This window comes from Triticum urartu, chromosome 3A, assembly GCF_056163025.1.
Source record: "Triticum urartu cultivar PI428250 chromosome 3A, HENAU_Tu73, whole genome shotgun sequence".
Classification (NCBI taxonomy): domain Eukaryota; kingdom Viridiplantae; phylum Streptophyta; class Magnoliopsida; order Poales; family Poaceae; genus Triticum; species Triticum urartu.
The window spans coordinates 612,457,647-612,528,205 of NC_141875.1; the positions used below are offsets into that span (position 1 = coordinate 612,457,647).

General features: G+C 47.7%; 5 protein-coding genes and 1 pseudogene across 6 annotated transcripts in view; 2 read left to right on the forward strand and 4 right to left on the reverse strand.

Annotated features, from left to right (window-relative positions):
• Positions 1-11,509: 11,509 nt before the first annotated feature.
• LOC125548867 (protein NRT1/ PTR FAMILY 5.10) lies at positions 11,510-13,795 on the forward strand. Its single transcript, XM_048712394.2, has 4 exons — positions 11,510-11,663; positions 11,757-11,974; positions 12,093-12,583; positions 12,689-13,795. Exons 1-4 carry the CDS (start codon positions 11,561-11,563, stop codon positions 13,512-13,514), a joined length of 1,638 nt encoding a protein of 545 aa, XP_048568351.1. The 5' UTR covers positions 11,510-11,560; the 3' UTR covers positions 13,515-13,795.
• Positions 13,796-15,789: 1,994 nt separating this feature from the next.
• On the forward strand, positions 15,790-18,527 carry LOC125545409 (protein NRT1/ PTR FAMILY 5.10-like). Its single transcript, XM_048709334.2, has 4 exons — positions 15,790-16,428; positions 16,516-16,733; positions 16,816-17,303; positions 17,392-18,527. Exons 1-4 carry the CDS (start codon positions 16,326-16,328, stop codon positions 18,218-18,220), a joined length of 1,638 nt encoding a protein of 545 aa, XP_048565291.1. The 5' UTR covers positions 15,790-16,325; the 3' UTR covers positions 18,221-18,527.
• Positions 18,528-18,529: 2 nt separating this feature from the next.
• LOC125545410 (3-phosphoinositide-dependent protein kinase 2) lies at positions 18,530-22,668 on the reverse strand. 2 transcript variants are annotated; one of them, XM_048709335.2, is made up of 11 exons: positions 22,016-22,665; positions 21,676-21,856; positions 21,490-21,542; positions 21,310-21,411; positions 21,117-21,222; positions 20,949-21,027; positions 20,056-20,221; positions 19,665-19,799; positions 19,428-19,591; positions 19,057-19,279; positions 18,530-18,973 (listed from the first exon to the last, which is right to left on the reverse strand). In XM_048709335.2, the coding sequence occupies exons 1-11, from the start codon at positions 22,235-22,237 to the stop codon at positions 18,881-18,883; spliced, it is 1,524 nt and encodes a 507-aa protein (XP_048565292.1). In that variant the 5' UTR covers positions 22,238-22,665; the 3' UTR covers positions 18,530-18,880. The 2 variants fall into 2 exon arrangements, with proteins under 2 accessions (XP_048565292.1, XP_087369708.1); XM_087513582.1 differs by having other exon boundaries at positions 21,310-21,542; positions 22,016-22,668.
• Positions 22,669-53,547: 30,879 nt separating this feature from the next.
• LOC125519108 (uncharacterized) lies at positions 53,548-56,395 on the reverse strand. Its single transcript, XM_087516956.1, has 6 exons — positions 56,339-56,395; positions 56,185-56,247; positions 56,011-56,103; positions 55,892-55,927; positions 53,685-53,850; positions 53,548-53,594 (listed from the first exon to the last, which is right to left on the reverse strand). The coding sequence occupies exons 1-6, from the start codon at positions 56,393-56,395 to the stop codon at positions 53,548-53,550; spliced, it is 462 nt and encodes a 153-aa protein (XP_087373082.1).
• Positions 53,915-55,633, reverse strand: LOC147980797 (protein FAR1-RELATED SEQUENCE 5-like; annotated as a pseudogene).
• Positions 56,396-69,651: 13,256 nt separating the features above from the next.
• LOC125545412 (amidophosphoribosyltransferase, chloroplastic-like) overlaps positions 69,652-70,559 on the reverse strand; it is a 1,997-nt gene continuing 1,089 nt past the window's right edge. The window contains exon 1 of the mRNA XM_048709337.2: positions 69,652-70,559. This exon is cut by the window's right edge and continues 1,089 nt beyond it. Coding sequence (XP_048565294.2) covers positions 69,903-70,559 — 657 coding nt within the window. The 3' untranslated portion in view covers positions 69,652-69,902.

The following is a 70,559-nucleotide window of genomic DNA, read 5'->3' on the forward strand; positions in this document are numbered from 1 at the left end:
TTTAGCCTTCCATGTTTAGATATGCAAAGTGACTATGATGAGAACAAAGTTGCTACTTATGATGATTATTGTGATGAAACTTATGCTATAAAAAGTAGTAATGATTATATTTATAAAAAAATTCATGATTATGATTACCCCTTCTCTGAACATTACCCTTTTAATATGGAAACAATTTATAGTATTCGAGTTTCCTATGATACTCCCACTATTCCGAATGAGAAGAATTTTGCTTATGTGGAGAGTAGTAAAATTTATATGCTTGTAGATCATGAAAAGAATGCTTTAGGTGATGGTTATATTGTTGAATTCATTCATGATGCTACTGAAAATTATTATGAGGGAGGAATATATGCTTGTAGGAATTGCAATAATATCAAGTTTCCTCTCTATGTGCTTAAAATTTTGAAGTTATGCTTGTTTTACCTTCCTATGCTAGTTGATTATTGTTCCCACAAGTTGTTTGCTCACAAAATCCCTATGCATAGGAAGTGGGTTAGACTTAAATGTGCTAGTCATATTCTTCATGATACTCTCTTTATGTTACAATTCTCATCCTTTATGTGAGCATCATTGAAATCATCATGCCAAGCTAGGGGCATTAAACGATAGCGCTTGTTGGGAGGCAACCCAATTTTATTTTTGTCCCTTGCTTTTTGTTCCTGTTTAGTAATAAATAATTCATCTAGCCTCTGTTTAGATGTGGTTTTATGCTTTTAGTTAGTGTTTGTGCCAAGTAGAACCTTTGGGAAGACTTGGGGGAAGTCTTGTCGATCATGCTGTCAAAAACAGAAACTTTAGCGCTCACGAGAATTGCTGCCATTTTTATTTGGAGAGTGATATTTAGTTAATTATTTTTGAATATGATTAATAGATAAATTCCTCAGGTCCAGAAATTTATTTGAGAATTTTATAAGTTCCAGAAGTATACGTTTGATCCAGATTACTACAGACTGTTCTGTTTTTGACAGATTCTGTTTTTCATGTGTTGTTTACTTATTTTGATGAATCTATGGCTAGTAAAATAGTTTATAAACCATAGAGAAGTTGGAATACAGTAGGTTTAACACAAATATAAATAAATAATAAGTTCATTACAATACCTTGAAGTGGTGATTTACTTTCTTATACTAACGGAGCTTACGAGTTTTCTACTTTAAGTTTTGTGTTGTGAAGTTTTCAAGTTTTGGGTAAGGATTCGATGGACTATGGATTAAGGAGTGGCAAGAGCCTAATCTTGGGGATGCCCAAGGCACCCCAAGGTAATATTCAAGGATATCTAAGAGCCTAAGCTTGGGGATGCCCCGGAAGACATCCCCTCTTTCGTCTTCGTTCATTGGTAACTTTACTTGGAGCTATATTTTTATACACCACATGATATGTGTTTTGCTTGGAGCGTCAATTTATTTTGTCAGGATTTGCTTGCTGTTATTTAGAACAATGTTTTGCATCTTTTATTTCAATAAAAGTGGCATTGATAGCCTTTACTATGCCTATGTTACAAGTATACATGTTGCTGTTTGAAAACAGAAAGTTTACCGCTGTTGCAATAATTCCCTAGAAAAGTCAGAATGTGATAAAATGTTGAAACATTTTGCATATTAAGCTCTGATAAATTTACTACAGTGGTAATTTCTTTCATAATTTTTGGATCTAGGGAAGTATGGATGTTGCTGCATTCTTTACAGACTATCCTGTTTAGGCAGATTGCTGTTATGTTTGCATTGTTTGCATATGTTTGCTTCTTTAATGATTCTATTTGAGGATAGGACTATTAAATATGCAGAGGAATTTAGTATGCAATGTTGAATAATAATTTTAGTGATTTGCTATAGTACAGTATGATAAGGTTTTGCAATGGTTTATACTAACTTATCTCACGAGTCCTTGTTGAGTTTTGTGTGGATGAAGCTTTTGAGATTTAGGGAGACCGTGATATGAGAGGAATTAAGGAGACACAAAAGATCAATCTTGGGGATGCCCGAGGCACCCCAAGATAATATTTCAAGAAGTCTGAAGCATCTAAGCTTGGGGATGCCCCGGTTGGCATCCCACCTTTCTTCTTCAACAACTATCGGTTAGTTTCGGTTGATCCTAAGTTTTTCCTTCTTCACATGATGTTTGCTATTCTTAGATGTCATTTTATTTTGTTTTCTGGCTGTTTGAATAGAATACCAAGATCTGAAATTATTAAATGTTAGAGAGTCTTCACATGGTTGCATAATTATTCAACTACTCATTGATCTTCACTTATATCTTTTGGAGTAGTTTGTCGATGCTCTAGTGCTTCACTTATATCTTTCAGAGCATGGTGGTAGTTTTATTTTGAAGAAATAGATGAACTCTCATGCTTCATTTATATTATTTTGAGAGTCTTAAATAGCATGGTAATTTGCTTAAAATCCTAATATGCTAGGTATTCAAGAATAATAAAAATTCTCTTATGAGTGTGTTGAATACTAAGAGAAGTTTGATGCTTGATGATTGTTTTGAGATATGGAGATGGTGATATTAGAGTCATGCTAGTTGAGTGGTTATGAATTTGAGAGATACTTGTGTTGAAGTTTGTGATTCCCGTAGCATGCACGTATGGTGAACCATTATGTAACGAAGTCGGAGCATGAGGTGTTTATTGATTGTCCTCCTTATGAGTGGCGGTCAGGGACGAGCGATGGTCTTTTCCTACCAATCTATCCCCCTAGGAGCATGCGTGTAATACTTTGCTTTGATAACTTCTAGATTTTTGCAATAAGTATATGAGTTCTTTATGACTAACGTTGAGTCCATGGATTATATGCACTCTCACCCTTCCACCTTTGCTAGCCTCTCTAATACCGCACACCCTTCGCCGGTATCATACACCTACCATATACCTTCCTCAAAACAGCCACCATACCTACCTATTATGGCATTTCCATAGCCATTCCGAGATACATTGCCATGCAACTTTCCACCATCTAGTTCATCATGGCACATTCCATCCTTGTCATATTGCATATCCCGGTACACCGCCGGAGGCATTCATATAGAGTCATATCTTGTTCTAAGTATCGAGTTGTAATTCTTGAGTTGTAAATAAATAGAAGTGTGATGATCATCATTAATAGAGCATTGTCCCAAATAAAAAAAAGAGAAAGGCCATAAAAAAGAAAGGCCAATAAAAAATAAAGGCCAAAAAAAGAAAGGCCAAATAAAAAAATAATAAAAAGGGGCAATGCTACTATCCTTTTTTCCACACTTGTGCTTCAAAGTAGCACCATGATATAGCGGGTCTCATATATTGTGCTTCAAAGTAGCACCATGTTCTTCATATAGAGAGTCTCATATGTTTTCACTTTCATATACTAGTGGGAATTTTACATTATAGAACTTGGTTGGTATATTCCAATGATGGGCTTCCTCAAAATGCCCTAGGTCTTCGTGAGCAAGCGAGTTGGATGCACACCCACTAGTTTCTTTTGTTGAGCTTTCATACATTTATAGCTCTAGTGCATCCGTTGCATGGCAATCCCTACTCACTCACATTGATATCTATTGATGGGCATCTCCATAGCCCGTTGATACGCCTAGTTGATGTGAGACTATCTTCCCCCTTTTTGTCTTCTCCACAACCACCATTCTATTCCATCTATAGTGCTATGTCCATGGCTCATGCTCATGTATTGCGTGAAGATTGAAAAAGTTTGAGAACATCAAAAGTATGAAACAATTGCTTGGCTTGTCATCGGGGTTGTGCATGATTTAAATATTTGTGTGGTGAAGATGGAGCATAGCCAGACTATATGATTTTGTAGGGATAGCTTTCTTTGGCCATGTTATTTTGAGAAGACATGATCGCTTTGTTAGTATGCTTGAAGTATTATTATTTCAAAGTCAATATGAACTTTTGTCTTGAATCTTTCGGATCTGAATATTCATATCACAAGTAAGAAGAATTACATTGAAATTATGCCAACTAGCATTCCACATCAAAAATTATCTTTTTATCATTTACCTACTCGAGGGCGAGCAGGAATTAAGCTTGGGGATGCTAGATACGTCTCCAAGGTATCTATAATTTTTGATTGCTCCATGCTATATTATCTACTGTTTTGGGCAATATTGGGCTTTATTATCCACTTTTATATTATTTTTGGGACTACCCTATTAACCGAAGGCCCAGCCCAGATTTGGTGTTTTATGCCTATTTCAGTGTTTTGAAGAAAAGGAATATCAGACGGAGTCGAAACGGAACGAAATCAACTGGAGAAGTTATTTTTGGAAGGAAACACACCCGATGGACTTGGACCCTACGTCAAGGAAGGAACGAGGTGCTCACGAGGGTGGGGGCGCCCCCCCTAGGGCGCGCCCCTTGTCTCGTGGGGCCCTCGTGGCTCCCCTGACGTACCTCCTGCACCCATATATACCTACGTGACCTAAAAATTCCAGAACACAAGATAGATCGGGAGTTCCGCCGCCAGAAGCCTCCGTAGCCACCAAAAGTCAATCGGGACCCTGTTCCGGCATCCTGCTGGAGGGGGGAACCCTCACCGGTGGCCATCTTCATCATCCCGGTGCTCTCCATGACGAGGAGGGAGTAGTTCTCCCTTGGGGCTGAGGGTATGTACCCGTAGCTATGTGTTTGATCTCTCTCTCTAGTGTTCTTGAGATGATACGATCTTGATGTATCGCGAGCTTTGCTATTATATTTGGATCCTATGAAGTTTCTTCCCCCTCTACTCTCTTGTAATGAATTGAGTTTCCCCTTTGAAGTTATCTTATCGGATTGAGTCTTTAAAGATTTGAGAACACTTGATGTATGTCTTGCCGTGGATATCTGTGGTGACAATGGGATACCGCGTGCCACTTGATGTATGTTTTGGTGACCAACTTGCGGGTTCATGAACCTATGCATAGGGGTTGGCACACGTTTTCGTCGTGATTCTCTGGTAGAAACTTTGGGGCACTCTTTGAGGTCCTTTGTGTTGGTTGAATAGATGAATCTGAGATTGTGTGATGCATATCGTATAGTCATACCCACGGATACTTGAGGTGACATTGGAGTATCTAGGTGACATTAGGGTTTTGGTTGAATTGTATCTTAAGGTGTTATTCTAGTACGAACTCTAGGGCTGTTTGTGACACTTATAGGAATAGCTCAACGGATTGATTGGAAGAATAACTTTGAGGTGGTTTCGTACCCTATCATAATCTCTTCGTTCGTTCTCCGCTATTAGTGACTTTGGAGTGACTCTTTGTTGCATGTTGAGGGATAGTTATGTGATCCAATTATGTTAGTATTGTTGAGGGAACTTACACTAGCGAAAGTATGAACCCTAGGCCTTGTTTACTATCATTGCAATACCGTTTACGCTCACTTTTATCACTTGCTACCTTGCTGTTTTTATTATTTCAGATTACAAAAACTATTATCTACTATCCATATTGCACTTGTATCACCATCTCTTCACCGAACTAGTGCACCTATACAATTTACCATTGTATTGGGTGTGTTGGGGACACTAGAGACTCTTTGTTATTTGGTTGCAGGGTTGCTTGAGAGAGACCATCTTCATCCTACGCCTCCTACGGATTGATAAACCTTAGGTCATCCACTTGAGGGAAATTTGCTACTGTCCTACAAACCTCTGCACTTGGAGGCCCAACAACGTCTACAAGAAGAAGGTTGTGTAGTAGACATCAGTATGTACCAGTAGCTATGTGTTTGATCTCTCTCTCTCTCTCGTGTTCTTGAGGTGATACGATCTTGATGTATCGCGAGCTTTGCTATTATATTTGGATCCTATGATGTTTCTTCCCCCCTCTACTCTCTTGTAATGGATTGAATTTCCCCTTTGAAGTTATATTATCGGATTGAGTCTTTAAAGATTTGGGAACACTTGATGTATGTCTTGCCGTGGATATCAGTGGTGACAATGGGATATCACGTGATTCACTCGATGTATGTTTTGGTGATCAACTTGCGGGTTCCGCCCATGAACCTATGCATAGGGGTTAGCACACGTTTTCGTCGTGATTCTCCGGTAGAAACTTTGGGGTACTCTTTGAGGTCCTATGTGTTGGTTGAATAGATGAATCTGAGATTGTGTGATGCATATCGTATAATCATACCCACGGATACTTGAGGTGACATTGGAGTATCTAGGTGACATTAGGGTTTTGGTTGATTTGTATCTTAAGGTGTTATTCTAGTACGAACTCTAGGGCTGTTTGTGACACTTATAGGAATAGCCCAACGGATTGATTGGAAAGAATAACTTTGAGGTGGTTTCGTACCCTAACATAATCTCTTCGTTCGTTCTCTGCTATTAGTGACTTTGGAGTGACTCTTTGTTGCATGTTGAGGGATAGTTATGTGATCCAATTATGTTATTATTGTTGAGAGGACTTGCACTAGTGAAAGTATGAACCCTAGGCCTTGTTTACTATCATTGCAATACCGTTTACCCTCACTTTTATCATTAGTTACCTTGCTGTTTTTATATTTTCAGATTACAAAAATCATTATCTACTATCCATATACCACTTGTTTCACCATCTATTCGCCGAACTAGTGCACCTATACAATTTACCATTATATTGGGTGTGTTGGGGACACAAGAGACTCTTTGTTATTTGGTTGCAGGGTTGCTTGAGAGAGACCATCTTCATCCTACGCCTCCTACAGATTGATAAACCTTAGGTCATCCACTTGAGGGAAATTTGCTACTGTCCTACAAACCTCTGCACTTGGAGGCCCAACAACGTCTACAAGAATAAGGTTGTGTAGTAGACATCACCATGCCAGCACCAACATACAATGCCGGCTTCAGAAAATACCACGGTTCATGCTGGCGCACTCGCCAGCCGGCCGGCACACATGCCAGCACACAAAAAATGGTGGGACTTGGAGTTCGACCACGCCATCGCGGCTCCCGTGGTCATGCCGGCACACCTGCCGGCATACAAAAAGATGGCCCTCGACGCCATAGACGGCGGACGGCATTTCCTCGAACAGGTTGCGGGCGTCCGGGAGACCGCCGGCCGGCGTCTGTCGCGCGCGTTTCCTCGTGCCGCCGGACGACGAGCCACCGACCACCGGGGTGGCGTTAAGGTCGATGGGCACGCCTTCCACGCTCACGTCGGGTGAGCGCTCCCCGGAGAGGCGGGAGGCCTGCGGGTAGACGTGGAAGCCGGGGACCGGGTTGCAAGCCGATGCGCGGGGTGAGTCGGGCATCACCATCCGAGGAAACACCGACGAGCCGGTGCTGGCCGCGGCGACAGCGGCTTGGACGAGGTTGTGCTGGCTAGGGTTTACCCCAAGCATGTTGAGCGCCTCCCTCGTTGCAGCAGCGACGCGGGCGTTGGTGAATTCGTGCTGCACGGCGGCGGCCTCATCCCTCGCGTCCGCAGCGTGCCTCCGGCCCTTCCTCTTGGCTGACTCCCTTGCCCGTTGTTCGTGCGTCAGCGCCTTCTTCGGCTTGGTCGCCGCGGCGGTTTTGCGCGCCGCACGAGGCTTGCCTTTCCCAGAGGGGGCGACAACGCCGGACGAGGCGAGGGAGGCGAGGCCGGCGGCGGCGTCGAGGTCGAGGTCGATGGCGTCCTCCATAGTTGGTTGGGGGGCAGGGGCGCGCACTGGCGGGAGCGTTTTTGGGGAAAATGGAGGAAAATGGTTCTGGTTGCCACCGATAGACGGGCCCGGGGAGAGGAGTAGGCGCGCGCGCGTCCGTCTCGTGTTCGCGCCGACGCAAATCCGGCTCAAAAATGAGCCTGGAATGGGTCGCCCGCGGACAAAAAACGGACGCGCGTCCGTTTGGGTCGGCGCGTTGGGCCGCCACTTTTGTCCGCGCCGACCCAAACGGACGAGGGCGAACGAAATGGTTCTCCCCGTTGGAGTTGCTCTAAGGGTGTTTTGTTCCAAGCTAATGTATGTTGAGAAATTCAATTGTTGAATGTTTTTTTTTTGGATTTTCGGCTGGTACTGGAGAGCTTTCATCATCCAAATCAATGTTCACAAAGGTGACCTGGAGTTGTCTTGCTCCATATTAATTTTATCCTACTTAAAATTCAAAAAAGATTATCCTAGTTCAGCCCAGTGAGTGTCAGGGAACGGCGAGCCATACAAAGTCAGCCAAAAGGTAATAAAACTAATTAATTAATTACACTAAATATAGGAGGTTGTAAGAATATAGCTGGAAAAAAATGTTTGTTGTTTCTAGTTTTTCATCACTACAAGGCTCCTTGGGTTAGAGATAACTTTAGATGATAACATTGCTTGATAGTATGAGGTTTGAGTCGAAGTTAATCAATTATTTCATTTATGTGCTAGAAAGGCTTTTATCATTCCTCTAGTCTAGTAACGTATTTTATCACTAAAGGTTCCTTGTATGCTTTTTCAATGGGCGACTATCCAAATTTGATATAGCCAATGTTTTCAATAGACGCCTTCCACTTGTTTTAAATAGTTGAGACGAAGGAAAAAAATTTGAAAAGGAGGATTACCTCCGGTATCTGCATCAAGCGATGCACACAACCATTTATTGAGCCAAAGCAATGCCGGAGATTATGTAACTACTTTGATGGAAAAATCAATGAATCCACATACTGAAGGTAGACATTCAGTTTAAAATTGATTGTGTCTTTGAACTTAAAGCGATTTTGATTAGCATATGATCCTCCGCCATGTCCTTTTGTTCAAATGTACTAATCTTGATCCAAGAGAGGCGAATCACAGGAAAAAGAGGAGTTCATACTCAACTGCACTATTGGTATCAAACCAATTTCTGCTCTCTTTCGAGGAAGATAGGGAACAACATGGCTGATCTGCTCAAGTTGCTGAAAGTTTTATATCAGTCGCTTGACGTTCGATAGCCTAATAGTTCTTTTTAATAACGGCCATACCAACTTATTTTCAGCATTGCCGTCATCTTCCTCTATTAAACAACTCCTCTTGAAGTAACACAGTCATCTTGCAGGAATCTCCATGGCACGGGACGAACAACTTGAATGCATTCCAAACAATCTCGCTGCTTTATGTCTGCATTGTCTTATAAAGGCGTTATGAACGGATTATGATATATTGAGCCTGATTTAATGTTACCCTTTCAAATCCGGCCACTCCATATATGCACCGACTTGTAGTACCATTTACATTCAAACTACAAGGCATCACGTCGTAGTAATTTAAAAAAACCATGGCAACTATTTAAAAATATCAAAGCACTAAACTTTTTATTTTCATTTCTTCCATGTACATCTTATCTTCGGTGTTTTATGCTTCAAATGTTCATAATTTTCTAAACCATTTATTGAATAAATAGACAGCACGACAACGCGCGTCATCATGATCTAATTGTGTTGAGACGTGGTTCTTTTTCTTGAATTGCCCGAATGCTTTTTGTCCGCTTCCCGTCCGTTGCCGCTTTGTTTCTATACCATATCTCCTTTTTTTAATGTATTTAGTATTTGTTTTCCCATCCATACCGCACCTGTCCCGCTTTGGATTTATAAAAAAAATATGTAATATAAGAGTATCTACATCCAGACGCCTCAAACCCATCTCATACGTTTGGGCAGGCTGCTTGGCCACTGACCGGTCACAATTTTTCTAAACAGGCCTCAAACGCCCGAGATGACCGGCACCCCTCATATCCAACCCAAATATGGGGCACCCGAAGGAAACACCGGTCCGGAGGAAACCCGGCAGTCCGAAACTCGTTTCCTCCGGACCAGTGTCGCCACGTGGTCCTACCATCCATATTTTCCTCCGCCTGTCCACCGTCGCCGCCACTTTCCACTTCTCCCGCCCGCCTAGTAGCCATGCCCCCACGTCGCCGGGTCAGGAGCGAGCCATTTCTAAGGCCGGAGCGCCGGCTCGAGCTCCTTGAGCAGATCTGGACAAGGCGCGAAGTCCAGATCGCCGCGGGGCTACCTCCAGATGCAATGGATCTGGAGAAGGAGTTGGAGGAGGAGGAGGAGGTGGAGGACGACGACGAGGAGGAGGAGGATGCGGGGGACGCTGGCGACGCGGATCTGCATGCGGAGCAGCAGACCATCCTCGATTCCCTCCGCTCGGAGTCGGCTGCGGAGGCTAGACACCGTCGGCGGCAGGAGATGAAGGCCATAGAGGAGGCGGAGATGCTCGCCTACATGGATGAGGTCGAGCAGGAGGAGGATGAGCCGGAGCCCTCCTTCCCGCCCGTCCAGCTGGCGTCCGGCGCCATCGTCGTGGACATCTCTGACAACGAATATTAGCTAGGGTAGTACGTAGAATTTCTTTTGCATGCTTTGTATAAATCCAGGGGTCGAAATATGAGAGACTCAGATGCAGAGTGGCTAATTTGACGCGTGGCCGGTCACTCTCCGCGGATGTGCCCGATCGCGTCCGCGGGCGTTTAAAGGGCCGGATTTGCAAAGTCCAGTTGTAGATGCTCTAAGAGCATCTTCAAGAGAGACGCTAAAAGTAGCCCGCGCTGGAAAAAATGTCAATTTAGCGCGCGGAGCATCTCCAACAGACGCTGCAAAAACCAGCACGGTGTAAAATCCATCTAGCGCGCTGGGAATTTCTGCATCGCACGCGGGATATTTAATGCGCGGCGTACAGCGCGCTGGACAATTTAAAGCGCGAAGACGAACTGCTCCGCTTCCTCTGCTCGTCCCGCCTCGAGCTCGCCCCTGCAGGGGCTGCAGCGCGCCGCCGCCGGCCGCGGCCACTCCTATGCGTTCTCGTCTCTACTCGTCCTAGCACGGGACGGAGCCGACGCTGCCCTTCTACTCGTCGGCTGCAGCTCGCCGCCTCGAGTTCGCTGGTCGGGAGCGTGTGCCGGCCGGGAGCCGCCGTTGCCCTTCTGCTAGCTTGCTCCAACAATTAAGGGAAGCTAGCTAGCTCGCATTTGCGATTCACAACAAGCTAGCTCGCGTGCGGTGCCCGACGGAAGATGATTTGCAAAATCAGCAAGCTAGCTTGCTCCAACCACTGGGGACCCAATTGTGTTTTTATTTTGATTAGATGGATTTATTTGTAAATGTTTAGGGACCTGTTTGTTGTAGATATATGTGTGGTGCTTTATTTTTTAATGCGTCTGCTGGACTGTTGCGTGTTGTCCGTTGCTAAAGTTACTAAAATGGCGCTGTAAAATTATTTTAGCGTGCCTTTTTTTTGGGCTTCCGTTGGAGATGCTATAATACGGTATGAGTATTATCTGTCCAAAATCCGATGTCACCCTTCAGTTTTATAGCATTCTGGTTGGTAACCTGTCAAGCGTCCAGACTCCCCGCTCATATTGTATCTGGACTTTGCAAAAGCACAAACAACACTAGAACAAAGTCGTGCAACCACAAGCCGGGAAACATATACAATCTCAAGAGAAGAGATTCGGCAGGGAGCAGAACAATTAACAAAGAAATGAGCAGTTGGCACATCGCACCATCGGAAAGTTTGAAACACATGCAAAAAACCACAGCCATCTCTCTCCAGCCTTCGTCACACTCAACCAAAAATTTGTTATTACGACACCAGTCAGGGAAACAAAGCTGGGATAAAGCTACACTTTCACTGGCAGAGCAGCTGGGCGGAACGAGGATGGCATTGGCAGGAGCGGAGGTGGTGGCCGCCGTCGACCACCGCGGCCGCCCGGTGTCGCGGCGCTCCTCCGGTCGGTGGCCGGCCGCGCTCTTCGTCGTCGGTACGCCACGGAGCAAACTGCAGCCCCCTCCTCGTTTGCAGAGAGGTTTTGCGCGCATGCCTACGCGTTGATGACGGTCGGAATTGAACGCAGGGGTGGAGGTCGCGGAGCGGTTCGCGTTCGCCGGCATCTCCAGCAACCTCATCACCTACCTGACAGGCCCGCTCGGGCAGTCGACGGGGTCGGCTGCGGCCGCCGTCAACGTGTGGGCGGGCGTGGCCATGCTGCTGCCGCTGCTCGGCGCCGCCGTGGCCGACTCCTGGCTCGGCCGGTACCGCACCATCGTCTACGCCTCCGGCCTCTACATCCTGGTACGTACGTCTAGCCGCGCCGGCACTAGCTTCTTCCTACCGAACAATTTCACAAGAATTTGCTTCCCCAGTCCTTCCATAGAAGAGAGTTCATTGCTTTTTTTCTGATTGTTCCCAGGGACTGGCCATGCTCACCGTCTCGTCGGCGCCACCAGCGGCATGCGCGGGCACGCCGGACTCAGCCGAGTGCTCGGCAGGCCCGTCTGCTATCCAAGTGGTCTTCTTCTACCTCTCCCTCTACCTCGTCGCAATCGCCTACGGCGGCCAGAAGCCCTGCGTGCAGGCGTTCAGCGCGGACCAGTTCGACGAGAGTGACCCCGAGGAGCTCGCGTCCAGGGGCTCCTTCTTCAACTGGTGGTGCTTCGCCACAAGCGGCGGCAACACCATCACCATCTCGGCCTTGAACTACGTCCAGGAGAGCGTAAGCTGGCAGTTCGGATTCGGCATCCCGTGCGCCGCCATGGCGCTCGCTCTCTCCGTCTTCTTGCTCGGAACCAGCACCTACCGCTTCTACCCACCGGAGAGGAACGGCGGCCTGCTCGCGCAGCTCGGCGAACTGCTCGTGTCGAGGGCTAAATCCTGGCACTCGTCATGGAGTTCCAATTCCAAGTAATCAACCTTTTTCTTTCTATCCATCAGAAGTTCAGAACACTTCAGTTGAGCGAATTCATCTGAGAAACTGAATGTTCACTCGCTCGTTTGGCATCCACGCAGATTACCCGATGATGACTCACTGCCATTGCTTGCCGATGCTCCATCGGCATCCAAGGATAACGCCAAAGATTTCCCTCACGAAGCCACGTCGCTGCTCAAGCTGTTCCCGATATGGTCGACCTGCCTGATCTACGCCGTCGTCCTGTCGCAGTGGTCGACGCTGTTCACCAAGCAGGCGAGCACGCTGGACAGGAGGATCGGCAGCCTGCTCGTACCGGCCGCCGCCATGCAAAACCTGAGCCACGCCGCAGTGCTCATCTTCCTCCCGATCTACGACCGGATCCTCGTCCCGCTCGCTAGAAAACGCACAGGGAACCCTCGTGGCATCACCGTCCTGCAGAGGATCGGCGTCGGGCTGGCGATCTCGATCGTCGCCATGATTGTCGCCGCGCTGGTGGAGACCAAGAGGCTCAGGATCGCAGTCGACCACGGCCTGCTAGACGAGCCTCAAGTTCCCATCCCCATGAGCCTGCTGTGGGTGGTTCCTCAGTTCCTCCTGGCCGGGCTGTCCGGCGTGTTCGCGTTCGTCGGCCTGCAGGAGTTCTTCTACGACCAGGTGCCGGACTCCCTCCGCAGCCTGGGCATCGCTCTGTGCATGAGCATCGCCGGGGCTGGCTGCTTCATCAGCAGCTTCCTCGTGTACGCCATTGACAGGGTGACCAGCAGCAATGGGGGGAGCTGGTTCTCAAACAACCTCAACAGGGGGCACCTCGACTACTTCTTCTGGCTCCTGGCCGCGCTCAGTGCCTTGGGCTTCTCTGCTTACCTGCACTTTGCAAGGGTTTATGTCGGCAAGAAAAGGAACAGTTCAGCTTCAGTACAGTGATGCGATGGTATCTACAGAGCCTTCAGCGCAATTTTCATGGACAATCATGGCAGGTAGGGAAGGAAGCTTGCCACGGGAAATTAGCAAAATGATATTTCGCGTCGCTTCCAGATTCAAAGCTACACGGACGAGGATGGCGTGACCATAGAACAGCCCCGCATTCACAATGGTTTTCAAAAGAAATGGCCACGCTGACTTGATGTAAATATGTGGAAAATATGTGAACATAATGTACCAGTACGAAGTTCAGATAATTTTTGAAAATTCTGATTTCTTGTGCACATGTTCATGTTAGTGTCGAAAGCGTGCCTGATAATTTTTTTCATGCAAACCTAGTTATGCAGTTATGCTTCACCAATAGGATAAACAAAGTCCAATCTCTCTACTATTAAACCCAATTATGCGGTCTGTGGGGGCCCCCTGAACCACCTTAGTCCAATTCCACCGCCACTAAATCATGTAAATCCCGAAACCATTTGTCATACCTCAGGAAGAATTTTATCGCCGTCGCTAGTCTCTATTTCGCGAAGATCCAATCTGGAGGCCCGTTATGGAGCTCTGTCGGAGGGGGAATCCATTGCAGGAGTCTTCTTAAAAAATGTTCACGGATTTTTTTTTTATGAATTGAAAAAAATGAGTTTGAAAAAACACAGAGAATTTGAGAAAAGTTCATCTATGTTGAAGAGAAAGTTCATTAAGTTGGGGGGAAAATCATTGAATTTGAAAAGGAATCATCAATTTTGGAAAAAAAAAGTCAAAAAATGAAAACAGATCATCATATTGGAAAAAGTGCACCAATTTTTTTAAAAAAGTTCATTGATTCCAAAAACTTTCACAAAGACTGAAAAAAAATCATCAATTTAAAAAAAATCCCTGCAATTTGAAAAAAGAAAGAATGAAGAAAATAAAAAACAGAAAACATTGAAATCCCAGTTGGAAACGCGAAAAAATGAACAGAAAAACAAATGGGCCGCCCGCTAACTGGACTTAGTGTCTCGGGGGGGTGGGGGTGGGGGGGGGGGGGGCGCTCACCCCCTTGGCTCCGCACCTGGGCCCCATGGTCGAGCATCAGCAGCACGTGAGTCTGTGTGTATTCAAGTAATGCTACACATACAAACGAGTTACAAGGTTTTACAAAAAGAGTTAATTTGATTGGTCAATAGGTGGGGAGGCGGCCCACCCTCCCTGAAAATCAGGGAGAGGGCAAGTTTGTGATTGGTTAGTAGATAAAAAAAATCTTAGTCAGTGTGTAATTGCGTATAACTCTTTGTATGTTTAGCATTATTGTTATGTACCCCTACAAAAACATGAGGTTGTGTGTTGCCGTGGTTGCCGACAACGAGAAATTGGAGCTCGTACACAACACATCTCACACGTCTCTTTGTTAGTAGCACGAATCAGGTAATGAGTTCTCGCACAATTTATTTTGCCTATTAATTTCTCATTTCCACTCATTGACTGGTAGAGCCCGCATACGTAGAGAGAAGTGAGATGACTTGGTTGCATTTTTTTTTTTGCAATCTAATCTGAGAGCTTTATTCAACAAAGGTACTCCTAGCATCATCCGCCAAAAGGTTAGTGAGTAGGAAGGATGGTCTCGAACCAGTCCAACTTTCGGTGACCACCGGTGTGCTTGCATGTTTAGCACAAAGGTGGGCAGATACATTGGCTGATCTGTTTACATGTTGAACAACGAAAGAAGAAAAATAGAAAGCTAGCTCTCTAATTTCTAAAAGTAAAGAAGCCACAACAAAAAGACTGTTATGACGAGTGTTCTAGAGATTAACTATCTTCAGGCAGTCTATTTCCATGATCACATGTGAGAAACCGCGCAGGTTAGCAAAGATAACTCCATCACGCAAAGCCATGGTCTCTCCAATGAACGGATCCGATAACCCCAGATAGGGTTTACTCCAAGCTTCCAACAAAGCCGAGCTGGCCACGTAGGCAGTTTGGCCGGTCAAAGTAGACAATACCGAGCACGGTAAGACAATGATCGTATAATCACCAGTACTCGTATATAGTGACCGTATTCTTAAGGACAACGAGTAAAGTAAGCTATCGACACAAGTACAGTGATCACCAATGCATTTTACTCTTCCAGATCCCCAGAATGCCTGTTGTATCCAGAGTTCTAAACTTAGCATAGCACATGAATACTTTTTTTTTTTGCGGAAAAGGAAATGTTTTAAAGTGTCAAAAGATTATGGCAAATATTTGACATGTACATGTATAGATATGATCTAGGCAACTAGAAATAAGCCAATACGTCGATTTGAATTTACTCATTTCACAAGTTTGTATTTTTGTGTGCAGCTCACATGGTAAGGCATTTTCTAATGAAGGTTGACAGACATGCGGTCTACTCCATGTATACGTACATGTGGGAAATTTTCAGAGTTTTGCTTGACACTTCAGAATACGAATCTCGATGGAGTTCTGTCGGTGCAAAGTCGTTGTCTCCACGAAATGGAAAACCAAATGACAAGACTCGCTCGCATCGAAACTGAGAAGCAAGTCGTAGTTTACAACCCCCGTCACCGCAACCACGATTTTGTTTCTCGCCCAACATGCTAATAGATAAACAGAAAATGGTGGCGAAAACTAAGACCTGACGACGACCAGCTCCACCACATGTAGATGCCGAGTTGCACATGGCGCTTCAGGCCATGGCAGCATTGGAGAGCATCTCAGCTCCTGCTGCATTGACCTTTTACTACTGTTATCGGTAGTCTAGTTTAGTTGCCCTTGGCCTCGGCGTCGGGCTCCAAACGGAGGAGGACGAGCATCGGCAGCGGAGAAGAAGACGTGATGGCATCGGCGGGAGCGGAGCCGGTGGCCGCCGTTGACCACCGCGGCCGCCCGGCCTCGCGGCGCTCCTCCGGCCGGTGGCCGGCCGCGCTCTTCGTCATCGGTACGTACGATACGACACGAGGCAAATCGCAAACGTGCAGGAGCTGGTGAGCTGGTGACGGTCGAAACTGAATTCGCGGCAACGCAGGGGTGGAGGTCGCGGAGCGGTTCGCCTTCGCCGGCATCTCCGGGAACCTCATCACCTACCTGACCGGCCCGCTCGGGCAGCCGACGGCGGCCGCCGCCGCGGCCGTCAACGCGTGGTCAGGCGTGGCCATGATGCTGCCGCTGCTCGGCGCCGCCCTGGCCGACTCCTGCATCGGCCGGTACCGCACCATCCTCTACGCCTCCCTCCTCTACATCCTGGTAGGCGAATTTCGCAGAGGAACAAAACCCCGTATTCCCAAGAAACCAGTTGGACTTCTCCCTTGAACTGTGTGCTTTCCAGGGGCTAGCCATGCTGACCATCTCGTCGTCGGTGCACGGCGGCGAGGGCACGCCACACGTGGCATCCTCGGCGACGGCGAGCCCGTCCGCGGCCCAGGTGGCCTTCTTCTACGTGTCGCTCTACCTCGTCGCCTTCGCCTACGGCGGGCAGAAGCCGTGCGTGCAGGCGTTCAGCGCCGAGCAGTTCGACGAGAACGACCCCGAGGAGCTCGCCGCCAGGGGCTCCTTCTTCAACTGGTTCTTCTTCGTCACGGACGGCAGCGTCACCGTCACCGTCCCGGCCCTGAACTACGTCCAGGACAGCGTTAGCTGGCAGCTCGGGTTCGGGATCGCGGGCGTCGCCATGGCGCTCGCCCTCGCTGTCTTCTTGCTCGGAACCAAGACCTACCGCTTCTACCCTCCGGCGAGGAATGGCGGCCTGCTTGCGCGGCTCGGCGAACCGCTTGTCGCCACGGTTCGATCCTGGCATTCATCATGGCGCTCCTCCAAGTAATCAAACTCTTGATTTCTCAGCTTCGATTCAGTCCATTCTTCTGAAACTGAACCTTGCTCGATCACTTGGTCCATTGGCACGCAGATTATCCGACGACTCACGGCCATTGCTCGATAGCTCGTCATTGCCACCCAAGGGGAGCACCGGCAATGCAGGTTCCCCTCATGAAGCGGCATCGCTGCTCAGATTGTTCCCGATATGGTCGGCATGCCTGATCTACGCCGTCGTCTACGCACAGTGGCCTACTTTCTTCACCAAGCAGGCGAGCACGCTCGACAGGAGAGTAGGCAGCCTGGTGGTGCCAGCCGCCGCCATGCAGAACCTGAGCCATGTCGCGGTCATGATCTTCCTGCCGATCTACGACCGGATCCTCGTCCCGCTGGCTAGAAAGCACACGGGGAACCCTCATGGCATCACAATGCTGCAGAGGATCGGCGCCGGGCTGGCGATTTCGATCGTCGCGATGATCGTCGCCGCGCTGGTGGAGATGAAGAGGCTCGGGATAGCAGCAGATCATGGCACCCTGGATGAGCCTGATGCCGTTGTTCCTATGAGCTTGCTGTGGGTGGTTCCCCAGTTCCTCCTGGCAGGCTTGACCAGCGTGTTTGCGTATGTTGGCCTGCTGGAGTTCTTCTACGACCAGGTGCCGGACTCCCTCCGGAGCCTGGGCGTAGCTCTGTGCATGAGCATAGGTGGGGTTGGCTGCTTCATCAGTAGCTTCCTTGTGTACGCCATTGACAGGGTGACCAGCAGCAATGGGGGGAGCTGGTTCTCCAACAACCTCAACAGGGGCCATCTTGATTACTTCTTCTGGTTTCTGGCTGCCCTCGGTGCCTTGGCCTTCTCTGCTTACCTGCACTTTGCAAAGGCTTATGTCGAAAAGAAAAAAGATTATTCAGTTTTGGTACAATGATGTAGAGAATGTTCAGTGTAACAATCATGACAAGTATCAAAGGAAGTTTGCTAGTACTACTGAAAATTAGCAGAAATGATTTGTTGGCATATATATGGAGGAGGAATGTTAAATTGCCTGTTTTCGATCTCCATTGTTACCCAGATGATGGTAGCAGATCAGCTCTGCATCATGGAAATGGCCAAACACATCATGTAGTAGTACAAGTGTACAGCACGAGATATGGACACACTACTCAGTACTCACAACCTCCGCAAAGCATAACAACGGCACAAAAACCATTTCACGGTGTTTAAGCACTAAAACAGAGGACGCAAGAGAATATAATTAAGCTATGGCAACATTGTTAAGGTGATTCGATGATACAAATACAACAATACAAATCGATCATCTCATGGATTTCTTTTGTTAACTGTTCCGGAGGGCCAACATTTCAATCACTCTGATGCTATCTGCTGCAGCAATTAACAAACAAACAAAACTGTTTAGGGAGGTAGACGGGGGACATCGATCAACATGCCACAAGTGATTTCCTTCCCAGGCACGTGAGGAGAGCAGGAGCGAGAAACCCCCATGTGTTCCGCCAAGTGAAAAACATGACTAAGGTGTGCTCAGAGTGCTTAACATCACCCGTTTTGGTATCTTGATTTCAATTGAAAATCAGTTCTTTTGGCAGTGCTGGAGGTCTTCAATTGCATTCTTCCATTGCCAGGCACGCTGTTTTGCATCCTCAAATACGAACACCTTTTTTGGCTGTAAGAGAACTCAGTTAGGCGTAATAAAATAGAACAGCTACTAGGATAATACTAAGGAGCAGTAGCAGCAAAGAGGAATACCGTGGAGATCCTAAAATGCGAGGAGTTGGCTACTTGTACATTGAGTTCACTTGGATCATCAGACCAACTAATATTCCCCTTGGTCACCATCTTCGCAGGGTCAACACAGATCAACTGAGGTTTGTTGGTGAGGATCAGCTGGACCTTCTTATTTGATAGCTTATTAATCTTCTTCAGCTTAGATATCAACACTACAGATTCACCTGGCTCCAGGAAATCCTGCCTGCCACATTGTTAAAGCAATATGCACTGACATGAATCACCTCTCACTTGTGGAAAAATTGTGAGCATGTAGTCGACCGTTTCCCCCCGTTTTCATTTTTCTTTTCTCTCCTGTAAGTATAATAAATGTTGTGATAGTCTGTATTTACCATCTAGAGTCGAAGGAGTCGATGGAAGCTAATTTAGATACATGGGACCGTACTTCAGAAGATGACGCAGCACCATTATTCCCAACAGGGACATTTTGGTTGGCATGTGCACTTCCCATGTGTGACAACCAATCTGAATCTTGATTATCCTCATCCTCATTTGCCTGAATAGGGAGACCATCAGAATGATAAAGAGTAGCGTTAAGTGATTACACTGACATATGTAAGATAGCATACATTTGCCTCCACAGTGGGCTTTGGTGCACGCGTCTTCCTTATATTTTTCCAGTCAATACCTCTGAAGAAAGGATGCTTCTTCAAGGAAGCATAACCATCAGGTCCTGCACCTGGTCGTTTGGTTGGATCAACATCCTGCAGAACGAAGAGTTTAAGCAGGCCCTACTCGTTGGAAATTTGACTCAGAGATCTAAGGATGCAGCTTCTCTTTTGGCTGGAGTGGGGACTATGCAATTTCATTATGTATTTAGAATATTACTGTATCTGATAAACCATGAAATGATCAGAACTAGGACAAGAGTTGTTTTTATGCTGGTAGCATTTTTTTAAGAACCATATATAACTTATGACCAAAAAAAAAATGCAAGAAGTAATCTGTATAATTGTATACCAGCAACTTGTCAATGAGATCTCTTGCTTCATCCGAAAAGAACTCAGGAAATCTGAGATCCCTTGCAATAATTCGCTGGAAAATCAACCACTCACTGGCATCCTTAAATGGCGAAGAGCCAGAAAGCATTTGAAACAACGTGCACCCCAATGCCCACAAGTCATTTCTGCCAAGAAAACATAGAAACCCATCAGAAAAACGTGTATAAATCACTGCTTGTAACACCACAAAAAAAAAACACAGTTCTTTAGAAGCTTAACATCTTCGCAACTGGCAGCAAACTAGGGTTAGAGATACATCATGGAAGGTGGTTTTTCTTTGATGCAATGAACTTAAGTTATTCTTTCGTAACAGCTAAAGAATGCATCAAGAATCTAATGTCTTCAGTTAAGAAAAGAAGAATCTAATGTCTTCAAAAATAGAATACAACACTTATCATCTTATGCATACTCAGAAAAGGTGACTTTCTGATACAAATGTTGAACTGACAAGACATAGTACACAATACTATGCTGATGGGACAGACAGATACCAGAAATGCATTTCAGCTAGCACAATTTGTACCGACTGTTATTTTGTGTACCATCATCTTGAAGTCTTTGATGTTATAACATGAATTTTTCAACTTCTGCTAGTAACCTAAAGTCCAGAAGCATGACAACACTGATAGCTAGGGAAGTCGTCTACAAGATATGTTTTCTAGCAAGATAAGCTTTCGGACGTAGCCAATAAATGCACAGTGCTGGTGCTTAATAATGCGATTGAATACATCACTCAGAGGCAAAACATAAAATCACATCAAAGAATGCAGTACTGTAAATATCACAAAAGTAGAATTGTACCAAGAAAGCAAGGATTGTCAAGGGCATCAACAGATGAAGTTATTCACTTACCCAAAAGTTGCTGGGGCAGAGTTCAGGACCTCTGGTGGTACATATGCAGCTGTTCCAACAAATGTGCAGGCCCTCTCATCTGCACGGTAAGTGTAAGGAAAGCAGAACATTAAGAGCTTTACATCACCAAACACTAAGAGAATCCAGCTCTGCGTATGTTTATCTTACTAGTTGAATTTGGGAGGACTTTGATTGGAGTGTCCACAGTAGGCTTCACGCTACCAAAATCAGCAATCTTGATGTGTCCATCAGAAGTAAGGAGTAAATTTTCTGGCTGGGAGATCAAACAATGTGAGTAAGTCATTGTTGCTGATGGCATTAACTCAAAGACAAACATGAATCTCATGTACAATGAACAAACCTTCACATCCCGATGAATTAGGCCTACACTATGCAAATACTCCAGAATGTCAACAATTTCAGCGGCATAAAACCGTGCCTCGTCCTCAGACAGGCGGCCTTTCTGCAAGCAAAACCCAAGAATAAGAAGCAAGTATAGAAGAGGAACTAGCCACATTGTGAGCAGGTTGATGATACTAACCCGTACGATTTGGTCGAACAACTCCCCGCCTTCGCACGACTCCAGTGCCATGTCTGGACAGCCAAAGAAATGCCGTGTTCAGCCAATGTAAGCATCCAAAATGCAACTAGGACTTCAGTAAAATAAAAGTGCCCAGTTGCTAATTAACTACTGTAATTCAAAGAAAGAAAGAGCGGCAGTGCTGACAGAGGGAGTATGTGTCCTGGAAGGTGAAGAAGAGCCTGATGACGCCCGGGTGATCGAGCTGGTCGAGCACGATGCGCTCCATCTTGACGTAGGAGATCTTGTTCTCCTTGGTGATGAACTTCTTGTCCATGATCTTGAGCGCGTAGACGTTGCCCGTGTCCTTCTTCCTGGCCCTGACCACCTGACGCAAAAACAAAGCGGCCTCAGCAACGGCAATTCCCACGATTCCGTTCCCCACGCGGCCACCAAGCCATGGGGTAAAAACAAGGAGGGAACCGTCCGTCCACTGGTTAATTAAACAACGACGACGCCAACACGATGGTGTGCCACCACTAACTACCTTGGAGTAGGAGCCGACGCCGTAGATCTTGCCGAGCTCGAAGTCGGCGGCGGTGAACTGCTCCTGCGGCGCGCGGAAGGCGATCCCGCCCCCGCCCGCAGTAGGGGAGGCCGCCGTGGGGGAGGCTGAGGCGGAAGCGGAGGCTGAGGAGGGGTTGGAGGGCGCGAGGCGCAGCCTGGCGGCGAAGTCCCTCTCCATGTCGTCGTCGCCGCCGACCGCCATTTGGCCGGAGCGATCAGGCGGGGCGGTATCTATAGGGGGAAGGGGCTGGGGGTGGCGCGGCGCGGCCTCCGATGGCGGAGGCGGTCAACGGGTGGAACCATCGGATTCGGCTTGGGAGGGCGGGAAAGCGCGGCGCGGCGGGGCGGGCGGTGGGGCAATCGATGGGACTGCGACGGCCGCAGCCTTTCTTTCCCTCTCTCTCTCTCTCTCTCTCTCTTTCGCGGTGGGGTTGGGGTGGGGGTTGGGGTTGGGCGGAAGGGGAGGAAAGGAATCGAATCTAGGAGGAGGGAGGCTGGGGCTGGCTGCCCACAGTCGAGTCTACAGGATGAGGAGGAAGAGAGAGCTTTCCATGTCTGTTGGTTGTTGGCTTGGCTTGTGAGGAGTCGTGGGGAGAGAGAGGTGTGCGCGTGATCGAATCATGGGGATGAATGATGGATGGAGGGTCTGCCGGTCCGGGAGAGATGAACCAGAGGAACTGCCCTTCTTTTCTGTTTTTTTTTTCTCGTGATTTTTTTTTAGAAATTCTCGTGAATAAGTGTGTGAGAGACAAGGATTATTTGCTTTCACGTGGGCTGCTCGCTCGGTTTACCACATTTCCAAACCAAGGAATAGTAGGAAAACCGAAGAATTTAGATTGATTTTTTTTTTGACTGGAACTCCATTTTCCTTGGGAATTTATATGCTTTCAGTCCAAAGCCTGTGGTTGTCTCGGGTCTGTTTCTGCCCACTAAAGCCCATCAAAGAAGCTCAAGGTTACAACCTTCAAAATAATCCTCTGGTTTATCGTTCTTGTTTTAGGAGGACATTACATATGAGAGTTGTGGTGGAATTTTAGAAGAAGAAAAAAAGTTCTTCATGCTAAAGTCCGAGGAGGTCATATGTAGTTGCTATGACGTCTGTCATGACATGTGACGGGTGGTCCAATGGTGGTAACTCATTTGGCGTGAACCTTGCATGTTTCTCCTCTATTGCTGGACATTGGGATCAGGCTGTTCGACATGGGCTTTGTCAAAGATCACTTGTTGTGGAATCGGAATCACTTGCTCAAGAAGTGACGGCAAGACAGTCTCGAGCAAACCTCGCTAGCGTCCTTCGCGGTGGCGTGTGTTAAATTCTTGTGTGTCAGAGTTATTTCCGGTAGATCCCTCGACATGGTACACTCGTCAGACGAGTACGTCGAATGGGAAACAGAGAAGGATTTGCCTACGTTCACGCCCTCGCGGAGGAGGTAAAATCCAACTTCATGCTGAGTTGTACTAATTGCATATAGGGGGAGGGGGGTACAATGAGAGAGGGGTTGAGTATCAACTTTAGGTTTTGTTCCTATCAACTAACCTACCCTGACTTGTATGGGTATCGGGGTCTAGGGTTACATGATCCTAGTCGGTTGGAGGAGTCCTCCTGGACACCAGTCGCCTCGTCGTGTACTCCAAGTCCCCTGTGTCCATCTTATAGAGTTATAGCCGGGACATGGGCCGGTACGACCACCCAATGCAGGAGCCGACCTAGGGGGGCTCGAGACGGCCTCCGGTATGATGAGCCACCCCTGGGCTGTAACACCGCTAGTAGCCTCTGAACCGATCTTCGAGCCCAACTGCTCCTTGGTTGAAGAGGATCTAGAGGCGCCGACCTTTGTGGGCTTTTCAAGATTGAAACCTGTTCATCGAGCTCTCTCATATGTAAATCTGCATTGTGTGTATTCTTGGTAAAATAAATTAAGGGCGTGTTCGGTACTCCTCCAACTCCTAACTCCTCTAACTCCCAGCCAGGAGTCCAGCCGAACGGCTTCACTCCAGAATTTACGTGAGAGAAGCTGGCTAAAAACCTAGTGCAAAATCTGTGGAGTTGTGGAGTTAGGAAATCGTAGCTCCTCCAGAACTGGAATCAAGAGTTCATAGATAATTACCGGCCCCTGCTACCGCCAAGTGAACTCTTGGCGTACCGGTTCGCTCCCAGTCGTCTCTCCCGTCGCGAGCCCCCCTCCTGTCCCCGACCAAGCCTATGGCCCAGCCCATCTTTCCCACACCTTTTGGACTGTCAGCCTGCTCCTGATGGGCCACAAAGGGGCGATTTTATGGGCTTTAGGCTCGCTTCCTTGTGCGAGCGAGAAACGATGACACCGAACAGATCGGTAGCTCCGGGATCGATCGTGAGAAGCTGGAGTTGGATTCCTGGAGTTGAAGTTGAGGATTTATCGGCCACGGAGGGTTACCGAACACACCCTAAGTATCATGGTTGATGAATGATTTTCAAAAAGAATCTTGTTTATGTTGGTTGGGTCAAATCGTGCAAGTGATCTACCACGGTGACAAAAGGCAAAAAAAAAAGACTTGTATTGTGTTGTCGCCACTAAGGATAAAAAATGGTTGTGTGGTTTGTCCCGATGATAAAAACCTGGTGAAAACAATATACTATCAACATTATGTCACCTTACTTAATGCAATGCTCTGTTTTACTTAATACTTCGAGATGCATGTTAGACAGATTATATTCCATAAAAAGAATTGTGTTATCGACGCATGACAGAATGAAGAGTCCTCCATCCACGACACTACCACTGCAATTTGATCATCCTACTTGACATGTTTGATCAGAACATCCTAAATGTTGTCTCTACGTTAAATGTCATTGAAGAAAATGGATCACCCTGATATAGTCCCATTTTTGTCTGAAAATAATGACCAACATTATCATTGATTTTCATAGTCACACTATCTCCATAAACGAAATTATCGACAGTCATTTCTTGAAGAAAACCTTCATTCTAGAAAGGGTCATTTGACATTGCCATGACTTCTTTAAAGTCGATTTTGATCACACGCCACTCATGTTCTTCCAGTGTGGCAACAAATGCCGACGAAAGATGTATATATTTCATTTCATTTCTATACTTGGTATGTTTGATTGCGGTCATTTCTGCCAAGTTCACATTCCCACGGGATTAATGAGGACATCTTCAATGTCGTCCTTTAAAACAAACACACTATTTGTACGTGGAGAGGTCTGTACTCGTCCGTGGACACAAATACACAAGCCGACCATTCAACCTTGTCTTCTAGATATCTGCCTCTATTTTTTTCTGTGTCTGTAACATTCAAAATAATTATAAAAAGTAGCACAATTCATTTGCGACTATCATGCAAATATTTCTGGTACAACAATAGTTCCAATATAAATATTACATCTGAAATAACTGAATGTTCAACAAGTTTTTTGAATTCATTGGTTCCAATTTCAACGATACGAGTCAGTATGCGCACATTTTGATCCACGCATTGTGCCCCTTGAGGTTTATCCAACAATACGTCAACATGAATGACCTACCCTTTGTTATGTGCTACAGCACGACCAACAAGTTGCAACATTGAGTGAATTAATGAATTGACCAACATATAGAGCAACAAGAAGCAAAATTTTCGATCTTCAACGCCGCTGTACCTGGTGGCCACAACCGTGCAATCACGCAACAATACTTCATGATGGAGTTAAAGATGATGTACCATCGATGGGCTAGCGACTTCACATTGCGTTAGTAGATCACATGCAAGTTGTATGGCGTCTAGTAATTTTGCTCATGAAACAAAGAATGTACGTTTTGCGAAAAGGCCGAGCCACCTTGCCTCCTGCCTACAAAGTTCGCAAATACAACCGACCATGCATCGGACAACAATTCATCATTCATCACCGAGAACCCTGCCATTGTGCTTACTGTAGGAAACAACCAAAAGGTAAAGAAATCTCAATGGCATTTGACTAAACACCTGTCCGACGTGGTGCCTGCCTTAGACGGTGTCGGTAGGGGGTGGAGGGCACCTGGTTGCGGCCGGATCCGGGGTGGATGGCAGCATAGTCCAATGCGGGCATGCGCGTGGTTGGGGTTACAAACATCCACAATGTGTGTGCGGCGGCCAAAAAGGTACAACAACGGTGTCAGATGAAGAGGGTGCGGATGCAGAGTAAGGGGAAGGAGAGGCGCAGTGAAAGAAAAATGACCGTAAGAAGGATTTTGAGTGGACGAAGTCCTATGTGACCAGGGTCAGGACGCCCGCAAACCTTCCTCAATTTATATCTGATTTTTAAAAATTTAGACAAGACGAATACAATCCGCGCTGGATAACAAAATACGTGAAAACAACCTACCCGGCCGTTTCGAGGGACGACGGATACGCAGCACGGCATCCATATCTCTCTGGCCATGTCGGTCCTCGTTGTGCGCCCCACGCTGCAGAAAAGAAGCAGTGATGACTCCCAGGCTTTCAGTTGTTGCGTGCCCAAGAAATTCTCTAGGTCAAAAAGACACAAAATGCCGCTGGCCATCATCAGTGAGAAAAAGCCAGAGTAAGACCAGAAAGAAGGCTGAGACGAACGCAACGCGACACGCTACTTCTATGATGGCTGCCCTACTATTTCTGGCGCTGAAAGTAACACAAGAGAGTGCACCCATCCAAGGCGTGTTTGGAACATGAACTCTGAAAACAACTTTATTTTTTGCTTCACTTTTTCTTCGGTACAACCCCTAGACACATCAACGGTTCAGATCGTCTTATACCCCTTCATGTAAAAACTTAAAAAAGAGTAGGATGGTCATTCCCCATCACCCTCCCCCAGCCCCGCTCCCGCGACGTACCCGCGCGCGAGGCGACGGCTTTTTTTTTTACACTCGCACAAAGACGGCGTATTTTTGTACAGTGGGGCGACGGCCTTTTTTTTACACTCGCGCAAGGACGGCGTATTTTTGTACAGTGGGGCGACGTACGTACGCGCCCGTCGGTGGTCAAACAGCGTCGGTGGTCAATCCGCGACGCGTCGCCCGCGGAAAACGTGTCGTGGCGCGTGGATAGCGGCCCCGCCGTCCCGTCCCGTCCGTCCCCTCGACTGCCGCAACGCCGCCCTCGACTGCCGTCCCGCCGCCTGCCGCCCCGTCGTATCCCGTGCGCATCAATGCCGTCGACCCACCCGCCCGTCGCCATTACTGCCCGTCCGCCCGCCGCCCCCGCCGTCTGCCCTATAAAAACCACCCCCGTCCGCCCGTCGCCACTCACACCATTCCTTCCCCCGACCCGTCGTCACATCCACCTCTGAAAAGCTCGCCGGCGAGATGTCGTTCCACCGCGGCAGCAGCTCCGGCACCGGCGACGGCGACGGACCGAGCGCGTGGCCGTCGAGCCTGAGCATGCCGGAGACAGAGGAGCTGTACCGGTTTGGGCTCCTCGTGCCGCCGGGTTGCCGTCTGCCGCACGACTGGAAGCTCGACAAGGACGGCTACTCGAGGCGCGGGCCCGGCGCCACCGCGGAGGAGAAGCGGACCGGCGGCCGTAACAACATCGCCGGCTGTCACGCATTCTGGGACGGCAAAGACTACGCTGCTGTCATTCGCGCGTGCCGGCTCGCGGAGTCCGGCGGCACGGCAAACCTCGTCCCGCGCCCCCGTCCAGAAGCACGCGGCCGTCGGGCCCCTCCACCACCTGCGCCGGCGACCGCCGATCCCCCCGCCCCGCCGGAGGTGGAACTGCTGCCGGAGCAGTTGGTTCTTCGGGAGGACGGCGATCCCGACGATACGCCGGTTACCTCGTCGCCCTGCGGGCGTCGGTGGCTGCAGCGGCGGCGGCTGCGAGGGAGGCCGCCGAGCAGGCAGCAGCGATCCAGGCGGCGGCGGCGATTCCGTCGGTGGTCCCGCAGGCGGAGGCGGAGGCGGCAGAGTCGTCGGACGAAGACGGCATCGACTGGGAGCGGCTAGCCCAGGTCAGTGACGACGACGACGACAACGATGGCGGCGGTGATGGCGGTGACGGTGCGGTCATCGATCTGCTGGGTAGCGACGACGAGGAGGAGTAGTTATTTTTTTAAAAATATTCTAAGTATGAACTATGAATTGTTTATGTTCGGATGAACTCGTTTCGTTTCCGTAGTGTTTAATGGACTATGTAAAATATATCTATGTTCAATCAAGTTTGTTCGAATGTTGTTTTAATTTGTCTTCAAAGTTTGTTCAAAAAATTAGCAAAATATTGAACGCTTATTTTGACAAAAATTTGAAAATTTTCCGACCCATGCATAAAAATGTTCACAATATATTTAAAAAAATTCCATCGAATATACATAGCACAAAATAAGGTATGCAATTATCTAAAAATTGTAGCAAAAAAATCGTGAAAACACATAAAATATAAAAGAAAACTGAATAAAAAGTCAAAAGTGTTTCTAAATGTTTATAAAGTGTTTTAGAAATGTTCAGATGTTGTTAAAATATGTGCATATAGTAAAGCCCGGTGGATGAAAAAATGAAAATTAAGAAATAAAAAAGTTAACAAATTAAAAAATAATCAAAAAGGTGAGATATTTTAATTCATTAATTAACATTTTCTGAAATATTTTTAAATTCATTAACATTTATGAATCCGAGAATTTTTAAATTCATTAACATTATCTGAAATAGTTTTAAATTCATTAACATTTATGAATTTTCTGGAAACGCGAGACGTGACAAAATTTTAGGGGTTTTTGGCCCGGAAAATCGTAGAAAATCCATACGGACTCGAAACGCGGCAAATTTTTGCGTGCGTGCCCTGCATGGTCACTGTGGCCCGTGAAAAAAAATTGGGCACGTTTGGCGGATGCCAAGCGGAGACGTGCGACCGAGGGTCCCCTCCGGCCATACCGCAACCACCCCCTTCCACAGCAAGTACCTGAGCGGTTTCACGGAATGCACCCAACTTTTGGCAGCGCGTGTGGGGCCCCACCCGGGCACCCCACGGCCAAAATGAACGAAATCCGACAACGAACGCAAGTTGCGTCACGTCCGGACAGAATTTTAGGGGTTTTCGGCCCGGAAAATCGTAGAAAATCCATCGGACTCGAAACGCGGCAAATTTTTGCGTGCGTGCCCTGCATGGTCACTGTGGCCCGTGAAAAAAATTGGGCACATTTGGCGGATGCGAAGCGAAGACGTGCGACCGAGGGTCCCCTTCGGCCATACCGAAACCACCCCCTTCCACAGCAAGTACCTGAGCGGTTTCACAGAATGCACCCAACTTTTGGCAGCGCGTGTGGGGCCCCACCCGGGCACCCCACGGCCAAAATGAACGAAATCCGACAACGAACGCAAGTTGCGTCACGTCCGGGCAGTATTTTAGGGGTTTTCGGCCTGGAAAATTGTAGAAAATCCATACGGACTCGAAACGCGGCAAATTTTTGCGTGCGTGCCCTGCATGGTCACTGTGGCCCGTGAAAAAAAATTGGGCACGTTTGGCGGATGCGAAACGGAGACGTGCGACCGAGGGTCCCCTCCGGCCATACTACAACCACCCCCTTCCACAGCAAGTACCTGAGCGGTTTCACGGAATGCACCCAACTTTTGGCAGCGCGTGTGGGGACCCACCCGGGCACCCCACGGCCAAAATGAACAAAATCCGACAACGAACGCAAGTTGCGTCACGTCCGGGCAGTATTTTAGGGGTTTTCGCCCCAGAAAATCGTAGAAAATCCATACGGACTCGAAACGCGGCAAATTTTTGCGTGCGTGCCCTGCATGGTCACTGTGGCCCGTGAAAAAAATTGGCCACGTTTGGCGGATGCGAAGCGGAGACGTGCGACCGAGGGTCCCCTCCGGCCATACCGCAACCACCCCCTTCCACAGCAAGTACCTGAGCGGTTTCACGGAATGCACCCAACTTTTGGCAGCGCGTGTGGGGCCCCACCCGGGCACCCCACGGCCAAAATGAACGAAATCCGACAACGAACGCAAGTTGCGTCACGTCCGGGCAGTATTTTAGGGGTTTTCGGCCCGAAAAATCGTAGAAAATCCATACGGACTCGAAACGCGGCAAATTTTTCATGCGTGCTCTGCATGGTCACTTTGGCCCGTGAAAAAAATTGGCCACGTTTGGCGGATGCGAAGCGGAGACGTGCGACCGAGGGTCCCCACCGGCCATACCGCAACCACCCCCTTCCACAGCAAGTACCTGAGCGGTTTCACGGAATGCACCCAACTTTTGGCAGCGCGTGTGGGGCCCCACCCGGGCACCCCACGGCCAAAATGAACGAAATCCGACAACGAACACAAGTTGCGTCACGTCCGGCAGAATTATAGGGGTTTTCGGCCCGGAAAATCGTAGAAAATCCATACGGACTCGAAACGCGGCAAATTTTTGCGTGCATGCCCTGCATGGTCACTATGGCCCGTGAAAAAAAATTGGGCACGTTTGGCGGATGCGAAGCGGAGACGTGGGACCGAGGGTCCCCTCCGGCCATACCGCAACCACCCCCCTCCACAGCAAGTACTGAGCGGTTTCACGGAATGCACCCAACTTTTGGCAGCGCGTGTGGGGCCCCACCCGGGCACCCCACGGCCAAAATGAACGAAATCCGACAATGAACGCAAGTTGCGTCACGTCCGGGCAGAATTTTAGGGGTTTTCGGCCCAGAAAATCGTAGAAAATCCATACGGACTCGAAACGCGGCAAATTTTTGCGTGCGTGCCCTGCATGGTCACTGTGGCCCGTGAAAAAAATTGGGCACGTTTGGTGGATGCGAAGCGGAGACGTGCGACCGAGGGTCCCCTCCGGCCATACCGAAACCACCCCCTTCCACAGCAAGTATCTGAGCGGTTTCACGGAATGCACCCAACTTTTGGCAGCGCGTGTGGGGCCCCACCCGGGCACCCCACGGCCAAAATGAACGAAATCCGACAAAGAACGCAAGTTGCGTCACGTTCGGGCAGTATTTTAGGGGTTTTCGGCCCGGAAAATCGTAGAAAATCCATACGGACTCGAATCGCGGCAAATTTTTGCGTGCGTGCCCTACATGGTCACTGTGGCTCGTGAAAAAAAAATTGGGCACGTTTAGCGGATGCGAAGCGGAGACGTGCGACCGAGGGTCCCCTCCGGCCAAACCACAACCACCCCCTTCCACAGCAAGTACCTGAGCGGTTTCACGAAATGCACCCAACTTTTGGCAGCGCGTGTGGGGCCCCACCCGGGCACCCCACGGCCAAAATGAACGAAATCCGACAACGAACGCAAGTTGCGTCATGTCCGGGCAGTATTTTAGGGGTTTTTGGCCCGGAAAATCATAGAAAATCCATACAGACTTGAAACGCGACAAATTTTTGCCTGTGTGCCCTGCATGGTCACTGTGGCCCGTGAAAAAAAATTGGGCACGTTTGGCGGATGCGAAGCGGAGACGTGCGATCGAGGGTCCCCTCCGGCCATACCGCAACCACCCCCTTCCACAGCAAGTACCTGAGCGGTTTCATGGAATGCACCCAACTTTTGGCAGCGCGTGTGGGGCCCCACCCGGGCACCCCACGGCCAAAATGAACGAAATCCGACAACGAACGCAAGTTGCGTCACGTCCGGGCAGTATTTTAGGGCTTTTAGCCCGGAAAATCATAGAAAATCCATACGGACTCAAAACGCGGCAAATTTTTGCGTGCGTGCCCTGCATGGTCACTATGGCACGTGAAAAAAATTGGGCTTGTTTGGCGGATGCGAAGCGGAGACGTGCGACCGAGGGTCCCCTCCGGCCATACCGCAACCACCCCTTTCCACAGCAAGTACCTGAGCGGTTTCACGGAATGCACCCAACTTTTGGCAGCGCGTGTGGGGCCCCACCCGGGCACCCCCCGGCCATACCGCAACCACCCCTTTCCACAGCAAGTACCTGAGCGGTTTCACGGAATGCACCCAACTTTTGGCAGCGCGTGTGGGGCCCCACCCGGGCACCCCCCGGCCAATATGAACGAAATCCGACAACGAACGCAAGTTGCGTCACGTCCGGGCAGTATTTTAGGCGTTTTCGGCCCCGAAAATCGTACAAAATCCATACGGACTCGAAAAACGGAAATTTTGTGCGTGCGTGCCCTGCATGGTCACTGTGGCTCGTGAAAAAAGTTGGGCACGTTTGGCGGATGCGAAGCGGAGACGTGCGACCGAGGGTCCCCTCCGGCCATACCGCAACCACCCCCTTCCACAGCAAGTACCTGAGCGGTTTCACGAAACGCACCCAACTTTTGGCAGCGCGTGTGGGGCCCCACCCGGGCACCCCACGGCCGAAATGAACGAAATCGAACAAAGAACGCAAGTTGCGTCACGTCCGGGCAGTATTTTAGGCGTTTTTGGCCCGGAAAATCGTAGAAAATCCATACGGACTTGAAACGCGACAAATTTTTGCGTGCGTGCCCTGCATGGTCACTGTGGCCCGTGAAAAAAAATTGGGCACGTTTGGCGGATGCGAAGCGGAGACGTGCGATCGAGGGTCCCGTCCGGCCATACCGCAACCACCCCCTTCCACAGCAAGTACCTGAGCGGTTTCACGGAATGCACCCAACTTTTGTCAGCGCGTGTGGGGCCCCACCCGGGCACCCCACGACCAAAATGAACGAAATCCGACAACAAACGCAAGTTGCGTCACGTCCGGGCAGTATTTTAGGGGTTTTTGGCCCGGAAAATCGTAGCAAATCCATACGGACTCGAAACGCGGCAAATTTTTGCGTGCATGCCCTGCATGGTCACTGTGGCCCGTGAAAAAAAATTGGGCATGTTTGGCGGATGCGAAGCGGAGACGTGCGACCGAGGGTCCCCTCCGGCCATACCGCAACCACCCCCTTCCACAACAAGTACCTAAGCGGTTTCACGGAATGCACCCAACTTTTGTCAGCGCGTGTGGGGCCCCATCCGAGCACCCCACGGCCAAAATGAACGAAATCGAACAACGAACGCAAGTTGCGTCACGTCCGGGCAGTATTTTAGGGGTTTTCGGCCCGGAAAATCGTAGAAAATCCATACGGACTCGAAACGCGGCAAATTTTTGCGTGCGTGCCTTGCATGGTCACTGTGGCACGTGAAAAAAAATTGGGCACGTTTGACGGATGCGAAGCGGAGACGTGCGACCGAGGGTCCCCTCCGGCCATACCGCAACCACCCCCTTCCACGGCAATTACCTGAGCGGTTTCACGAAATGCACCCAACTTTTGGCAGCGCGTGTGGGGCCCCACCCGGGCACCCCACGGCCAAAATGAACGAAATCGAACAACGAACGCAAGTTGCGTCACGTCCGTGCAGTATTTTAGGGGTTTTTGGCCCGGAAAATCGTAGAAAATCCATACGTACTTGAAACGCGACGAATTTTTGCGTGCGTGCCCTGCATGGTCACTGTGGCCCGTGATAAAAAATTGGGCACGTTTGGCGGAAGCGAAGTGGAGACGTGCGATCGAGGGTCCCGTCCGGCCATACCGCAACCACCCCCTTCCACAGCAAGTACCTGAGCGGTTTCACGGAATGCACCCAACTTTTGTCAGCGCGTGTGGGGCCCCACCCGGGCACCCCATGGCCAAAATGAACGAAATCCGACAACGAACGCAAGTTGCGTCACGTCCGGGCAGTATTTTAGGGGTTTTCGGCCCAGAAAATCATAGAAAATCCATACGGACTCTAAACGCGGCAAATCTTTGCGTGCGTGCCCTGCATGGTCACTGTGGCCCGTGAAGAAAATTGGGCATGTTTGGCGGATGCGAAGCGGAGACGTGCGACCGAGGGTCCCCTCCGGCCGTACCGCAACCACCCCCTTCCATAGCAAGTACCTGAGCGGTTTCACGAAATGCACCCAACTTTTGGCAACGCGTGTGGGGCCCCACCGGGCACCCCACGGCCAAAATGAACGAAATCGAACAACGAACGCAAGTTGCGTCACGTCCGGGCAGTATTTTAGATGTTTTTGGCCCGGAAAAAGTAGAAAATACATACGGACTTGAAACGCGACAAATTTTTGCGTGCGTGCCCTGCATGGTCACTGTGGCCCGAGAAAAAAATTGGGCACGTTTGGCGGATGCGAAGCGGAGACGTGCGATCGAGGGTCCCGTCCGGCCATACCGCAACCACCCCCTTCCACAGCAAGTACCTGAGCGGTTTCACGGAATGCACCCAACTTTTGTCAGCGCGTGTGGGGCCCCACCCGGGCACCCCACGGCCAAAATGAACGAAATACGACAACGAACGCAAGTTGCGTCACGTCCGGGCAGTATTTTAGGGGTTTTCGGCCCAGAAAATCATAGAAAATCCATACGGACTCGAAACGCGGCAAATTTTTGCGTGCGTGCCCTGCATGGTCACTGTGGCATGTGAAAAAAAATTGGGCACGTTTGACGGATGCGAAGTGGAGACGTGCGACCGAGGGTCCCCTCCGGCCATACTTCAACCACCCCCTTCCACAGCAAGTACCTGAGCGGTTTCACGGAATGCACCCAACTTTTGGCAGCGCGTGTGGGGCCCCACCCGGGCACCCCATGGCCAAAATGAACGAAATCCCACAACGAACGCAAGTTGCGTCACGTCCGGGCAGTATTTTAGGGGTTTTTGGCCCGGAAAATTGTAGAAAATGCATACCGACTCGAAACGCGGCAAATTTTTGCGTGCGTGCCCTGCATGGTCACTCTGGCTTGTGAAAAAAAAATTGGGCACGTTTGGCGGATGCGAAGTGGAGACGTGCGACCGAGGGTCCCCTCCGGCCATACCGCAACCACCCCCTTCCACAGCAAGTACCTGGGCGGTTTCACGGAATGCACCCAACTTTTGGCAGCGCGTGTGGGGCCCCACCCGGGCACCCCACGGCCAAAATGAACGAAATCCGACAATGAACGCAAGTTGCGTCCCGTCCGGACAGTATTTTAGGGGTTTTCGACCCGGAAAATCATACAAAATCTATACGGACTCGAAACGCGGCAAATTTTTGCGTGCATGCCCTGCATGGTCACTGTGGCCCGTGAAAAAAAATTGGGCACGTTTGGCGGATGCGAAGCGGAGACGTGCGACCGAGGGTCCCCTCCGGCCATACCGCAACCACCCCCTTCCACAGCAAGTACCTGAGCGGTTTCACGTAATGCACCCAACTTTTGGCAACGCGTGTGGGGCCCCACCCAGACATCCCACGGCCAAAATGAACGAAATCCGACAACGAACGCAAGTTGCATCATGTCCGGGTAGTATTTTAGGGGTTTTCGGCCCAGAAAATCGTAGAAAATCCATACGGACTCGAAACGCGGCAAATTTTTGCGTGCGTGCCCTGCATGGTCACTGTGGCCCGTGAAAAAAAATTGGGCACGTTTGGCGGATGCGAAGCGGAGACGTGCGACCGAGGGTCCCCTCCGGCCATACCACAACCACCCCGTTCCACAGCAAGTACCTGAGCGGTTTCACGGAACGCACCCAACTTTTGGCAGCGCGTGTGGGGCCCCACCCGGGCACCCCACGGCCAAAATGAACGAAATCCAACAACGAACGCTAGTTGCGTCATGTCCGGGCAGTATTTTAGGGGTTTTCGGCCCGGAAAATCGTAGAAAATCCATACGGACTCGAAACGCGGCAAATTTTTGCGTGCGTGCCCTGCATGATCACTGTGGCCCGTGAAAAAAATTGGGCACGTTTGGCGGATGCGAAGCGGAGACGTGCGACCGAGGGTCCCCTCCGGCCATACCGCAACCACCCCCTTCCACAGCAAGTACCTGAGTGGTTTCACGTCCGGGCAGTATTTTAGGGGTTTTCGACCCGAAAAATCGTAGAAAATCCATACGGACTCGAAACGCGGCAAATTTTTGCGTGCGTGCCCTGAATGGTCATTGTGGCCTGTGAAAAAAAATTGGGCATGTTTGGCGGATGCGAAGCGGAGACGTGCGACCGAGGGTCCCTCCGGCCATACCGCAACCACCCCCTTCCACAGCAAGTACGTGAGCGGTTTCACGGAATGCACCCAACTTTTGGCAGCGCGTGTGGGGCCCCACCCGGGCACCCCACGGCCAAAATGAACGAAATCCGACAACGAACGCAAGTTGCGTCACGTCCGGGCAGTATTTTAGGGGTTTTCAGCCCGGAAAATCGTAGAAAATCCATACGGACTCGAAACGCGGCAAATTTTTGCGTGCGTGCCCTGCATGGTCACTGTGGCCCGTGAAAAAAAATTGGGCACGTTTGGCGGATGCGAAGCGGAGACGTGCGACCGAGGGTCCCCTCCGGCCATACCGCAACCACCCCCTTCCACAGCAAGTACCTGAGCGGTTTCACGGAATGCACCCAACTTTTGGCAGCGCGTGTGGGGACCCACCCGGGCACCCCACGGCCAAAATGAATGAAATCCGACAACGAACGCAAGTTGCGTCACGTCTGGCCAGTATTTTAGGGGTTTTCGGCCCGGAAAATCGTAGAAAATCCATACGGACTCGAAACGCGACAAATTTTTACGTGCGTGTCCTGCATGGTCACTATGGCCCGTGAAAAAAAATTGGGCACAAAACATGTTTGTTTTTCGTGCAAAGTTTATAAAAAATACACTAAATGACAAAATTATACAAATAAATAAATAAATACATATTCAATATAGTAGACTGGCCGTCGCCCACTTAATAATCGCCGCGGGCCCGACGCAGCAAAATATCTACCCAATATCTGCACGAGCCGTCGCTATCTGAGGGAATATTCCCGACAAACGCGCACGTCGCCCAATCACGTCACCCAATCACGTCGCGCATGCCCTTTTTGTGTCGTACGTGCCGACGACGCGCCCGATCTGATCCCCGTCGCCCGCCGCCCACACTGTCGTTCCCCGCTCGACAGCGTCGCGCCGCCGTCAGCCCGCACTAGTCGACGTCACCACCCGCCGTCAGTGCCGGTCGTCAACGCCCGCCGTCAACGCCCGTCGTCACCCAGCAATAGTCGACGTCACCACCCTCCGTCAGCGCCGATCGTCAGCGGCCGACGTCACCACTCGCCATCAGCGCCGGTTGTGAAGACGTCGCCAGACGCCGCCGCCAGCCGCTGTGATCGCCGTCGCCCGCTGTAGTCGCCGTCGGGCAGGTATATATTTTAAAATTTTCAACATTATATAACACATTAGCTGCGTGCAATGTCACATATATATATTTATATGCAGTATTAACATCGATGGTGTGATTGCATGTTCTGTAGAAAAATGGGTTACTCTTGTTAATAAATTAACATCAAGTCAGCGATTTATGTTTTACGAAACGGAGATGGAGGGCATGTTACGAATACCTTCGGTCAAGATGCGTGATAATTTGCTTGCGCTTATGATTCAAGGTTACAATCCTAGTAGTAAAAAATTCATGGTGCAAGAGGCAGCCGGAAAAAAAGGGTTGATTTCATTGAGGCCTGATGATGTGTTTGCTATATTTGGTTTGAAGAATGAAGGAGTTGATGTTTCTAGTTTTTTGAGTATGGACCAAGGCAAAGCAATAAAAAAAATTCCAGCTAGTTTTGTTAACAAGAAGAATGGTAAAATATTGATTGATGATCTTATTGAGAAGATTGTGAGAAATAAAAACGTGGATGATGAATTTGTTCGGATGGCGTTTCTCATCCTGTTAGGGACTATAATTGCACCAGTGTCTGATGAGTACATTCCGAAGAATTATTATGCACTAGTGCAAGATGTCAGGCTGATAAAAAGTTCAACTGGAACGCATTCACTTTGCGGTTTTGTTTGTCGGAGATTGGTACGGTCTTGCAGCCCGGTCGTGTTAGGGAATGGCCACGTGGCAACCTAGCACTTCTGCAGGTATGATTTATTTTTTAAATTGAATAGTTGTATTATGTAATAATAGTGTAACACATGCTAAATGGTTGTGTATTTGTTTTGCAGTATCTATATTGGGAGAAGGTGCAGCCAAGCACCGGTCCAAAGTATGATCCTTTAGCGTTGTTGAGCCCCTTGATGAGGAATTGGACAAAAGCGGCAGCGGAGAAAAGAGACAAGTACGACTTTCAGAATGGTCGTGGTGTTGGAATGGTAATACGTTAAATATTTATTTTTCCATTTAAAGTCTGCAATTAATTATTAATTAAATATGATTGTATGATTCTTTATGTTGTAGATCGATGACACCATTACTGAAGAGTACCGCTTAAACAAAATAAGAATGGAACAGGCTGAAAAGAACAAGAAATCTAGTACGAGAAAGTCTAACATTACTGGAAGGAGAACAGGCGTGAGTACATCTGAGGCTTCAGCTACCCAAAACCCTATTATGGATCGGATTTTGACTGAGCTGAAGCACATTCGTAAGGATATGCTTCGTATGCCGGAGCTATGCGCACAGGTACAAGTTTTCTGATTTTTCCGTTCACAATGGTTTTCGATGTGTCACATAACTAATTACAACTAATTTTTAAGCACAGAGGGTCATAGAGAAATTGAACAAAAGTGTTGTATTTTACAAAGCCGGTGATAGTGAAAAAGAAGAAGAGAATGAGTATGGTGAAAATAGTGAAAGTAGAAACTATGGTGGAAAACCTCGTAAGGAATTTGTATATAATCCTGACGTGGACAATTTCAAAACACCGGGAAAAAAGAATGTGCAAGAGGATGATGAAGATGATATTAATGATTCTGAAGAGAAGACACCTTATTATTGCACACCTGAATATTTCGATAGTTTCAAGGGTGATGAAGAAGATCCTATCGAAGTTCCTGAGGTATCTAATGAGAAATCCATTACATCTTTAGGAACAGATGAAATCGCATCACGTGGATCGGTAGATTGTATTGGAGAAGATGAGGTAGAGGAGAAGGGTGTAGGGAAACGGAAGCAGAGACGATCAAACCTTATAAAGTCTCCTTATATTCCCGTTATACCTACAAAGCGTGCAAAGCGTTCAGCAAAAGCAAGTGAGTTTTATCATATTATTTTCGAGCTGAAATTACTACTTATCATTGAATTATTAACATATTACCGTCATGTATTGCAGAACTATTCGAGAAAGAAGTCTTTGAAGAAGAATACGATGTGATTAAAGCTAGTGTTAAGTTTGTTCGTGCTTATCAGCGGTCAGCAAAACATAGAAAGAAGGAAATATTCAATGATGGCATGCGCGAAGGTCTGAGTGCGGAGAGGGCTTGTAAAATTCTTGACCATCAATGGCTAACCGGTGATGTAAGTTATTGTTCTGTTTTCTATTAGCATTCAATGCAAATTGGAATTGTTATACATCATTAAATTATTTTCAGGTTATCAATGCTTATTCGTCGTATCTGTTGGGAGTTGTTGGTGAAGATCGTCATATAATGCCGACCTGGCTGGTCAATTGGTTACTTGAATTTAGACCGGACACCCAGGGAGGAAAAAATGACAACGAAGTTGTGGCGAAGAAGAATGGACCCTTGAATAGATGCACGGATGAGTACTTTAAAAAAGATAAGGTAAGTTCAACTGCCCTAAAGTATGCATATATGGGATATAAATAATAAGATAGTATATGTTGATTGCATCATATTTTCGTTGTGATGCAGCTTTATATTCCTCTTAATAAGGGAAATACCCACTGGGTTTCGGTTGTCATGCATCGCCCGAAGGAAGAGTTCCAGGTTCTTGATTCTTTGATGGGACCCGAACTTGACAGTGAAATTACAGAAAAAGTTGAGGAGCTGGTATGGCATAAATTTACATGAGCATATTGAAATTATCATTTAGTAACTGAACTATGTTAAATTATTTTCGTGCTATCATGTATATGAACAGAAAAATCAACTTGGATATGACATACGTGATGCGAATGCGAGCGGTGCTGTGAATTTTCCGGATGTGTCTACCTGGCCTATCAAAACGTATAACATCCCACAATAAGAAGACGGGTGAGTAAATACTTTCATATTGTTTTAATATCTTACCTCAAATGCGAACTTATGAACTGTTGTTTGTACGGACCAGCAATTCATGTGGAATATTTGTTCTTCGATGCTTTCAATATTGGAACGGTGAAAAATGGACAAGCCATTTTTCTCAGGTCTGGTTTTTTTTCAAATGCTTATATTCAATTAAATTCATTATGTAATACTATTTGAATTGTACTAATATGAAGTTCTAACAGGGGTCAATTGATAAATCGAGGGACTTAATGATTGCGCAGCTTATTTTTTCGGAGAGAAATACGCTCAACGAGGTGAAGGACAAAGTTACCCGGCTTGCAAAGAAGAAATAAATGTGCCAAAATTTTTGTAAAAGAAATTTTGTAGGCTCAAATAATGTTTACATTTATTTCGACTATCATGTCTTGTGATGAAGAAGACACTACTATTTTGAATATTTAAGTCGAGAATGACATTTGGATTATTATGTTGTCTTCATGCCGTTGTCTTTACATTTGAAATCTTCATATTTATAGTTGTGCAGTCGTCAAGTTGTTTTCCTGTACTGCTGAATGTTTAAAAAGATGTACATGTATTTATTATGCACTTTAAACACTACTAGAAAAAGGGCTATAGATGGGATTGATACTAATGGCGCACCAGACAAGCGGTGCGCCATTAGTATATACTAATGGCGCACCACCTTCTGATACGCCATTAGAGCTGAAACTACTAATGGCGCACCTGGCCCAGGGTGCGCCATTAGTATCCAAATTTTTTTTGAACTAGTGCGCCTGTCCAAACATACTAATGGCGCATCCAGACACAGTGCGCCATTACTAGTTGTAACTAGTAATGGCGCACCTGTCGGAAAGTGCGCCACTAATGTTGTTTTTTTTATTATATTTTTTATTCCTTTTTTTGCAAAACTACTAATGGCGCACTGTTCGACCGTGCGCCATTACTAGTTTAAACTAGTAATGGCGCACTGTGGAACAGTGCGCCATTAGTATGTTTTTTTTTGCAAAACTAATAATGGCGCACCACCAGAAGGTGCGCCATTAGTAACCTGGATTACTAATGGCGCATTTAGATTTGGTGCGCGTGGGCAGCAACAAGATATTTTGGACAGCCTCTCTTACCCACACTCACTTTCTCCCCACTTCATTCTCTCCATCTCCTCCTTGTCTCGGGTGCCTCCTCTTTTTCACCTCATTTCCACCATAGATTCATTCAATTTAAGTGGTTAAATTACCTTGTTTTGATAGGTAAGTAAGGGGGGAAGCTATATTTATGTTGTTCTCCCTACAACAATGTGCACATGCACTTTTTATGGCCTAGCTAGATCTATGTATGTTCGTGGTGTTGCATATGTTTGTGGTGTTGCATATGTGTTTGTGTTTGGAGGTGTACCGGTATTTGAAATGCGATAGTTGCCAATATTTTGCCGGAATGATGATTCATTTCCGTTTCGGCGAGAATTTTGGCATTAAGCATTCTTTTTGGTCCTATTTTTAGGGAAAGTCATGCCAAATTTTTTCTTGGTTCTAAAATATCGTTTTGCTCTACCCCGCAGGCGACCATGGTCCGCACGATGACCGAAGGCATCGTGAATAGGTTTTTGAGGTCCGCGAAGGCTGAGATGCTTCAAAAGAACGAGACGGAGATAAGATGTCCGTGTCGAAGATGTAAGCTGAAGAGCCTTATTGCGGACCCGGAATCCGGGCAGGTGCGGGACCACCTGCTCTTGCGTGGTTTCATGGATGGCTATCGGTGGCAAGGTGATGAAGATGACTACGAAGTCGTCCATGGGGGCCGGGCAAGAAATGAGGAAGGGCAGCAAGACAACCACCGCGGCTCGGGCGGGCGAGAAGACGAAGAATCCCCAGGAGATGATCACGACGGTGATGCTGTACACAGTCATCATGTAGAAGAGGCAGGACATGATGATGAGGAAGATGCCGGAGAAGACGACGGGCATGATCATGAAGATGATGATGCCGGCGGAGCAGACGACGCTGGACCATCGATGGGCTGGGTGCAGGACCCTCATATTCAAGAGCTGCTTCTCAAGCAGACGGATAACGCAAGAGCTGCCGCCCGAGAGAAAGCCAAGATGGATCAACTTGAGTTAGACGCGGTTACTCCATTGTATGAAGGATGCAGGCCCGAGGATACCCGCCTGAAAGTAACGCTCATGGCTCTGGATATGAAGGTAAAACACAAAATGACCGACGCATGCTTCAACGAGAACATGTCATTCTGGCACGAACGTCTTCCCAAGGGGAACAAGTGCCCGACCAGTTTGGAGGAGGCGAAGAAAATCGTGTGTCCTCTGGATTTACCGCACGTGAAATACCATGTGTGCATGAACAATTGCATCATTTATCGGGACGAGCACGCGGAGTCTACCATATGTCCGGTGTGCGGCGTCACTCAATACAAGAAGAGGAAGAAAGCTCCTCGAAAAGTGGTGTGGTACTTTCCGATCACTCCTCGTCTGCAGCTGTATTTCGCGGACCCTAAGGTAGCAAAGCTCCTGCGTTGGCCCGCGGATAGGGAGGAGAAGAAGCGAGAAGATGACGCAAATGATCCGGAGATAGATAAAAAAGACAAGATGCTGAGTCACCCTAAGGATGCGAGCCAGTGGCAAGCGTTGAACTTTGAAGACCCGGAATTTGGGAACGATCCAAGGAACATCGTGCTGGGCGCGAGCACCGATGGAGTCAATCCGTTTGGCAGCCAGAGAAGCACACATAGCACCTAGCCTGTGTTTGTGTGGATGTACAACCTTCCCCCTGGTTGTGCATGAAGAGGAAATACATTCACATGAGTATGCTAATTGAAGGACCGAAACAACCAGGGAACGACATCAATCTGTATCTGGGGCTGCTGAAAGAGGAGCTTGACACGCTGTGGAAAACGCCAGCCAATACGTGGGACGCCGCAGAGAAAGAATATTTCCCTATGAGAGCCGCGCTGCTCACGACGGTGCACGACTACCTCGGTTACGGATATGTCGCGGGGCAGGTGGTCCACGGATTTTCTGGATGCGTCAGGTGCATGGATGACACAATGTATCGCCAGCTAGATAGAGATCCCGGGTCTTCGAAAACCGTGTTCATGGGACATCGAAGGTGGCTTCGCGACGATGACCCGTGGAGAAAACGCAAGGATCTGTTCGATGGTGAAACCGAACCCCGAGGACGCCCGCGTACGAGGAGCGGCGAGGAAATAGACGAGCTGTTGAAAAATTGGAAAGACTGCCCACTGCCGGGAAAGAAGCAAAAGGCGCCAGAGCCGGGAAAGAAGCGAAAGGCGCCAGAGCCGCTGCTGAAGGTATGGAAAACGAGGTCTGTTTTCTGGGACTTGCCGTAATGGAAGATCCACCGTGTGCCTCACAGCCTTGATGTCATGCATATCACGAAGAACGTGTGCGAGAGTCTGCTTGGTACCCTGCTCAACATGCCAGAGAGGACCAAAGATGGGCCGAAATCAAGGGCAGACTTGAAATCAATGAGCATCAGGCAGGAGCTTCACGCTATATATGATGATGATGATGAGGCGAAGCAGGACACGGAAAGTCGTCGCAAAGGCAAAAAGGCCAAGAAGACCAGAAATGACTACCCTCCCGCGTGCTTCACTCTAAGTCAGGAGGAGATCGAGCAGTTTTTCACCTGCCTCGTAGGAGTAAAACTTCCTTACGGTTACGCGGCGAAGATAAGCAGATACCTAGACCCAGCGAAGATGAAGTTCAGCGGGATGAAGTCTCACGACTGTCACGTGCTGATGACGCAGATACTTCCAGTTGCAATCTGTGTGATCATGGACGCGCACGTCCGTGAAACCCTATTTGGCCTATGCAACTTTTTCGACGTCATCTCTCGGAAGTCTGTTGGCGTGAGGCAACTCAGAAGGCTACAGGAAGAGATCGTGGTGATACTATGCGAGCTTGAGATGTACTTCCCGCCCGCATTCTTCGACGTTATGGTGCATCTGCTGGTCCATATCGTGGACGATATCATCCAACTCGGGCCGACGTTCCTGCACAGCATGATGCCATTCGAAAGGATGAATGGTGTCATCAAAGGATACATTCGCAACATGTCACGTCCAGAGGGAAGCATAGCCAGGGGCTTTCTGACCGAAGAGTGCATCTCCTACTGCACGAATTATTTAGGCATCGAGAACCCCGTTGGTCTGCCCGTCAACAGGCACCTCGGCAGGCTCGCTGGATGGGGTCACCGTGAGGGTCGCCTGAAATGCATGTCGACTTCGAGGGTCGACTCACCGACTTTGAAAGAGCAAACCTAGTCGCGCTATGACACATAGACGTGGTCGATCCTTGGGTGGTAGAGCACAAAACCTTTATTAAGAAGACGTACAATGACCGAGGCCAACAGAGGACGGACGGAGATATACTCAAAGAGCACAACTCATGTTTCACGCGTTGGTTCAAGCAGAAGCTTCTGTCGTACCCTTTACATGAGGATTCTTCCGCGGAAGAACAACTCATATTCGCCTTGTCATAGGGCGCCGAGCACAACCTGATGACCTATGAGGCATACGATATCAACGGCTACACATTCTACACCGAGGCCAAGGACATGAAGAGCGATGGTTATCAGAACTCCGGGGTAACGATGGAATCCTACACCGGTAACGACAAGGACAGATACTACGGAAGGATCGAGGAGATCTGGGAGCTGAGCTACGCTGGAGAGAAGGTCCCGATGTTCCGTGTTAGATGGGCCAAGAGCGTCCTAAAAGAAGACCGGTATTTCACCACCATGGTTATACCCGAAGCCAAATCCAAGATTGCGGGCGCAAACGTCACCGCAAAAAATGAGCCATGGGTACTGGCTTCCCAAGTGGACCAATGCTTCTTCATTACCGACCCGTCAAAGCCCAGTCGTGTTGTCGTGAGGAGAGGCAAAAGGAAGATCATCGGAATGGATGGAGTAGCCAATGAGCAAGACTTCGACAAGTACGGCGACCCGAGGATCGAACATGACGACGACGATGAAGTAGCAGCATACACCACAAGAAGAAGCAGGACCACCCTACCTAAAGGACGTCCGTTCCACAGAAGAACTCCATTTGCGAAAAAGAAGGGCAAGAAGATTGTGAACAGATAGCTAGCTAAGATCGATTGTATTTAAATTGTAGCCTTCATTTCTCGATTGTATTTCATGGGCACTTTTTGAACTATCATGAATATTTTTAAATTTCATGGACAGTCGATCTCGATCCCCCTCCATCTCGATCGCTATCCCACCTCGCCAGATCCGGTCCCCCTCGCCGCCGAGCACCCCTCGGTCCACCGGCCGCCGCCGCCGACCCCCCGCACCCTCGATTCCCCTACTCAACCGCCGCCGCCGACCCCCCGCACCCCTCCCCTACTCAACCGCCGCCGCCGACACCCCGCACCCCGCGCACCCTCCCCCGCTCCACCGGCATTACTGTTTGATGATATTTTTAAAAAAATTATTACTGTCTTATAAAAAAATATTATTGTTATGATTTAAACAAGTTTGAACATATTTAAACACAAATAAGTATCAAACAGCATTTTAAATGCATAAAAAAAATTTGTGGAGCCTAGGAATCGAACCCAGGACCTCCTGGTGTGAGAACTAGCTGCTAACCAGTCAAGCTAGTAGAGGGAACTTGGTGTGGATTAGGTCAGGTGGAAGATAACCTGTTGGCTCGAGCAGAAATCAAAAAAAAATACTAATGGCGCACCACGGTGAGGTGCGCCATTAGTATGGATGTACTTATAGCGCACCTAGGGGTGGTGCGCCATTAGTATTGTGCACCCCTTCGCCCGATCCCCCCCTTCCCTCTCCCCCTCGCCAGTTCCCTCTCCCTCGATCCACCGCACCGCTCCTTCCCTCGTCCCTCCCTCCACCGCGCCGCCGCCGCCGCTGCCCCGACCCACTGCGCCGCAGCCGCCTCCCTCTCCCCTTCCTCCCCCTCGAGCCCGCGACCTTCTCGGACGGACGGCAGCGCGTGCCTCCCCGCGCTCCCCGTGACCGCTCTCCACCGCCGCCGCCGACTCCCGCGCCCGCTCCACACCCGCTCCGGCTCCCCCGCGCCCGCTCCGACGACCCCCGCGCCCGCTCCACACCTCCGCACCTCCCCACTTCCCCTCCCCTCGCGTTGCTTCACCCGACTAGGTCGTCCCCGTCGACACCGCATCGTCCCCGCGACCACCTCGTCCCCGCGACCACCGGCCCTCCTCCGCCGCGACGACCAGGCGCCGCCGTCCGCGGACTACCTCGAGCTCTATCCCCGTCCGCGCGAAGATCCCCTCCACTCCGCGGGAAGGGGCTCTTCTCCTGCCGCTGCAGCTACAAGAGGAGAGGAGCACCGGCCAGCCACCACCGACGGACGCCTTAGTTTGGTACGACCTCGACCCCTTCACTGTTTTCTGCTTCAAAAGTAAGTTTGTAGAGCCAACAGGCATAGTATCCATTAACTGGAACAAAGACAATCTGTATTCACAAGCTGCAGTATTTCTTCCTGTTCCACAACTGGGCATTGTAGCCTGACATAAAGAGAATCATGAAGCACTTTTCTTTTAATTAAACACCTGTAGTAGTATACTTGACTGAATTTAAACACTTGCAGTAAGTAGTACTTTGACGAGTCTGCTTGATCAACTAAATTTAAACACTTACAGTCTTTCTACTGCTGCTTGATCAACTGGAGTACTCTGGTACTTGATCAGTAGCTGTTTTGGTGTAGCAAGTGCAGCAGCTGTAGTACTCCATTTGGTACTCCATCTGGAGACTTTAACTAGATCAGATTAGGTACTCCATTTGTTGTAGTACTCTAGTTAACTGAAACTAGTGACATCACTTGAAGCAACTTAAGTCTGAATAATCAAATTCATCATACACTATTACTTGAATAAAAGATTATGTGCTTGCAGTGGAGTGCATGCGTTTTGGAGTAGCATCAGTAGCTACTGTTACTTTTCCACATGAAGTACAGTACTGGAGTAGCAAGTGTACCAGTATTATTGGAGTAAAAAATTCAGTTAAGTTGTGCAGTAGTGTGCTCCTTCTTGCTCTTCTCTGAATCTTTTAAGTTAAATGAAACCTTTTTACTCCAGTAGAATTAGATAAATTTTGTCAGTACTGTGTATTTAAATGAATCTTTTGCTGTGTATTTAAATGAAAGGGGAGTATAAATACTGTTTGGTTAAAACCAAGATTCAATATCTTGAACTACTCCAGTTGTTTAAATTTGACTTGCTATTTCTGTTATGGTTTTGTGGACAGTATTTGACCTTATGGTAACTAGTTGGGGTCAGGTTTTGGGGTTTTGATTATTGGTATGAAGTACTGACAGAGGATCTTATTCACACCAAGTTTTAGTTAAACACTGGTACTTGAATGATTTTGTGCTACTTCTGTTGACAGAGAATGGCATGTTAATACCATATAGGTACCCAAATAATGTTGCTATGATGTATTGGGGGAGAAATGGTCCAGTATTGCTTGTAGTGGTTTGTCCAAAATGTTGAATGATACTGCTTGGAGATGCATATATTGTTTCACCTCTTCACATGCCAATGTATTTTCCATGTTGTGATGGAGGCCTTTTTTGCCTTGTCCACCCGAGAGGCCCTTGAGTTTGCTGGAATGTCGATTAACTTCCGTTCCGGCAAATTCGGGTACTCCATATGTCCTATTTTCAGCAAAGGTCATGCTGAAATTTTTAGTGAATTTTAGCATGACTTTGCTAAAAATAGGACATATGGGGTACTTGTGACTAATGCATGGGCCGGGGTATCTTAGTAGTTAATTAAGTAGGATCAATTGCCCCGGTGTACTTGTGATTAATGCATGGCTTTTAGGGTGCCTCGGTGTCGATAAAAACCGAAATGATGAAAGCTTAGGCTTTTAGGGTGCCTCGGCGTCGAAAAACCCTCAATGATAAAAGCTTAGCTTTTAGGATGCCTCGGTGTCGACAAACCCTAAATGATGAGACCATGATCTTGTTCCTTGACAATAACCAACTTTTTGACCAAACTTTGTTCCTATTTAGAGAGAAACATGGCCAACAACGATGAGGCCGGGGGTTCGGGTGTCAAGGCATTCTGGGAGCTGTCCCGGGAGATGGAGGAACAACCTCACTTGTATGAGGACGCCGCCTTCCCCACCGATCCTGAGACCACTGATGGTACCGTCGAGGATGACCCCACTGATGCCACCACTGATGGTGCCGCCGAGGATGCCACCACTGATGATGGCGGCGCACGCACAGATGGCAGCCAACCGAAGAGGCAACGGAAGGACCGGCGCCCGACCGTGCTCCGCACCCTCAAGGAGGAAGTTACTGAAGTGGACTCCGACGGGTCCAACGGCGCCCGAACGAATAGTCAAGGGGTACTCGCTTTAGCTCGGGTGCATTCTCCGGAGCACCGTCTCGATCAACACCGACAACCTGAGGCATCCTGACCGAGGGAATTTGCGCAACCTCCTCTTCACGAAGCTGCACGAACGATACAAGTTCCCCGCTGAATTTGAAAACACAAGCCTCAAAGGGAATAAAGTGAACAATGCTGCCCTCACGAAGATGAGCAAGGCCCTGTCTACTTGGAAAAGCAATGTGAAGAGAATGATCGAGAAAGGTGAGAGTTATGAGAAGATCAAGGAGAAAAATCCTTCGATCACCGAAGATGACTACAACGACTTCAAGATCAATTGCTCGAGCACCGCAAACTCCGAATCAAGTAAGTGGGGGAAAGAAATGCGGGAGCTGAACTTAGGGGAACACACACTCGGTCCTGGCGGTTAGAGAGTGGCGGAGCCTATATGGGACAAGGAGGAGGCGGACCGTGCCGAGCAAGGCCTACCGCCCCTCTTCGATAAATACGGTGACAAGCAGACCAGGAACTTTGTCAGGGCCCGGTACAAGAAGGACCCGAAAACAAAGGAGCTTACCACGGATCCGAAGACCAGGGCGCTTGAGCTTGTTCTGGTAAGGAATACACCCCCGTGTAATTAGCTCCATATGGTTGCATTCTAATTAATGAAGCCAAATTTCTAAATGGTTCACATTCCTTCCGCAGGCGACTAAAAGCAGTAGCGCGGGGTCGACTAAGAGCAACCCTTGGGACACCACTCTAAATAGGGCGTTGAATGTAATGAAGAACAAGGATAAGCTCAGTAAGCCGACGTCAGCTGGTCGTGTGGCCGGCAAAGGCTTGTCGACAAAATGGTCGTCATACTATAAAACTGGTGGGCGAAAGGAGAAAAAGACCAGCTCGGAAAGCCAGGCGCGCGAGGTTCAAGAACTCAGGGCACAGGTGGCGCGGATTCCGGAGATTGTCCAAGAGCAAGTGGAACAACAACTCGGAAGGACGATCACCGCCATTGTGCCTACCTTGATCCAGGGGATTAGTGCGTGGATTGCGGGCGGCCAACAGGGGCCGCCCCCGATTCCTAGCTTCACGGCCAGCAACTCGCAGAACGCGATGGCGGGGCCATTGGTGTCTCCGACGCCGGCACGGGAGCTTAGTGCACCTGGGAGTACGCCGGCCGGCACCTCTGCAGCAAGCGGCCCCTCCGTGAACTGCACGCCCGCCGTTGGCGGTGCCTCGACATTAGCCGAGCTCGACACCATCATCACGGTAACTAATTAAGCCTCTCTCGGCCGAGGACTTCATCTCCTTGCCTTTGACTAGGCATCCCTGACGCCCTACATGTTTTCGCAGGGCACCGCCGACGTTCCGTGCACTCTCCTGCACTTCGTGAACAACGAGTTGGTCGATGTCGCCAAGGGCAAAATCGTTCAACCGGGCAACCCCTTGTTCCACGGTACCCAGATGCCACCCAACTTGTTTAGGGTTCAACTGGTTCGGGTGCTGCCAGGCTGCGACGAGTTGTTACCTCCGATTCGACCCGTCGGGGCCGACGATGATGACGTGATGACCCTCAGCGCCTGCCTGAGCTGGCCCCTGCTTTGGCCGAAGAGCCAGATTCGTTTGGGGGCGGGGGACACCACCCCAAAGACAACACCGCCATTCGTGCCGGCGCCAAGTCGGCCCCATGGCAAGACCGCCGCAACGGTGCCGGACATCCCTATGCCACTGGATCCAAACATGCATATGGCACAGGATCAGAACGACGACGACGACGATACATTTGCCAACGTCGATCAGTACTTTGCCGATCATGGGTACGGTGGCGACTTCATGGGACCTCCTTCTCAAGAACCCAACCCAACAAAAGACGTGCGCGATCTAGCTGGTACCGCGGAGAAGCCAAGTTGCAACAGGCGTCGTCTGCAGTTCAGCTCTCAGGAGACGCCTCCAGCTGCCGACTTCATCGAGCCTCAGATAGGCGAGGTGCGAAATATGATCAGCCCCAACACACTCAAGAAGGCGGTCTGTGAGCAGAACTCGGTCCCATTACAGGAGAAGAAGAAGGCACGCAAAAGAAAGACTAATAAGGGTGCGGGCCAGCCGGCACCGAGTATGATCCGTGCTCAGGACGGGCCACCTTCACCTGAGGATATCTCGAGGAGGGTGCATGTGGCGGGTAGGCCGATGCTACCGAGAAATATGCTCGATGCTGCAACCGGTGCTATGCGGAGTCTGCATGACAGTGTTCTTTCTTTGGAGAAGCGGCGTCTCGGAGAGAAGGATGTGGCATACCCGGTTTTCGCGACCAAGGTGCCAGAGGGCAAGGGCTTTGTGGATAACTCCATCGGGGGTACGATCGTCCTGCGGTTTGATGACATCCACGCTATGTTGAACCTTCATCCGCTGCACTACACCTTCGTTCGGCTATTTTCGCTGAGTATGGAGATGCGGATCATTCGCGACAAGACCCCGGACATCGTGATAGTCGACCCCTTCTACATGCGTGCCAAGATCTTGGGCAGCGCTGGGGACCGGCAAGTTGCGACTTCTTACCTCGAAGGCGTCATTCTGGCAAACCAAGATAAGGATAACTTCCTCGTGCCTTACTTTCCCGAGTAAGTCCTCCCCTCAACTGTCCCGTAACATATGAATTCTTAGATTTTGATCGTTTTTCTTTTAACATTCCGTGTTTTCTGCAGTGACACACATTGCACGCTCATCCTCCTAAGCCCCAAATATTCCATGGCCACGTATTTTGACCCGGACCGTCAGTCGAACGTAGACTACACAAATGTCAAGAAGGTTCTTGATGATGTTCTCCCCGGCTACGTCAAATCTGGAGGCACCTTCACCAGGCCTATTCGTAAGTACGGCAAGCACGTGTTCTCCCACAATACGATGTTCTGCTGCGTCAAGCAGCCGCCTGGCGGTCAGAAGGGTGCCTACTACGCCATCCATCACATGCGAGCGATCGTACGGGACCATCATCAACTTCTGCTACCGAGTAAACTCAAAGATTGGGCCGCGAGCGTGTCAGCAATCCAGGACGCGGACATCAGACAAGAATTCTTTCGCATCCAGTCGGAGTTTGCGGAAATCATCCATCAAGATGTCCTTCGTACCTCGGGGCAGTTCTACCTCAGAAATCAACCGTCCAACAGTGACATCGACACAATGCTACAAATGCAGGCTGACAACGACCGTTATTTCATGACTCCCACGATAGACGGCGGCTTCATCCACGCTCCGGTCCCTTGAGTCGAGTCGAAAGCAGTGATGCTGTGTCTAGTTCTGAAACATCGATTCGGCTCATGTTGTAATTAAACTTTAATGAACTTGTAGTATGTATCTTTGGTTTCGAGAGTCGTTCAACTTAGATGTAATCGATGCTATTAATGTCTTGCTTTTCTCTTCCGATCGTTCTGTTGCATACTTATATATTGCTTATGTATTGTCTGTGAATTGGTACTAACATTTCGTTTGGCTACTGCATAGCGATGCCGTCGTATGTCGTGTACAAGGGTAAGGTTCCCGGAGTCTACGACGACTGGGAGGAGTGTCGGAGACAGGTTCACCGATTCAGCGGTAATAGTTACAAAGGGTACACCAATAGGGCCGAGGCCGAATCTAGATACGCCCGCTATCTAGCGGGAGAGGGGAGGGAGCGCTAGAGGAATCGGATGAAGACGAGTTTCATCGTGATGATGCTCATCGTGATGACCGCAGCTCTCTTCTATGTGATGGTAGTTTAGATGATCGATATCGACTTGTAATGTGAAGACAAACTCGCTACTCGCGGTCTCGAGACTTGTAATATAATGTTCTATCTTTGTTCGGTCTTTTCAATTCGGAGACTAATATGATGAATTGTATTCGGAGACTAATATGATGAATTGTATTCAGAGACTAATCTTCTATTGTATTCGATGAATCTGTTGTTGATGTGTGCTGTCTATATTTTGTCCAATTATACATTTTGTAACCTGTGCAAAAAACAGAAAATAAAAAAATAAAAAAACCCTAATATTCATACTAATGGTGCATCACATCACAGTGCGCCATTAGTATGCCAAAGGATACTAATGGAGCATCATTAAACAGTGCGCCATTAGTATGCCGAAGTTACTAATGGCGCATCTTGTTGTTGTGCGCCATTAGTATGCCAAAGCACCTGGGTATACATGGCCCCCTGGGAGGCATACTAATGGCGCACTGTTGTATATACTAATGGCGCATCTGAGGTGCGCCATTAGTATACCAGATACTAATGGCGCACCTGTGGTGCGCCATTAGTAAAATATACTAATGGCGTGGCACTAATGGCGCACCACTAATGCGCCATTAATGGCCAAATTAGGTGCGCCATTAGTAGGCCTTTTCCTAGTAGTTAAAGCACTGTCGCCGTCGCTTATTATAACACCGACGTTCTTAATTTCCTTTTCTACAAAAAAAATTGCCAACAAGTGCGTGGCCAGTCTGACGTCAGACAGGACCGACGGCACTGTCCAACAGGGCAGCGTCGAACAACGGGTAGCATAACTAATCAAAGACGCTCGACTGCAAGTGCGCCGCCGGGTATATAAGCTGGTCGTCGCGCGCTCCGTCGGGCAAGGTGGGACTAAAACTTAGCTATCGCAGCCACCGTGCCTGCAGCGACGCGCGTGACCGCGTGGGCCGGCCCAATATCATTGTTTCCGCCCACGGCGTGACGACGGCCCAAGTAGCACGCGACGCGACGACGGCCCAAGTTCCACGCGGGGCGACTTGGGATGTTTAGTCCCACCTCGGCCGATGGAGCGCGCGGCGACCGGCTTATATACCCGGCGGCACATAGGCTATCGAACTCCTTTCGTTGCCTTGTACTGTTGCCGCCGTCCGACTCTACCCTGTGGGACAGTGCCGCCGGCCGACGCTGCCACTATGGGACAGTGCCGCCGGCGCACTTGTCGGGTGTTTTTTTAAATGACGGCGTTCTAAGCGACGACGACTGTGCAATGCAGAAAATATACAGTAAACAGCGACGATAGTACTATGCAAAAATGAGCACGTCAAAATAAACAACAGCGACTTGCACAAAATTAACATTAAAAATTAACACATCAAAATAAACAAAGTAAAACTCCTTCTTGCATTACATAGTCTGTCATCAAAACAAAGTAGTCTGACATCAACGAAGTAAAATAAGTTCATATAACATATTATAACAATTATTAAAGATCAAATGTATAGAACATTAAAAAACTGTCTTCAATGAAAGGGTGGAACGATCTTCCATAGCCATCCATAATAAAACTGTCTTCAATCAAAGGGTGAACCAATCTTCCATACTCCACAAGTTAAGCAAAGTTCCTACATAACAATAAGATATGTGTTAATTCACAATGAACAAATAAATTCGGTTTGAACAATAACATATACAATAACATAAGAAAATCATACTTAGGATTTTGAGGGCACGTGGACTTATAATGACCCGTAACACCGCACAGTCCACATTGACGTTTGCTTTTCTCATCAAAAGCTTTTGGTCGCCCATTTTTAGTGACATCAAGACCATCCTTACCGCGGCCTTTAACATTCTGTTTTGGTGCGCCTTTGGTGTTAACTTTTGCGGGATCACAAACAAGACCATGATCTTGATTAGGCTCGAATGCATCGTCGTTCACAAACTATACCTCCGCACCAGGCTCATCCTCCTCAGTGTAATCATTATCTATTATGTCCCTCAGAGCCGCCTTCAACTTGTCGAATAAAAATGGTTTATGGCATGCTTTATGAGTTGCTTCAGTAGATAAGATAGTCAACTCGCTGTACCTAGCTCTGTTCCCTGCACCTGCCCATCCCCATGCAAACAGATCGCTAGTGCGCTTCACGGGAAGTCCACCCCTTGCAACTTGGCTCAACCTCCGCAGTACTAAACACTTAGGTATCTCACGTAAGCGTAGCTGAATCAGAACGTGAAGAATATGTTTGCAAGGAAGTCCTTTGCGATACATGCTTCTGCAACTGCACTTCACAGTTTCTTCTAAGTTACCTAGGGTGTAGTCCACAGTGAATCTGATATCTCTATTTTCCTTCCATGTCAGTATGAACCTGTGAGTGTCTGCTCCTCTCAGTCTCTCAAGGACCTCTAGCTCCCATGCCTTCTTCGTATCTTCCTGCAAGATATAAAAGTTTGCTGCAGTGAACTCACGGGCAGCTGATTTCTCAATATCTTTACACTCATCCAATACTGGTACTGGAACTGTCTGTGAGTTTGTGTAATCGTCATGCGCCTCATTCTCACGGAGACGAACTATGCAGTTCTCATAGTGCACAATCATATCAACAATAGTCATACCGGAGTCTAGATGCAAGTGAAGGCATGAATTCAGACTCTCACTTCGCTGGTTACTTCGCATACCTAAGAAAAACCCACCTGACAGATATGATGCAGCCCAAAGCCTTTTCTTCTTGTACATCCTACGTAACCATGTCTTTGTTTTCTCCGACTGCCATTTGGCGGTAGACGCTTCCCATCTCTCCTCAAATACCTTTTTTGAAGTGGCATAATAAAGTAGAGACCTGAACTCCTTTAGAGACTTATGATGAAGGTGTTTCTGCATGTTCTTCTCAATATGCCACGAGCAAAGACGATGCCAAACCTCGAAAAGTACCTTTCTTATGGCCTTAATCATAGCTGCATCTCCATCAGTAATTACTGACCTGGGCCTCTTATGACAGTGAGCCCTCAAAAACGTCTGAAGCAGCCAGACATATGTATCTTCCGTCTCGTCAGACACAAGAGCACAACCGAATACCGTGGTGCAACGGTGGTTGTTCAGACCGACAAAAGGTATAAATGGCATGCCATACCTATTCATCCTTTATGTGCTGTCGAAGACCGTCACATCACCGTAGTCAACATAGTCTCGACGTGATTGAGAATCACACCAGAATATGTTTTTCAGCCTTCCTTCATCATCGACGGTGTGCTCAAAGAAGAAATCTGGATCTCTCTCTTTTCTGGTCATCATGATCCCAATGGCAGTGTCTGCATCACCTTGTGTAAGCAACTTCATTTTTTCTCTATAACACATGTTATAAAGCTTCTTCCTCCCAAAACCAGCCTTTGCATATGACCCGGAGCGTGCAACGAGTTGATCATAAATCATATGTTTCCTGATTCCAGCACCTGCCATGGTTAAGATCTCAGCCTTCTGATATTTTTTTATCTGATTGTGAGACCGAAGAAACGTGACTTCATCCGGTCTAGCTAGAACGTGACTGTGATCATCATTGAAACTGTTGACATACCAAACGTCACGCTCTTTATCAAGTTTCAAAGTTATATGCGCATCGCAGAAGCAACGAGTCTCCCCTCTCAGCCTGCGGGTCCTGCCTTCCATTGTACAACGTTTTGCCCGTCGTTTCCCAGCTCTCGCACACACATACTTTCTCAAGCGCTTAGTTGCCTCAGGACCTTTCGAATATTTCAGTGAGTCCTTTCTTACGCTGAAACCACGCTCGTACGCATACTGATTATAGAAATTGTAAGCATCTCCTAGTGACTTGAACGTCTTCCTCATGACCTTCCAATGCATGTCCAATGATTCTTGCTGATATTCATCAAATCCAATGTCAAAATTAAACAGATCATCACTAACATGCTCATCATTCCCGCTTGTACCATCTACATCTCCCTGTAAATTAATGCATTAAACCATTTATGTCAGTCAGTTATAATTTTAAAATGTACTGTAGTGATGTAAGTTTCAAAACTTACTTTGCTGGAGCTGTCATCATGAGATGCATCAACGTGCGATTTGTCACTTTCATCGTCCACAATATTCCTCACAAAGTCCCTGTCCTCGTCCATCTGCGCGCATTGCAAAAAAAAACATGTAAGCGCTCATATGGTTATTATGTCATTTCTTCTCTGATTTTATTAATAACATACCCGGAGTGCACTTTCAGCAAATGAATCATCTATATCCATATCATCATCATCATCGCCATGTCGCTGCATCATGCAAAAAAATTTTAAATTTCCGTGCGGTCTATCATATTTGCCCCCTCATATTTATTGTTTTATCAACATTGATCACACTTACATTGCCACTATAAGATTCATCCAAACTCATGTAGTTCTCCTCACGAGGTTCATCCATATTCCGTGACGAGGTTTCATTGTCCTCGCCGTAATCATCGCCATCATAATCTCCCTCCTCCTCTAACTATATATAGTTAAAAAAATTGTACGATGAATCAAACGCCGTGTAACATCATCCCTAAAACAACTATCTTATCAAGCACAACAATGTCTCAAACCAACCTCTTGCATGACGGCGAGGATTTCAGCCGGATCCATTTCCTCCGATGACGAACGTGATGACGGCGTGACGTTGCTGGCCGGCGGAGGCAGGTGTCGACGGCGTGAGGACGATGGCTGGTCATAGTAGGCGTAGTGCGCGGAGGGAGGCGGAGACGTAGATCGCGGGTGGGCGGCCATCTGGGCGACGGGAATGGAATGCGGCGGCGGGAACGCGCGCCGGCAGCGGTAAAGGCGCTGGGGCACGCGCGGCGGCCTGTTTGGGCCGCGACTCGGGCGACGGCGACTTCGTGCAGATGGGGGCCAACGTGGAGACGGCATGGATGCGTTAGGGTTCAGGGTTTCGACGGCGGGCGTCGGCGGCTACCGTGTCTTTTTTTTCCTCCAACAACTGTCGACGCCAACGTCGAGACGTGAGGGCGTACGGCGACGGGTACGGGTACGCGGGTGGGCGGGCGTACAGCGACGAGTGCGGCATACGCGGGCGGGCGTATGACGTCGCGCGCAACGTACGGTGTCGGGTGGGTATTCCTGTTGGGGAACGTAGTAATTTCAAAAAAATTCCTACGCACACGCAAGATCATGTGATGCATAGCAACGAGGGGAGAGTGTGATCTACGTACCTTGTAGATCGACAACGGAAGCGTTTGGTTGATGTAGTCGTACGTCTCCACGGCCCGACCAATCAAGCACCGAAACTACGGCACCTCCGAGTTCTAGCACACGTTCAGCTCGATGCGATCCCCGGACTCCAATCCAGCAAAGTGTCGGGGAAGAGTTCCGTCAGCACGATGGCGTGGTGACGATCTTGATGTACTACTGTCGCAGGGCTTCGCCTAAGCACCGCTACAATATTATCGAGGACTATGGTGGCAGGGGGCGCCGCACACAGCTAAGAATAAGATCACGTAGATCAACTTGTGTCTATGGGGTGCCCCTTGCCTCAGTATATAAAGGACGGAGGAGGAGAAGGCCGGCCAAGGCAATTGGTGCGGCCAGGATGTGGAGTCCTACTAGGACTCCAAGTCCTAGTAGGAGTCCACCAAGAGGGGAGGAAGGGAGAAGGAAGTGGAGGAGAAGGAAAGGTGGCCGGCCCCCTTTTCCCTAGTCCAATTCGGACTAGAGGGGAGGGGGGGCGCAGCAGCCCCTTGGCCCTTTCTCCTCTTCCCACTAAAGCCCATCAAGGCCCATTGCTTCTCCCGTAACTACCCGGTACTCCGAAAAATACCCGAATCACTCGGAACCTTTCCGATGTCCGAATATAGTCGTCCAATATATCGATCTTTACGTCTCGACCATTTCGAGACTCCTCGTCATGTCCCCGATCTCATCCGGGACTCCGAACTCCTTCGGTACATCAAAACTCATAAACTCATAATATAACTGTCATCGAAACCTTAAGCGTGCGGACCCTACGGTTCGAGAACAATGTAGACATGACCGAGACACGTCTCCGGTCAATAACCAATAGCGGGACCTGGATGCCCATATTGGCTCCTACATATTCTACGCAGATCTTTATCGGTCAGACCGCATAACAACATACGTTGTTCCCTTTGTCATCGGTATGTTACTTGCCCGAGATTCGATCGTCAGTATCTTAATACCTATTTCAATCTCGTTACCGGCAAGTCTCTTTACTCATTCCGTAATACATCATCTCACAACTAACTCATTAGTTGCAATGCTTGCAAGGCTTATGTGATGTGCATTACCGAGAGGGCCCAGAGATACCTCTCCCACAATCGGAGTGACAAATCCTAATCTCGAAATACGCCAACCCAACATGTATCTTTGGAGACACCTGTAGAGCTCCTTTATAATCACCCAGTTACGTTGTGACGTTTGGTAGCACACAAAGTGTTCCTCCGGCAAACGGGAGTTGCATAATCTCATAGTCATAGGAACATGTATAAGTCATGAAGAAAGCAATAGCAACATACTAAACGATCGGGTGCTAAGCTAATGGAATGGGTCATGTCAATCACATCATTCTCCTAATGATGTGATCCTGTTAATCAAATAACAACTCTTTTGTTTATGGTTAGGAAACATAACCATCTTCGATTAACGAGCTAGTCAAGTAGAGGCATACTAGTGACACTTTGTTTGTCTATGTATTCACACAAGTATTATGTTTCCGGTTAATACAATTCTAGCATGAATAATAAACATTTATCATGATATAAGAAAATAAATAATAACTTTATTATTGCCTCTAGGGCATATTTCCTTCGGTCTCCCACTTGCACTAGAGTCAATAATCTAGTTCACATCGCCATGTGATTTAACAGCAATAGTTCACATCACCATGTGATTAACACCCACGGTTCACATCGATATGTGATCAACACCCAAAGGGTTTACTAGAGTCAGTAATCTAGTTCACATCGCTATGTGACTAACACCCAAAGAGTACTAAGGTGTGATCATGTTTTGCTTGTGAGATAATTTTAGTCAACGGGTCTGTCACATTCAGATCCGTAAGTATTTTGCGAATTTCTATGTCAAAAATGCTCTGCACGGAGCTACTCTAGCTTATTGCTCCCACTTTCAATATGTATCTAGATCGAGACTTAGAGTCATCCAGATCTGTGTCAAAACTTGCATCGACGTAACTTTTTCCGACGAACCTTTTTGTCACCTCCATAATTGAGAAATATTTCCTTATTCCACTAAGGATATTTTTGACCGCTGTCCAGTGATCTACTCTTAGATCACTATTGTACTCCCTTGCTTAACACAGTGTAGGGTATACAATAGATCTGGTACACAGCATGGCATACTTTATAGAACCTATGGCTGAGGCATAGGGAATGACTTTCATTCTATTTCTATCTTCTGCCGTGGTCGGTCTTTGAGTCTTACTCAATTTCACACCTTGCAACACAGGCAAGAACTCTTTCTTTGACTGTTCCATTTTGAACTACTTCAAAATCTTGTCAAGGTATGTACTCATTGAAAAACTTATCAAGCGTCTTGATCTATCTCTATAGATCTTGATGCTCAATATGTAAGCAGCTTCACCGAGGTCTTTCTTTGAAAAACTCCTTTCTAATATTCCTTTATGCTTTCCAGAAAATTATACATTATTTCCGATCAACAATATGTTGTTCACATATACTTATCAGAAATTTGTAGTGCTCCCACTCACTTTCTTGTAAATACAGGCTTCACCGTAAGTCTGTATAAAACTATATGATTTGATCAACTTAGCAAAGCGTATATTCCAACTCCGAGATGCTTGCACCAGTCCATAGATGGATCGTTGGAGCTTGCATATTTTGTTAACACCTTTAGGATTGACAAAACCTTCTGGTTGCATCATATACAACTCTTCTTTAAGAAATCCATTAAGGAATGCAGTTTTGTTTATCCATTTGCCAGATTTCATAAAATGCGGCAATTGCTAACATGATTCGGACAGACTTAAGCATATATACGAGTGAGAAAATCTCATCGTAGTCAACACCTTGAACTTGTCGAAAGCCTTTTGCGACAATTCTAGCTTTGTAGATAGTAACACTACTATCAGCGTCCGTCTTCCTCTTGAAGATCCATTTATTTTCTATGGCTTGCCGATCATCGGGCAAATCCATCAAAGTCCATACTTTGTTCTCATACATGGATCCTATCTCAGATTTTATGGCCTCAAACCATTTCGCGGAATCTGGGCTCATCATCGCTTCCTCATAGTTCGCAAGTTCGTTATGGTCTAGTAACATGACTTCCAGAACAGGATTACTGTACCACTCTGGTGCGGATCTCACTATGGCTTACCTACGAGATTCGGTAGTAACTTGATCTGAAGTTACATGATCATCATCATTAGCTTCCTCACTAATTGGTGTAGTAGTCACAGGAACAGATTTCTGTGATGAACTACTTTCCAATAAGGGAGCAGGTACAGTTACCTCATCAAGTTCTACTTTCCTCCCACTCACTTTTTTCGAGAGAAACTCCTTCTCTAGAAAGGATCCATTCTTAGCAACAAATGTCTTGCCTTCGGATCTGTGATAGAAGGTGTACCCAACAGTCTCCTTTGGGTATCCTATGAAGACATATTTCTCCGATTTGGGTTTGAGCTTGTCAGGATGAAACTTTTTTCATATAAGCATCACAATCCCAAACTTTAAAAAACGACAACTTTGGTTTCTTGCCAAACCACAGTTCAGATTGTGTCATCTCAACGGACTTAGATGGTGCCCTTTTAAACGTGAATGCAGCTGTCTTTAATGCATAACCCCAAAACGATAGTGGTAGATCGAAAAGAGACATCATAGATCGCACCATATCTAGTAAAGTACGGTTATAATGTTCAGACACACCATTATGCTGTGGTGTTCCGGGTGGCGTGAGTAGTAAAACTATTTCACATTGTTTTAACTGAAGGCCAAACTCGTAACTCAAATATTTTACCTCTGCGATCATATCATAGAAACTTTTATTTTTCTTGTTACGATGATTCTCCACTTCACTCTGAAATTCTTTGAACTTTTCAAATATTTCAGACTTGTGTTTCATTAAGTAGATATACCCATATCTGCTCAAATCATTTGTGAAGGTCAGAAAATAATGATACCCGCCGCGAGCCTTAACACTCATCGGATCTCATACATCAGTATGTATTATTTCCAATAAGTCAGTTGCTCGCTCCATAGTTCCGGAGAACGGCGTTTTAGTCATCTTGCCCATGAGGCATGGTTCACAAGCATCAACTGATTCATAATCAAGTGATTCCAAAAACCCATTAGCATGGAGTTTCTTCATGCGCTTTACACCAATATGACCTAAACGGCAGTGCCACAAATAAGTTGCACTATCATTATTAACTTTGCATCTTTTGGTTTCAATATTATGTGTATCACTATGATCGAGATCCAACGAACTATTTTCATTGGGTGTGTAACCATATAAGGTTTTATTCATGTAAACAGAACAAAAAATTATTCTCTTACTTAAATGAATAACCGTATTACAATAAACATGATCAAATCATATTCATGCTCAACGCAAACACCAAATAACACTTATTCAGGTTCAACACTAATCCCGAAAGTATAGGGAGTGTGCGATGATGATCATATCAATCTTGGAACCACTTCCAACACACATCGTCACTTCACCCTCAACTAGTCTTTATTCTGCAACTCCCGTTTTGAGTTACTAATCTTAGCAACTGAACTAGTATCAAATACCGAGGGGTTGCTATAAACACTAGTAAAGTACACATCAATAACATGTATATCAAATATACTTATGTTCACTTTGCCATCCTTCTTATCTGCCAATCACTTGGGGTAGTTCCGCTTTCAGTGACCAGTCCCTTTGCAGTAGAAGCACTTAGTCTCAGGCTTAGGATCAGACTTGGGTTTCTTCACTTGAGCAGCAACTTGCTTGCTGTTCTTCTTGAAGTTCCCCTTCTTCCCTCTGCCCTTTTCTTGAAACTAGTGGTCTTGTCTACCATCAACACTTGATGTTTTTCTCGATTTCTACCTTCGTCAATTTCTGCATTACGAAGAGCTTGGGAATCATTTCCGTTATCCCTTACATATCATAGTTCATCACGAAGTTCTACTAACTTGGTGATGGTGACTAGAGAATTCTGTCAATCACTATCTTATCTGGAAGTTTAACTCCCACTTGATTCAAGCGATTGTAGTACTCAGACAATCTGGGCACATGCTCACTAGTTGAGCGATTCTCCTCCATCTTTTAGCTATAGAACTTGTTGGAGACTTCATATCTCTCAACTCGGGTATTTGCTTGAAATATTAACTTCAACTCCTGGAACATCTCATATGTTTCATGACGTTCAAAACGTCTTTGAAGTCCCGATTCTAAGCCATTAAGCATGGTGCACTAAACTATCAAGTAGTCATCATATTGAGCTAGCCAAACGTTCATAACGTCTGCATCTGCTCCTGCAATAGGTCCATCACCTAGCGGTGCATCAAGGACATAATTCTTCTGTGCAGCAATGAGGATAAACCTCAGATCACGGATCCAATCCGCATCATCGCTACTAACATCTTTCAACACAATTTTTCTCTAGGAACATATCAAAATAAACACATGGAAGCAACAACGCGAGCTATTGATCTACAACATAATTTGCAAAATACTACCAGGACTAAGTTTCATGATAAATTTAAGTTTAATTAATCATATTACTTAAGAACTCCCACTTAGATAGACATCCCTCTAATCCTCTAAGTGATTACGTGATCCAAATCAACTAAACCATGTCCGATCATCACGTGAGATGGAGTAGTTTCATTGGTGAACATCGTTATGTTGATCATATCTGCTATATGATTCACGCTCGACCTTTCGGTCTCCGTGTTCCGAGGCCATATCTGTATATGCTTGGCTCGTCAAGTATAACCTGAGTATTCCGCGTGTGCAACTGTTTTGCACCCGTTGTATTTGAACGTAGAGCCTATCACACCCGATCATCACGTGGTGTCTCAGCACGAAGAACTTTCGCAACGGTGCATACTCAGGGAGAACACTTCTTGATAATTAGTGAGAGATCATCTTAAAATGCTACCGTCAAACTAAGCAAAATAAGATGTATAAAAGATAAACATCATATGCAATCAAAATATGTGACATGATATGGCCATCATCATCTTGCGCCTTTGATCTCCATCTCCAAAGTACTGTCATGATCTCTATCGTCACCGGCATGACACCATGATCTCCATCATCTTGATCTATATCAATGTGTCGTCACACGGTCGTCTCGCCAACTATTGCTCTTGCAACTATTGCTATCGCATAGCGATAAAGTAAAGCAATTATTTAGCGCTTGCATCTTATGCAATAAAGAGACAACCATAAGGCTTTTGCCAGTTGCCGATAACTTTAACAAAACATGATCATCTCATACAACAACTTATATCTCATCACGTTTTGACCATATCACATCATAACATGCCCTGCAAAAACAAGTTAGACGTCCTCTACTTTGTTGTTGCAAGTTTTACGTGGCTGCTACGGGCTTAAGCAAGAACCAATCTTACCTACGCATCAAAACCACAACGATAGTTTGTCAAGTTGGTGCTGTTTTAACCTTCGCAAGGACCGGACGTAGCCACACTCGGTTCAACTAAAGTTGGAGAAACTGTCACCCGCTAGCCACCTTTGTGCAAAGCACGTCGGGAGAACCGGTCTCGCGTAAGCGTACGCGTAATGTCGGTCCGGGCCGCTTCGTCCAACAATACCGCCGAACCAAAGTATGACATGCTGGTAAGCAGTATGACTTATATCGCCCACAACTCACTTGTGTTCTACTCGTGCATATAACATCAAACCATAAAAACCTAGGCTCGGATGCCACTGTTGGGGAACGTAGTAATTTCAAAAAATTTCCTACGCACACGCAAGATCATGTGATGCATAGCAACGAGGGGAGAGTGTGATCTACGTACCTTGTAGATCGACAACGGAAGCGTTTGGTTGATGTAGTCGTACGTCTCCACGGCCCGACCGATCAAGCACCGAAACTACGGCACCTCCGAGTTCTAGCACACGTTCAGCTCGATGACGATCCCCGGACTCCGATCTAGCAAAGTGTCGGGGAAGAGTTCCGTCAGCACGACGGCGTGGTGACGATCTTGATGTACTACTGTCGCAGGGCTTCGCCTAAGCACCGCTACAATATTATCGAGGACTATGGTGGCAGGGGGCGCCGCACACGGCTAATAATAAGATCACGTGGATCAACTTGTGTCTATGGGGTGCCCCTTGCCTCAGTATATAAAGGATGGAGGAGGAGGAGGCCGGCCAAGGCAATCTCATAGTCATAGGAACATGTATAAGTCATAAAGAAAGCAATAGCAACATACTAAACGATCGGGTGCTAAGCTAATGGAATGGGTCATGTCAATCACATCATTCTCCTAATGATGTGATCCCGTTAATCAAATAACAATTCTTTTGTTTATGGTTAGGAAACATAACCATCTTCGATTAACGAGCTAGTCAAGTAGAGGCATACTAGTGACACTTTGTTTGTCTATGTATTCACACAAGTATTATGTTTCCGGTTAATACAATTCTAGCATGAATAATAAACATTTATCATGATATAAGAAAATAAATAATAACTTTATTATTGCCTCTAGGGCATATTTCCTTCAATTCCTATACCTAATGTGAAATTACCATACTACCCACTATACGTTTTAGGGGGGTTTGTACCGAAGCACTCCCCTTTTTGCTTACTCTGAAGAGTGAAGAGAACAACTTGTTTCTCCTCCACGTAAAAAAAAGAAGAAGAAAAGAGCAGAGCATACAAGATTCTCCTGCTCTGCCAAGAAGTTGTACTGGCGTCCCACATGGACGTGACGATGAGACTTGGTGGTACCCCTTGTGGCCCAGTGATTTGCTTTTTCATCCTCTTTGACTAGTAGCGCTACACAGAGTTTGCACTTGGCCTGCATATACGACCTTTTTCTTTGAGAGAGCGTAGGATTTATTGATTAATCAACAATATTACAAGAGTTTCTCGGATACAACCCAAAACACAATGGAAAAACACTAACACCAACCCAGTCGTTCTGCATCAAACATCTTTGCTGTATGTGTAGGAAATCACGCCCAGAAAAGACAGAGCAGATGAGACATACGAATGTTAGAAGCATCTCTAGCCGATTCCTAATAATTTAGAGGAGTAAACCGCCAAATGGCATGTAGGACACTTTATATTTGCCCCTCTAGAAAAGATGTGGTTCTTAACAAATCCCCTAAACTTAATTCACTATTTTTTTGCTAAATATTCCTAGTTTTAATTTACATACTACATTTCAACTACATATTTGCGCACATATTAAATCCAAAATAATAATTAAGGTTCACACAATTCATGAATATTATAAATTGAGAGTTTACAAAAAAAATCAAATCCAAACACACGAAAGGGTTCAAATGAAGTGAAGAGTATGATAAAAGCACAACTATGAAGTGTATAAAGTTGCCAATGATGCTCAACAAGATCATCTTGGAGCTGGGTATGAACTTCTCGGTTTTCGATGCTTCTATGCAGCGTGAGGAATCTTTGTATCATGTATGCTTCGTGCTCCGGCTCAACAGGATCCCCAATGAAGATGTACTAAAAGTTATCCGGCATGACTCATTCATCTTCAATGGTCATGTTACAGAAAATGATGCAACATCTCATTATTTGCCATAGGACCTTGGGGGTTTCAATGCTCAATAGGGCCACAAATGATGCCAAATCGCTTCTGAACCATACTGAAAGCTCTTCAACATCCTTCCTTTTGGACTCTTGACACATTGCAAAGTGAAACCTCTTGTTACCTTTAGGATGCAGGGTTGTCTTCATAAATGTGGCTCCATCTGCAAGGTAGTAACCTATCGTGTACTCACGACCATTGACAACATAGTTGCAAGAAATAGCATCTCCGAAAACAAGCCTAGCAAACTGTGGTGATCTGAATAGCCAAATCATGTCGTTAGAAGAGCCAGACAATCCAAAGAATGAAGGCCAAATACATAGATCCTCCGATACAAATGTCTCAAGAATGATTGTTGGATCTTTGAAGTGGTCTTTGTACTCATCTTTTCATCCCGTAGGATAATACTTCCATGTCCAGTGCATGCAATCAATTGATCCAAGCATCCCAAACCATCCTCGTTCCTTACTCAATCCCAACAGCCTCTCGGTTTCTTCATTGGTGGGTGCCCTCAAGTACTCCAACCCAAAGATCTCAATCACATCTTTTGTGTATCTTCAAATGGCCTCCAAGATTGTATCTTCTCCGACGCGGACATAATTGTCAACGACATCGGCCAAACACCCATAGGCAAGCACTCGAACATCAGCGATACACTTCATCAAAGAGCTCACACTTATCTCTTCGGCTGCACTCCTCCCGAGTTTGAACCAATCATCGTGCTTCTCCCGCAGCTTTTCAATGGCGAGAAAAGACTTGTGTGCATCCGAAATCGCTGACGTAAATACTTCTACAGATAGATTGCACTGGGGTTGAAGTAACCTCTCATAATCTTGGCATGACCCTCCACTCTATCTAGATTGGTGTGTATACGATCGAATTGTGATCCTCTTTTCGGCTGCCAAAAAAATTCATTAAAGAACATGCCAATGGCCATTTTCAAGTCGTCATCGTCTTCCTCCTCCTCTGACAATGAAGAGTCCTCGAAGATCATCTCCCTCAACCCCTTCATCTACACTAGAAATGACTCGGTTCAGTTCAATTGCCAAGACAAAAGACGACATGAAATAGCACAAAAAAACTCACCTAGGTAGATCACCGAACACGATGGCAGAGGTGTCACAGCTGGCCGGTGACGTTGAGCCGTTGCCAAGCTACTAGTGGTCGACAGGGCTTCGTGATGGCCGACAGTGGATGAAGAGGCTCGGAGGAAGATGATCTGGTGCGTGCTTCCGACGACGAGATCGATGCGGTGGTGTTGGCCATAGAACTCGACTCCGGTGACGACAGTGACCGGCGACTTTCTCAAAGTGGGGCAAGCGGGCGGCAAAGAGGGTGTCGACGGAGGCATTGGGTGGTCGTTGGAAGCTACGCCAACGATGACGCAACACAGGGTGGGGAGGTCGCATGCGCATGAGAAGAGGCCAACATTACTCCACAAATGGGCGACCGAGTATATTTGAGAGTCAGTGCGTCTTCTGGTAAAAATTACCCTCTAACAATGATAGGGGTTCGGTTAGATGCGGTTTAAAGAAGAATCTCGAATTTATCATGCTCTAACATCTTTTAAGGAGTCGGTTAGACATGTTCTAAGCTAGGCAAGGAGCACACTGACACGGCCTCAAATATGCCACGAATGCGATGCGCTTTCATGTCCCTCGAGTTAGGAGTAATATACCGAAACATGCAGAACGTACCTCAACACATGACCATGGTTTACAAATTGGGATAAATAGAGTGTCAAGTTTGGCCCAGACAGAGAGCAGACCAAGCCCTGCTTACCCATGGATCACACAGTCACACAGAACATACAAAACGGTTCAATTGCCGGCCTATCATGTCTCCTCATGGTTGTTCCCGAATTTAGCCAACCACGCCATCTCAGTCCCCGAGCTATGTATGGAACTAGCTTGCATATCCTAACAGATGAAAACATGCCAGATGCACCTGAAAATAGTGGGGTTCAGCTGTCCATGGCCCTAAGAGCATCTACAACGGGGCACCTCAAACCTCTCTCAAACATCCGGACGGATGATTCGGTCAATGACGGCCAAAAAAAGGCGACCCAGACAGGCGCCTCAAACGCCTGGGCTGACCGTTACTCCTTATATTCAGCCCAAATTTGAGACATATATGGGGCGGCCCAGACGTGATCGGGCGCACCCGCCACGTCACGCTGACGTTGGAGTTCCATAGAAAAACACCCGGAAACCCGACGGTCCGACGGCCGTCTCCTCCGACGGGGTGTAAACGCCGTGTGGCGCCACCCTGGCTCGCCGCTTGAGAGCCGAAGTCCGGCTATTTAAGCCGGACGGTGTCCCCTAGCCCTAGCCGCATCTACTTTCTCTCTCTCTGTGCCGCCAGCCCGAGCTCATCCACCTTTCTACCTCTCCGCCTCACTCTTCCCTCGACGTCCGGCTCCGCCATGGCCCGACAGAAGAAGACCACTTAGGCTATGCTAACGTTGGAGTGCCGCCTCTAGATGCTAGAGGAGATCCGAGCGAGGCGCGACGCCCGCATAGCAGTCCTTCGGACTCGGAGGAGAAGGAGGGGAGGAAGAGGACGGGGAGCAGCAACCGGTTCCCATGGAGGTGTCGGATCCGGAGAAGGATGACACGGAGGAGCCGGCGCCGGCGCTTCACCATGGAGGACGCCATGCCGGAGTTCGCGGTCGTCCAAGCGACGCGGACGGCGAAGCAGCAGGCCATTCTGGAGTCAATCCAAGATGAGGCCTATGTCGAGGTCAACAGACAGTTCATCCAGCAAGAACGGGTGGTGAGCGACACGCTATTCGCCGAACTGGACACGAAGGAGGCGGAGGCGACGCGAAGGAGCCGGAGTTGCCCGTATACCTGGAGCCTGACACGGAGATCATGGACATCTCCAACGACGACAAGTAGTATAGTTGATCTACTTAGTAGGGTTTTTTTTTTGCATGCTTTGTATGGTTTTAAGGATTGAACGATGAGATATCCAGATATAGAGAGAGAAATTTAAGAGCTGCCCGGTCACTATCCACAGACACGCCCAAGGTCAGATTTGTTGTTTGTAGATGCTTTAACAGGGTATAGCAGCAGCATCGGATCATGGGTTTCATCACTTACTCTCAGGCAGGGAAGCCATAATAACACTAAAAACATTCAGAGAAACAGAATGTCCCCGTGAAAAATCGGCGTGGCACATGTCGGAATCATCCGCAAGGAGTACCGAGATTTCAGAGACAACATTTGATTATGTCAAAGCTAACAACTGACAGCAACATGAGTTTCAAGTGCACATTCATGGCATAGTCGTTGTAGCCAAGATTACACTTGACTCATGATACATGTCAATGTCATGCTCACTTACTTGGTTCCAGATGCAAGTTAGTTTAAGAGGGTGCTTGGATACATTTTAGTCCCATGACTAAAAGTAGTGAGACTAAAACTTGTTAGCCTCACCCATGTTTGGATCCAAATACTAAAGAGACTAAAATCAAGTTATTGAGCATTTATTATCCTTCAAACCCTTCAATCCAGACTCGCATATGTTAAAGGAGAGGAATTAAATGAGGAGAGAGAAGTCTAATACATATTTTAGTAGGTTTTCTATGACTAAAAAATTTTAGCCTCAAGACTAGTCCTAGCCTTTCTTTAGTCAGGGGTGCTTGGAACTTTAGCCTTTAAAAAAGACTATTTTTAGTCAGACTAAAAATAGTCCCTTGGTTCCAAGCACCCTCTAAGTGTCCAAGCTAGGAATGTTGGGTTGACTTCTACTCACGTGAGGTTCCATGCCGTCAATACACAACTAATACTACTCCACATGAGGTTTTTTGCTTCGCTTTGCAGATGTAAGTAACTAATAGAAATGCTCCCGATTCAGCAGGAGCTTGAAAAATGCAATTCATCAGCAATTCACGCCGGCGACGAAGCAATATTAGATGCCTGACTTGTCAACCTTTCTTACAGTATATAAATTGACCCAAGAAAAAGGTTTCGAAACCTCAATTTTGAGAGGCCAAGAATGCTAGCCGCTCAGCGATACAAACTTAAGACCTGCAAAAATTCAGATGAAGAATGCAATTGCCACGACACAGTTCGCCACGCCGAAAATCCTATAGAAGCATGCGGAGTACAGAGCCACTTCCCTAGTCGCACATTCTGGTCAGTCTTCATCATCGGCGGATGCCATCGCCGGCACCTTCTCCGGCATAGGCACTGGGTAGTTCCGCGAGAAGCAGGCGTCGCAGAGCTCGTCCGCCTCGTCGCCGTAGATGCTGTGGAGCTTGTCCAGCGAAAGGAAGCCGAGCGAGTCGCAGCCGATCATCTCGCGCACGCCCTCGACGTCCAGCCGGTTGGATATCAGCTCCTTCTCGTCCGGCGTGTCGATGCCGTAGTGGCATCGGCCCACCACCGGCGGGCTGGAGATGCGCATGTGCACCTCGCGGGCCCCGGCGTCGCGGAGCAGGCGCACGATCTTGCTCGACGTGGTGCCGCGCACGATCGAGTCGTCGACCACGACCACGCTCTTGCCCGTGATGACGCCGCGCACGGGCGCGAGCTTGAGCTTCACGGCGAGGTCGCGGATCGCCTGCGTCGGCTGGATGAAGCTGCGGCCGGTGTAATGCGACCGGATGAGCCCCTGCTGGAACTCGAGCCCCGAGGCCTGCGCGAAGCCGAGCGCCGCGTAGAAGCCAGAGTCCGGCACGGGGATGACCACGTCGGCGGTCGGGGCGGGGGACTCCTCGGCCAGCGCGCGGCCGTAGGCGGTGCGCCGCTCGTGGACGGCGTGCCCGAACACGATGGAGTTGGGCAGCGCGAA

What these genes read in the sequence shown, in the direction of transcription:
- LOC125548867 (XM_048712394.2), top strand. Translation starts at nt 11,561, where the DNA reads ATGGCATTGGCAGGAGCGGAGGTGGTGGCCGCCGTCGACCACCGCGGC. An exon ending in CCTCCGGCCTCTACATCCTG is followed by an intron (nt 11,975 to 12,092) that starts GTACGTACGTCT and finishes GATTGTTCCCAG; the next exon opens with GGACTGGCCATGCTCACCGT. An exon ending in TCATGGAGTTCCAATTCCAA is followed by an intron (nt 12,584 to 12,688) that starts GTAATCAACCTT and finishes GCATCCACGCAG; the next exon opens with ATTACCCGATGATGACTCAC.
- LOC125545409 (XM_048709334.2), top strand. Translation starts at nt 16,326, where the DNA reads ATGGCATCGGCGGGAGCGGAGCCGGTGGCCGCCGTTGACCACCGCGGC. An exon ending in CCTCCCTCCTCTACATCCTG is followed by an intron (nt 16,734 to 16,815) that starts GTAGGCGAATTT and finishes TGTGCTTTCCAG; the next exon opens with GGGCTAGCCATGCTGACCAT. An exon ending in TCATCATGGCGCTCCTCCAA is followed by an intron (nt 17,304 to 17,391) that starts GTAATCAAACTC and finishes ATTGGCACGCAG; the next exon opens with ATTATCCGACGACTCACGGC.
- LOC125545410 (XM_087513582.1), bottom strand. Translation starts at nt 22,237, where the DNA reads ATGGCGGTCGGCGGCGACGACGACATGGAGAGGGACTTCGCCGCCAGG. An exon ending in TAATTCATCGGGATGTGAAG is followed by an intron (nt 21,223 to 21,309) that starts GTTTGTTCATTG and finishes TTGATCTCCCAG; the next exon opens with CCAGAAAATTTACTCCTTAC. An exon ending in AGCCCACTGTGGAGGCAAAT is followed by an intron (nt 19,592 to 19,664) that starts GTATGCTATCTT and finishes CTCCCTATTCAG; the next exon opens with GCAAATGAGGATGAGGATAA.
- LOC125519108 (XM_087516956.1), bottom strand. Translation starts at nt 56,395, where the DNA reads ATGGATGAACCTCGTGAGGAGAACTACATGAGTTTGGATGAATCTTAT. An exon ending in TTGCTGAAAGTGCACTCCGG is followed by an intron (nt 56,104 to 56,184) that starts GTATGTTATTAA and finishes CAATGCGCGCAG; the next exon opens with ATGGACGAGGACAGGGACTT. An exon ending in ACGTGCCCTCAAAATCCTAA is followed by an intron (nt 53,595 to 53,684) that starts GTATGATTTTCT and finishes ATTGTTATGTAG; the next exon opens with GAACTTTGCTTAACTTGTGG.